Genomic DNA, 72,089 nt, shown 5'->3' with positions numbered 1-72,089 from the left:
CGGTGTATAAAGCCATAACGATTCAATGGATTGATAAGTTTTACAGTTCTGAGGAAAAGTATACTGTCACTTAACATGGAGAAAGTGTATATTCACCTGTGAGAAAGTGTATCTTTAACTGGGAAATCTGGGAAAAATCCAGGAATTTTTTTTCCTTGACCGTGTATACACCCTGTATCAATAAGGGGGTGATTCTGTTAGTACATCAATCTAAGAAATATCATCACTTGCCATCATTTTACCATATATTGCTAGAACAAATATAATGCAGAATAAACAGGTCCAGGGTTTGTGATCTGACAGAAATCTCTATATCTTCCAATTTATTGTTTCCTAAATCCACAGTTTTTCACTGTCATAAATTACATTTTCCTGATAAATTGCAATCCAATCTTCAGCATTACAGCACAGTACGAAATACAATAATCATCTGAGCCATAACTGTACTGAGCAATTCCCTTGCAAACACATCTGCAGCTACAGGATATTATATATCTTGACAGTGCATAGTAGCTACAATATTGTCATGATTAATATTTTGTATTATTTAGAATGGAGACAAACATGTACAGAATTACAATATTTGTGTGTGACAGTATGCTGAGCAAAGAACATAAACACATTTTACATAATAAATAGGTTTTATAAAATTCAGAGGTTTTCAAAGTCAAATTTCGTAAAACATTCGTTGATATAAATTTACTGAATGTGGTGTATAATTCAGTCTTAAAAATTTTTCACAGTATGGATGTCTATTTCTGTTGATATTTTTTTTTACACATTTTTAAATTGTGTTTGAAAAACAAAGTAATCATAATTATGACCATATAAGCATAAAATAACAAAAGTGGGTCCTAAATTTTCTTCAGGTAATTCAGGAACAACATGAGGTAATAAACTATTTATTTGTTTATTTTTTCATGTAAATATACTGTAGGCTTAGTTCTATCATATATTTAATCTGATTTGATATATAATTATCCTTAATTTTATTTAGATGTTTCAAACAATGTATTTGAACTTAATAGAGTTGTTTTACACTAATTTTTATTGTATATTCTCCATGTTTCCTAACTGGTTGTAAAACTCCTTCATAAATCCAATCTTGAAAATTTTATGCAGAACACATTTAGGATTTCATAATTAAAGAATATAAACATGGTTCGTTTACAAAATCTGTATATGAATGTAAGTGTAACTGCAGGTTACCCTTTAATTCTTTATATTTTTTCATATATTTACTTTTCACCTTATCTTCTAAAGTATTTCTAAAATTCAAATATTCCGAAGTATTGCTAATATCTTTTGCTTTAAACAGCAGATTATTATTTTCATCAATAATTATAAACTTTTTGATCGCTATAAATGTTATTTTTTATCCAAAGTCGACTCCATTTATATATAATAAAATTTATTAGATTTTAATTTTTTGAATTCTAATAAATTTTTTCCTTATAAATAGAAAGTAAAATAAAATTATTTATCCATTATGCAAACAAGGAAAAGAATGCACAAAGAACTAAATTACAAATAAGAATATGCCTTCAAAAACCGGTTGTATTGGTTGTAAACACATCAAAAAACGTTTTGCATCACCTTGATTCCGAGAGTTTGGGAACCTGTACAGAAAATTGGAATAGAGATCAACATAAAAACCACTTCTGTGCTTTTTATTGCTCACGAGAACCACACATTGCATGTTGTACCACCATAAAGCAAGACCTTCAGAGGTGGTGGTCCAGACTGCTGTACTCACTGGTAGCTCTAATACCCAGTAGCACGTCCTTTTGCATTGATAAAAAACTAAGAAATGTATTATCAGAGAGTTGAATTTGTTTGTGCAAAATTTGTACGTAAAATATATATGGAAACACTAAATATTTATGGTATCCTAAAAAAATTAAAAAATGATTAATTTGATATTGTTATTTGTTTTAGTTAATCTTCTATTCAACTGTTGAATTCACATCATAATTTATGTTTTATTTCGTTTTTTGGCTAATCATTGATACAGTTGTTTAATTCATGTAGAAAATCAATGTTATCATACATTATTTTATTTGAGTTTAATTTATAATGACCAAATATTAATGTATTAACTCCATCTTGTAATACATTTATCATCTTCAGAAAAAAATGGTTCAAATGGCTCTGAGCACTATGGGACTCAACATCTGTGGTCATAAGTCCCCTAGAACTTAGAACTCATTAAACCTAACTAACCTAAGGACATCACACACATCCATGCCCGAGGCAGGATTCGAACCTGCGACCGTAGCGGTTGGCATCTTCAGAACTTAAAACAATTTGGTTATATTCAACTGCATACAATTAATGTTTAAAGAATCTAATTATATTCAGTTTTCTGTGTTACTTTATTTTGTCATCTAAGTACTTTTTACAACCATCAAAACTAATTTCTTTTTTTACAACAGGATTTTTAACTCCTTTAGTTTTTTTATATTCCCTATCTTCATTAAAACTAAAGAAACTGCAAAAAGGTGGGAATTTGAGAAGATGGGACCTGGGTAAACTGACAGAACCAGAGGTTGTAGAGATTTTCAGGGAGAGAATTAGGGAATGATTGACAAGAAAGGGGGAAAGAAATACAGTAGAAGAAGAATGGGTAGCTTTGAGAGATGAAATAGTGAAGGCAGCAGAGGATCAAGTAGGTAAAAAGACGAGGGGTAATAGAAATCCTTGGGTAACAGAAGATATACTGAATTTAATTGAGGAGAGGAGAAAATACAAAAATGCAGTAAATGAAGCAGGCAAAAAGGAATACAAACGTCTCAAAAATGAGATCGACAGGAAGTGCAAAATAGCTAAGCAGGGGTGGCTAGAGGACAAATGTAAGGATGTGGAGGCGTATATCACTAGGGGTAAGATAGATACTGCCTACAGGAAAATTAAAGAGACCTTTGGAGAAAAGAGAACCACTTGCATGAATATCAAGAGCTGAGATGGAAAGTCAGTTCTAAGCACAGAAGGAAAAGCAGAAAGGTGGATGGAGTATATAGAGAGCCTATACAAGGGCGATGTTATTGAGGACAATATTATGGAAATGGAAGAGGATGTAGATGAGGATGAAATGGGAGATATGATACGATACTATGTGAAGAGTTTGACAGAGCACTGAAAGAGTTAAGTCAAAACAAGGCCCCAGGAGTAGACAGCATTCCAGTAGGACTACTGATAGTCTTGGGAGAGCCGGCCCTGATACCATCTGGTAAGCAAGATGTATGAGACAGGCGAAATGGCCTCAAACTTAAAGAAGAATATAATAATCCCAATCCCAAAGAAAGCAGGTGTTGACTGATGTGATAATTACCGAACTATAAGTTTAATAAGTCATGGCTGCAAAATACTAACTCGAATTCTTTATAGACGAATGGAAAAACTGGTAGAAGCCGACATCGGGGGAAGATCAGTTTGGATTCCATAGAAATGTTGGAACATGTGAGACAATACGACCCTGCGACTTACCTTAGAAAATAGATTAAAGAAAGGCAAACCTACCTTTCTAGCATTTGTAGACTTGGAGAAAGCTTTTGTCAATGTCGACTGGAATACACTCTTTCTTATTCTGAAGGTGGTAGATGTAAAATACAGGCAGTGACAGTCTATTTACAAATTGTACAGAAACCACATGGCAGTTATAAGAGTCGTGGGGCATGAAAAGGAAGCAGTGGTTGGGAAGGGAGTGAGACAGGGTTGTAGCCTCTCCCCAATGTTATTCGATCTGTACATTGAGAAAGCAGTAAAGGAAACAAAAGAAAAATTTGGAGCAGGAATTAAGATCTACAGAGAAGAAATAAAAACTTTGAGGTTTGCTGATGACATTGTAATTCTGTTAGAGACAGCAAAGGACCTGGAACAGCAGCTGAATGGAATGGACAGTGTCTTGAAAGGAGGATATAAGATGAACCTCAACAAAAGCAAAACGAGGATAATGGAATGGAGTCAAATTAAATCCGATGATGCTGAGGGAATTAGATTAGGAAATGAGACACTTAAAGTAGTAAAGGAGTTTTGCTATTTGGCGAGCAAAATAACTGATGATGATCGAAGTAGAGAGGATTTAAAATGTAGACTGGCAATGACAAGGAAAGCGTTTCTGAAGAAGAGAAATTTGTAACATTGAGTATAGATTTAAGTGTCAGTAAGTCGTTTCTGAAAGTATTTCTATTTAGTGTACCCATGTATGGAAGTGAAATGTGGACGATAAATAGTTTAGACAAAAATAGAATAGAAGCTTTCGAAATGTGGTGCTACAGAAGAATTAGATGGGTAGACCACATAACTAATGAGGAGGTACTGAATAGAATTGGAGAGAAGAGAAATTTGTGGCCCACCTTGACTAAAAGAAGGGATTGGTTGGTAGGACATATTCTGAGGCATCAAGGGATCACCAATTTAGTATTGGAGGGCAGTGTGGATGGTAAAAATTGTAGAGGGAGACCAAGAGATGAATACACTAAACAGATTCAGAAGGTTCTAGGTTGCAGTAGGTACTGGGAGATGAAGAAGCTTGCACAGGATAGAGTAGCATGTAGAGCTCCATCAAACCAGTCTCAGGACTGAAGACCACAACAACAACAACATCTACTTTATAGGCATACATTTTCGCTTCGAAATAAATGTGTTCAAACAAAGCTTTTTCACAATTTTCTTCTGTACCATATAGCATGAATCAATATTTTCACCATGTATTCGTTTCATTGTATTCTAATGAAAATCATACATTTTTATAGTTCAAATATTTAGACTACCTGTACTCATTCCAATGTAAATTGGTTCATTGAATTGTACTATTTTTTTCATATGAAGGTGGAACTAGATTTTCTGAAAATACAATAATATGATCTTAATTTGACTTGGAAATATATTTTGTATGTTCTTTGGGATATATTATTATTTTAATATTTTGTTTATTTCTAATATGTTCCATCGTTTTTGCAAATAATGAATTATTCATTAAATCTTTTTCATATTCCTTTCCTATTTTTTCATTCCTATTTAAAGTAAATGTATTTTTTCAACCAATCCGATTGTTCAAATGACAACATTACATGATCTTTTGTTAATTTTAACCCGCATTGTAAGTGTTGTTTATGATTTCTATAGTGTGAAACATTTTTATTTATTATTTAATGTTGTTAATAATTTATTTCCTCCTTCTGGTGCTAATGGTATATCTCTATATAAATTGTGTAATTTTTTGGTTATTTTAAATCGACTTATAAAATATAAACATATTTATTATTATTTAGTATTTTATGCATTTTTTGATAATTAAAACTTTTTTGTTCTAAACTGAAATCGTAAAAATTGCGACACTGCTCAACTGTATAAATTATTTACATCTAAATATGGAATATGTTTGTTTGTTTTCCTGGCTCAAAATGTTTCATATACTTAGTGTTTGATTTAGTATACTTTGAGAAATACCATCTCGAGTTCCTTTTTCATGAAAGAAACTCATATAATCTTTTAATAAATCTAATTCAACTTTTTTCATCGAGTCGCAAAATAAACAGGGAAATGTAAAATAGCAATATGGATCCAGGGTATAAGATATAATGCATGTATCTCTAAAAATTCCAAAAATATCTGCTAAAATTAAGATGTCTGATTTATCATATAATCTTGTAAATTCAACTAAATTTTGATCTCATATCTCGAATTTTTTCCAAGTTGATTTGCACAATTATAATCATTATCAGAAATATTATGTTTATTAAGTCTCAAATAAAAACATTCTTTTTTATGTAATCTTGTCTCTTGTAATTTTTCTTCAGAATCCATATATTTGTAAGGATAAACTCTCTTCTTAATTATTAAATCTGATTTTTCACCTTTAAAAATTTTTTCTGTTTCAGTAAATTGTTGTCTTGTAGAACTAGAATGTAATTGACCAATACCTGAAGCCATCAATTTAACTGTATCCAAAAATCTTAATGTTAATCCATCTACTATCTTTTTACTGAATGAAATATATTTTTTATCGTTATTTGGAATATGGTTAATATCTTCTTGATCTATTGCTAATTCTGTAATAAACAAATGAACATCATAATTTGTTAAATTGTGAATATAAATTGGAAAATAATTAGGATGTTGATAATAATGATAACAAACTTTGTGAGCACTTCCTCGATATTTTCCTGTTTAATGGCAATGATCTCTTGTTTTTTTCCCAACAGTAAATCCTTTTTGACGAGTAGAATACAAATTTGACTTTTTAAAATTTATTTGATACTATCGTTGGTACATTTCGATCATATACTTCAGTGATTACTCTAGATTCTTGTTTAATATTTCATCAGTTTTTTTTTGCTGAATCTTTGGCAATATCTGCAATAGGTTATTTATTATCACCTTAGAGTTTTTAACAAAATAACTAAATGAGCTTTTTCAGGATTTGGTTGAGAAGTTTTAACATCTTTTAAAAGACGTTTGACGTCTACATTAATTACAAAAGGGACTGGTAATGAATTATTATAAGTATTAATTCAATTTTTTCATCTCATACAGACATATATATTTTTACTTCTTTATGTTATTTGTGATCGTTTTCGTGACTGTTTAATTTTTCTTGTCAATGAAAATATCTTAAAATTCTATCACAAGGATATATTTTTCTATTGTGTTAACTTGTTTGTGAACTAATTAATCTAGATAGACTTTTTATCCAACATAATGGAAATTTTTTCTTCTCTAATTTCTTTCCTTGTTTATAGCTTGGTAAAGAGGATATACATTAAGTTTAGCATCATAAGTGTAAACATAAATTGAAATGTTTGACTTCTTATCTAATTTTGGATTATCTGTTAACTGAACAAGAAAATTGATATTTTTCTTTTTCAAAAATTATATCTTGTTCTAATTCAGTATTTTTATATTTACTAACAAATTCTCCATCGTGATATACTTGAAATCAAGGTGATTTTATTGAATAAAAAAAAAACCTTTTTTGATCTGTCTTTTGTAGATTAATGACAGCTTTTTTATCTTTAATTTGTTCTTGGTAATCGATAGAAGAAGAACCAGAAACTGGATTGTGTCTGTTAAAACTTTATTCTAAACTAATTATATAAAATAAAGAAAAACCAGATTTTTTCCTTTGAATTTCTTCCATTTCAATTAGTAGTTTATTTAATAATTTTTGATAATAATCTAAATTGTTTGTTCCTAATAAAAAATCGTTACTTGTTTTAAAATTAAGTTCTTATATTTCTACTTGATTTTTAAAATTGCAATAAAATTTCATATCTTTAATTAATCTTCTTTGTATTAAAATATTCTTAAATTTAGTGATTGCTTCTTCTTTAATATGATTGAGAAATTCGTGTATTTCAACTATATTATCATTATTATTATTTTCATAAGTAATTAGTCTTGATCTAAAAGCAGAGACTTTAATTCATTTATGTAATTTAAAAAGTTAGCATCATTGGGAAAATTGAAACTTGAACAATTTTTCAGATAGGTTTTGTTTGTTTAATTTCTTGATATTTATCTACTAGAAGTTTACAATAATATTTCTCACTATCGATATTTTAATGTTATCCTTAGTATATTGATAACATTGACTACTTGTTTTACAGATTTGATGATGTTCTTTTAAAGATTTTTCATTTAATTTATTATTGTTATTAGACTGTTAATATCGTCAACAGGATTTAGAGTAAGATTGATTAATTTTCCTTTATTAAGTTTAGAGTAATTTTTAGCATTTTTGTTTAACAATTTGTTCAATGTTACTTTATATTTTTATAACTTAACTCTCTCTTCCTCATTTATTTCATAATAAAATAATCGATAAATTGTCATAGTTCATGTCCAGTTAAATTTGAGCAACCTTTTTCTTTACAATAATTTTCTAAACCAGGATAACTAAATATATGCTTTTGTTTACAGTAATTTTCTATGTTTTGAAATAGTACAACGTTGTTGTACATTTTGTTTTGCTTCTATTTATATAAAAAGTTAAGGTTTTTAAAAACGAAAAAGTTTGCAGTTGAAATGCTCCTTTGAATTTTTAAATTAAAATTTCAGTCAATGTTATAAATAGATGAGGTTTGAACAGAGCTTATTTATAAAGACAAAAAGGTATTAGATTTTTATTTTTGAATAAAATGAGAGGTTCGTTTGTTAGTTGAGATAAACGCAATTTTTAGAGCTTACTTATAACGAAAAAATGTATTATATTTATTTTCAAATAAAATGGAAATTTGGTTCATTTTTTGAAATAAATACAATCTTGGAGAATTGCTTTATGAAAAGGAATTATTAGATTTTTTTTAATTAAATGAAAATATCATTTGGAGGTATAGACAAACACAATCTCGTAGATCTTATTTACAAAGAAAAATTTTCTTGTTTTTTATTTTTTTAAATAAATGAAAATTTCGTTCACAGATATAGATAAATTTTTATATGAGGGAAACAGCAAAACTAAAATCTTGGTCTCAAGTCTGAGAATTTTTGAAAAATATCCTATTTGCGCCAGAACTCTCATAAATATGCTACTATAAGGAAAAACACATCTACCAAGGATGATGGGCTGGAGGTGTGTGAGGAGCAGTCTAAACTGAAGTGCTACTGATCGGTTTGACCTACCAAGTGTTATTGATTGTTTCAGAATACTTTTGCTCCCACATGTAAGAAAATTAACTGGGCATAAAACTGTAATTTGTGACAAACTATATAGTTCTTTATCTATCTAGTTATTTATCTCTTTGTGAAGGAACTGACATGTATTTTGTCTCACTATCTCCAAGTTGAAAACATCTCTTTCAGCCTTTGGATGTTGCAAATTTCTTACATCTCAAGAGTGCTTGAAGGAAAATGTCGAATCAATGCAAGAACATGAACAGAGGTCTCCTTTGCAAAAGTGCTTTTCCAGCTGTCCTTTGTGAAGACTTTGATAAGGCTGGTCTGAAGTCTGCAACAAATGTGGAGCCATCGTTCATGGCCTACAGGATATACCCATTCAATCCTGATAATGTCTGTGAGAAAATCCCAAACTTAGATGACAGTAGGTCCAGAAAACCATCCTGGACTGTTGTCTTCATTGCTCATCTACAGAGAGTTCTTTGGAGAAACTGTGCAGTTGGCCAGGAGAAAGGGGAAAGGTATTCACGTGGAAGATATTTGCTGTAATGAGAATAAATATGACACAGGGGTAGGAGGGTGTGAAGACATGACTGATTGAATTAGCAACTAGAGTGGGCCCTAAAGGAGAAAATGGCAAAAGAGTGTGTATTTCTCTCAGTTAGGATGAGGAGGTGCAAGCAGAAAGAGGAGATGTCTCTGACAGGCCTAATATTGAGAGTGATTCTGCGGAAGGAAATATTTCACAGTAGGAGATCTTGTTCTTGTTGATTTGAAAGGCAATAGTGTAAACCATAATTTTTTGTGGGGAAAATTACTGATATCAGTGATGAGGTAGAGGACCTCACAATCAGTTTCTTGAGGAAAAGGGTCACCCACAAAGAAACATTTTTCTCTTTCCTCAAACTGTTGAAGCTTCTGTGAAGAAGGTTGATATTGTACCCAATGTGAGAGGTCAAGATATCAGTCGACATCGATATTTATTAATGCCAATATTGAAATTACACATATCAGTTAACATATTGACATTTTTACAGTGATGAAATAGCATTATTTGTTTGTGATAGGCTATGTCTTGTTACGAAACCCTATTTCCATGAATGTTGAGTAAGTCTGAAGTTATTTGAATAACTCCAACAGTTTGTAATTCATAAATAATGTATTAATTAATAGTTATAATACATTAAATTAGATTCTAGGTGATTTTTTTTGTATTTGTTCCATCTTCTTTTTTAAAAAAGTAAAATAGAGATCGACTTTACTGTCACAAACTACTAAAGCCGGTTTCTGTGTTACTTCTATGGCGATCAACTTTAGCGGTCTCCTAGGCTAAAGCAGATCACTGTTGTACCGATTAATATGTATAAATAATTACAGATGTATACTTAATTTTTATTGTGTTACAAAATAAGAAGGATAGAAGATTCTAAATTACATTTTCCATATTTTAATTATCAAAAGAACGATAATTTTCAGAAAAGAGTAAATTTTGATTAGTTTTAGCAGGATTTACAGTAGTCCATCAGCAACTGAGCAGCGCTTTTGCATGGGAATAGCAGTCAGTGTGGAGAGTGCTGTCGCTCCTGGAGTACTGGTAATTCTTTGTGTTTTACTGGCCCAGTTAACACACATCTATAAAACGAATATCGCACTAGACAATTTGTTTCGCCTAAGTTTGAAAGAATATCTGCCTAACGACTGTTAGGAGAGACATCCTAAGGAGTGAGATAGGGTTGTAGACTATCCCCAAAATTATTCAGTCTGTACGTTGAGCAATCAAACCAAAGAAAAATTTGGAGTAGGGATTAAAGTCCAGAGAAAAGAAATAAAAACCTCGAGGTTTGCCGATGACATTGTAATTCTGCCAGAGACAGCAAACAATGGAATGGATAATGTCTTGAATGAAGGATATAAGATGAACATCAACAAAAGCAATACAAGGATAAGAGAATGTAATCGAATTAAATCAGGTGATGCAGAGGGAATTAGATTAGGAAACGAGACACTTGAAGTAGCTATTTGGGCAGTATAATAACGATTGATGGCCAAAGTAGGGAGGATATAAAATGTATATCTGCTGTTGCAAGAAAAGCGTTTCTGAAGAAGAGAAATTTGTTATTATACACTCCTGGAAATGGAAAAAAGAACACATTGACACCGGTGTGTCAGACCCACCATACTTGCTCCGGACACTGCGAGAGGGCTGTACAAGCAATGATCACACGCACGACACAGGAACCGCGGTGTTGGCCGTCGAATGGCGCTAGCTGCGCAGCATTTGTGCACCGCCGCCGTCAGCGTCAGCCAGTTTGCCGTGGCATACGGAGCTCCATCGCAGTCTTTAACACTGGTAGCATGCCGCGACAGCGTGGACGTGAACCGTATGTGCAGTTGACGGACTTTGAGTGAGGGCGTATAGTGGGCATGCGGGAGGCCGGGTGGACGTACCGCCGAATTGCTCAACACGTGGGGCGTGAGGTCTCCACAGTACATCGATGTTGTCGCCAGTGGTCGGCGGAAGGTGCACGTGCCCGTCGACCTGGGACCGGACCGCAGCGACGCACGGATGCACGCCAAGACCGTAGGATCCTACGCAGTGCCGTAGGGGACCGCACCGCCACTTCCCAGCAAATTAGGGACACTGTTGCTCCTGGGGTATCGGCGAGGACCATTCGCAACCGTCTCCATGAAGCTGGGCTACGGTCCCGCACACCGTTAGGCCGTCTTCCGCTCACGCCCCAACATCGTGCAGCCCGCCTCCAGTTGTGTCGCGACAGGCGTGAATGGAGGGACGAATGGAGACGTGTCGTCTTCAGCGATGAGAGTCGCTTCTGCCTTGGTGCCAATGATGGTCGTATGCGTGTTTGGCGCCGTGCAGGTGAGCGCCACAATCAGGACTGCATACGACCGAGGCACACAGGGCCAACACCCGGCATCATGGTGTGGGGAGCGATCTCTTACACTGGCCGTACACCACTGGTGATCGTCGAGGGGTCACTGAATAGTGCACGGTACATCCAAACCGTCATCGAACCCATCGTTCTACCATTCCTAGACCGGCAAGGGAACTTGCTGTTCCAACAGGACATTGCACGTCCGCATGTATCCCGTGCCACCCAACGTGCTCTAGAAGGTGTAAGTCAACTACCCTGGCCAGCAAGATCTCCGGATCTGTCCCCCATTGAGCATGTTTGGGACTGGATGAAGCGTCGTCTCACGCGGTCTGCACGTCCAGCACGAACGCTGGTCCAACTGAGGCGTCAGGTGGAAATGGCATGGCAAGGCGTTCCACAGGACTACATCCAGCATCTCTACGATCGTCTCCATGGGAGAATAGCAGCCTGCATTGCTGCGAAAGGTGGATATACACTGTACTAGTGCTGACATTGTGCATGCTCTGTTGCCTGTGTCTATGTGCCTGTGGTTCTGTCAGTGTGATCATGTGATGTATCTGACCCCAGGAATGTGTCAATAAAGTTTCCCCTTCCTGGGACAATGAATTCACGGTGTTCTTATTTCAATTTCCAGGAGTGTAGAATATAGACTTGAATGTTAGGAAGTCATTCATGAAAGTATTCGTCTGGAGTGTAGCTGTGTGTAGAAGAGAAACATGAACGATAAACGGTTTAGATAAGAAGAGACAGAAGCTTTTCAAATATGATACTACAGAAGAGTGCTGAAGATTGGGTGGTAACTAATGAGGAGGTAGTGAACAGAATTGGGGAGACAAGAAATTTGTAGCACAGCCCGACTAGAAGAAGGGATCGGTTGATGGGACACATTCTGAGACGTGAAGGGATCGCCAGTTAAAGTTGTAGAGAAGTGAGGGAGGAAAAATTATAGATGGAAACCAAGAGATGTATACAGTAAGCAGTTTCAGCAGGATGTAGGTTGCAGTAGTTATTCGGAGATGAGGGTCTTGCAGAAGATAATCATGGAGAGCTGCATCAAACCAGTCTTTGGGTTAAAAACCGCAACAACATCTGTTCTCGTAGCTTAGTACATTTCATACGTACTAAACGAAAATTGGTGATCTTCCTGTCCAGTACCCAGTGCTTTGTTTTGCGGAACTGTTGAAAAAATTAAAGTCGTATCTGCACAACCACCAAGCAATACTAATTAAAATCAGTAGAGTTGTCAATATCCCTTACATGAGAAGTTATATCAGTCTTAGTTAACCTCTTACTGAAGAGCTTTTAACATCAAATGCAACTCATTTTAAGTTCGCAGAGGTGTAGAGGATCTCTTCTTGCGCTTTGCATCATTATGCAATGGACTGTTTGATATAGACATAGCTTTACGAGGCTTAAACAGAACAGAAACGAAGAACCTCTTAAAAGCTCAACGTCAACAAATGTTGTCAAGGAAGTCTAAGAATAATGAATTCTAGTGGAGGAAATTTGAGAGAAGAAGTATTTTATAGGAAAACGTGGGACATATTCTGCACTGTTGTTCAGAGTATAAAAATAATAATAAAAAAACCGTGACGAAATTTTATGATCTATTCGTTAATAATTTTCTCCCGAAGGAGCTGCAGGAGGTGGACAAAAATATGGAAACACCACAAAATCAACACATTAGGTTACCTCATACGGTGTAGGAAAACCGTTGGCATTCAAAACATCTTGCAGTCGCCTCGGAATGGACAAATAAACTGGTTTTCAAGGGGATCCATATCATTCTTCCTGCAAAACAGGGGCAAGTTCAGGTAACAATGAAGGAGGTGGAGAACGATCACGTACCCTTCTGTCCAAAGTAGGTCACAAAGGCTCACTAAGATTAGCCGTGGTGATTGTGGTGGCCAGAGGAGACGCGACAATTCATCCTGGTGCTCACAAAACCAGCCGTGGACGATACAAGCTGTGTGAACAGGGGTCCTGTCGTCTTGAAACGCAGCATCACCATTGCGGAACAAACGTAGTACGATAGGGCGGACCCATCAGCCAAAATGATCATATAATATTTGGTCGTAAAGAAACCTTGCACAGTAACCGTGGGGCCCATGGAATACCTTGGCATGGCTGCCCATATCATCACCGAACCCACACCACGTTTCGCCCTTGGGAAGTAAACTCGGCCAGAAGTTGGAAACGGTAGGAAAGTAGACTCATCCGACCAAATGACATTCTTGCATCGCTTCACAGTCGAGGTTTGATGGCTTTGGCACCACGTTTTCGAGTTACGGACATTTGCATCACAGATACATAGCTTTGGAATTCCAGTTTGATCTGCAGTTTCCAGCTAATGGAGCTCCCTTCGTGTTGTTTTGGTGCTGACGTGGTTCGCGATTGCGACATCCGGTTCTGCAGTGACTTTTGCAGCTGTCGTCCTCTTCAACGACGGTCCATCGCGATCGCTTAGCACTCTTTCGTCCGCGTTGTGACTCAACGGATGATGTGTTCCTGCTTTTCCTGTATGTGGTATTAATTTTAGATACTGTGTCTCTTGAAACACAAAACACTTCTGCTACCTTGGTCACGGAAGCACTCACCATACGAGCACCAAAAATTTGCTGACGTTCGAATTCACTTGGTTCCGGCATAATGCTCTCACCGCTACAGAGACCACCATTCTCACCACGATATTTGCAATGTATTGCGAACATTGTACAGGGGCCGTTCGTGGTCAAATACACTCATGCCCATAATTAAGGATAATTGCAGAATGTGGTGCCACACAACGTGGCACTACACAAAACTGTCGCTAATAGCATAGGCACATAGGGAACACGCAGGAAATAGATCTGTAAGTCCATGGTATTGGTGATAAGTTGAGAAAACCGTCCCGAAACACATGTACTACAAAACACCATTGTTTCCTGTGCATGTACCCCGACATCAATATGGGATATGATCACCATGCACACGTACACAAGCCGCACAATGGGTTGGCATACTCTGGATCAGGTGGTCGAGCAGCTGCTGGAGTATTACCTCCCATTCTTGCACCAGTGCCTGTCGGAGCTCCTGAAGTGTCGTAGGGGTTTGAAGACGTGTAGCGATACATCGACCGAGAGCATCCCAGATGTGCTCGATGGGATTTAGGTCTGGAGAACAGGCAGGCCACTCTGTTCGCCTGATATCTTCTGTTTCAAGGTACTCCTCCACGATGGCAGCTCGGTGGGGCCGTGCGTTATCATCCATCAGGAGGAAGGTGGGACCCACTGCACCCCTGAAAATGTGGGTGCAAAATGACGTCCCGATACACCTGACCTGTTACAATTCCTCTGTCAAAGACATGCAGGGGTGTACGTGCACCAATCATAATCCCACCCCACACAATCAAACCACGACCTCCATACAAGTCCCTTTCAAGGACATTAAGGGGTTGGTATTTGGTTCCTGGTTCACGACAGATGATAACCCAGCGAGAATCACTGTTCAGACTATACTGGGAACATACCGTAAACATAACCTGGGACCACTGTTCCAATGACCATGTACTGTGTTCTTGACACCGGGATTTATGGGCTCTCCTGTGACCAGGGGTCAGTGGAATGCACCTTGCAGGTCTCCGGGCGAATAAACCATGTCAGTTTAGTCATCTGTAGACTGTGAGTCTGGAGACAATTGTTCCAGTGGCTGCGGTAAGGCCCCGAGCAAGGCTACGTGCAGTACTCCGTGGCCGTCTGCGGTCACTGATGGTGAGATATCGGTCTTCTCGTGGTGTTGCACACTGTGGACGTCCCGTACTGTAGCTCCTGGACACATTTCCTGTCTGCTGAAATCGTTGCCATAATCTTGAGATCACACTTTGTGGCACACGTAGGGCCTGTGCTACACCTGCTGTGTTTGACCAGCCTCCAGTCGCCCTGGTATTCTACCCCTCATAACGTCATCAATATGTGTTCTTTGAGCCATTTTTAACACACAGTCACCATTAGCACGTCTGAAAAGTCTGCACACGTACTCGCTGCACTGTACTCTGACATGCACCAACACATGTCTGAGTATGTGGACTGCTGCCAGCGTCACCGTGCGACGACCGCAGGTCAAACGCAGCGCATGGTCATACCCCGAGGTGATTTAAATCCGCAAACCGCCTACCAGAGCATTGTTTCACCATGTATCAACATTATCCTTAATTTACGAGCATGAGTGTACAACAGCACAACCTGCAGGTTTGGCTGGCACCGACATTTCTGTTTAAGCATGCATGTCTCGCGACATTTCCATATTTTTGTCTAATTCCTGTACTTTTGTATGCCGCTTTGTTAATGTGAATGGAGTTGGGTCTATTGTTACACATTAATTCCTAGTTCCCTACGAGCCAAACAGTTGTCGAAACAGTGAACAGAAGCCGACTATTCAGCATCAAAGAAGCCCAGCGTTATCAGTAAAGGTTATTCCAGAATATTCTTGCAATATCTTGAATACACTGGACTCATAATTCGAAATGTGAGACATATTCTACAGGAGAAACGTACTGGGTATTAAGATACGATTTACAGATACCGAGGAACTATTTTAAAACGAGCGGTGTAGTGACGTTGAGGTAAAACTCGGAGAAACGTGCTACTTTTCAAGGAAATCACATTGAATAAGGTTTCTGGAATTACTTTCCGTAGTTTTCGATGTTAGGTCAAGAGCTTTCCGGGTCATGCTTTGTACTACGATCTTCTGCAGGAATATTTTTTTTTATAGCCTCGTATGTTTGACTTCTTGGCGCATCTTTAGGTCGTACTTTATCTATTTGATTTTTACTATTTTTCTTCGGCACTACATTTCATAGGGGACAAATATTTCTTTTTCAGTTTTTCACCTCTTGAAATTCCTTTGATTTCAGTATCCAGTCTCTAGAACTTCATTTCCGTCCAGATGTTTGACGCTAGTAAATATACAGTCCAACCAGAAACAAAAAAAAACGACCGTCCATGAAGGAATCAATATCAAGCCGAATAACTGCTTGCTTATGAGTTAGAGATTATCAACACGTTACTGACTTGCTCAATTTGTGAATCTCTTTCTCTTGACTAAATCATCCAAATTTTCTGAAATAGTAATTATTTGTTCGCCTGTACAAGTGCATCACTTCTACCAATTTCCAGCTCATTCGGATAATTCCTTCATGGTGCGCCGCTCTTTTTTTTGTTTTAGACTGTATTTGTTTAAATCTTACTAGGAAGCTGGCAGTAAGAAAAAAGTTGTTTCGCAAAGCCGCATTACTACTTTATATTTCAAGTATGTCAATTTGGTTACGACGTTTTTTAAACTACAAAAAGTATTTCGAACAAACAGATTTCGGTATATTTCAGAAAAACTTCAGTACTCTTTACAAAAAAAAAAAAAACAAAAATCTAGTTTTGATTCCAGTAGTGTTAAATCAAAAACATTTCTCACGCTTAATTTTATCCAGAGAAAATGTAATTGATACTAGGATCACTGAAAAAATCGAAAATTATTTGACTAAAAGTTACATTTATTGCAGTAGCAAAGTAAGTCGTAACCAAGGCATTATTTGAAAAACAATGTAATGATGCAGCTTCACCAATATTATACTCTTTCTTTTCTGCGAAGTTTCTAGCTGAAGGGTAACATATTATGAATGTTGTGGCCGTGGTCGTTTTGTGTTTGTTCAGTTTTAAGATTACAGTGCAGGTTTTCTTCCCTAGCAAATTTCTAAATATAATTTCCACAAAGTCCATACGAGATGGACGAGTTAGGTAACAGAGTGCATTGCTTCAGGGTGTAGCGCTGTGAGATCACTTTCTCCTGGCAGCTCGGGGATGTCGTTATCTGATGTCAAAAGTCTCTGTGTGTACTCGCCTTCCAGCGGTTTATTTCACAAGCGAAATTCCACGCCAGCAAACAACAGGGCTATCGCGCGCAATAATACTCTGCAATTAACTCGTTTAACTGCTGGTCAAATGAGGTCGTTCAGCTTTATGTGCAATAAAACAGACTCCATTTAGCTTCGCTCAGAGATAAATAGCACAGCAAAGATGGATTTTTGTGTTAATTTTCGGTGGACTGGCGTGAGGGTCGCCGAATATCAGCCACTGCTTAAAAGCTGCCTTTTGTTGGCGTCCAGCTGTAGCACTTCGCATTGTCGCGTTAATTTACTGAGGATTCCTGCTGCCACTGCAGCTGGGAACCCATTAACTCCGATGCTTCTTTTTTTTTTTAAAAAAAAAAAAAGAACAGAGCGTTTAGAGCGACGTACAAGGCATTTATCTGACAGAAGCAATAGTTCTGTGATTATCTCTTCGAGTCACAGATAATGGTGAGCAAATTTAGCCGGTGGTTACTTTTTCACGTTACACAGGGCCGCGTGAAAGTTTTCGTACAAAGTAAAAGAAACCAAGGTGAACAACATGTACCAGCTATGTTTCTCTTTTTGCCATGTCCTGTCTCAGTTTGCATATGAGATTCTCGTTTTACATTTTTCATTAGGTGGTGACCAGCTCCAGTGCGTTTTAAAGTTGCAGTTACTTATGAAGGTGAGCTTTAATCTCAGTCGTGAGCATTACAGACGTAAAGCACTCTACGATCTGAGATGTGCCTTTACAAAGTTCGCGAAACTTCGTGTTGCTGAGGTTTATAGAGAATACAGTGACTTCTAGAAATATCACGTGATTAATTTTTTCGTGCACATGTTTTTACTACGGATTCCTAAGAAAACATAGCATTCTTCGCACTGTATACTTTCACAAGTGTCATTATGGCAACAATATCGCGCCCAAGTCTAATGGAAAGTATCGACATTGGTGGAGGTTCTGATATATGGGTTGAAAGCATACAGTACACCGGAATAAAATGTTCAGAGAATTCAGCTAGAGTGTGGCACACTATCTATTCCTGACCGCTCATGAATTCGAAAAGCAACTATAACGTAGATAACAGATTGTTTCTAAAAGTACCATTTCTTAGCAGTTCGATTGACACTCTTCGCTAACAAATATAGTCTCTATTTCTTCTGATGTATCGGTCTGGATGTGCACAACCATTTCTTCGAAGTGATAACGACATAAGTTGTAAGTGAATGGAGACAGTGATATTTCATATAGGAGATGAGTTAATACGTTTCAGTGAACTTGTTAACCCTCCATTCGTTACAGGAAAGAAGGATGCATATGGAAGTTAGATTGTTTTCCATAAGTTGTCAAACGTAGGTCATAAAGAACGAGAAATTAATGATTACGTGCTAGAATCAGGGTCAGTTTAAGGTCGCATAGAGCCCTTAGCACTGGTGACCTGCGAGGCCCCTATTCGGCGTTACGTACTCATTGGTGATGTACATCAGCAGCCAGCCACAAATTGGTTGTAGGTTACTTTATTCAAAAACTACCGTTTAACTTTTCGGACTGATACAATTCATCATCAGAAGGCTTTCACGCCTTTGTCAAAACACATGTTTATTGACGAAAGCATGAAAGTTGTCTGATGATGAACAGAATCAATTCGAAACCAATAATGAAAATTTTTGTACAAAAAACAATTTGTGGCTGGTTTCTGCCATACAGCATCAACAGTCTGTAACACATAACAGCCACAGTCTTCAAACGTGTATTCGTTTGACAAAACTGTATTACGTACTCATTTTTAAATTTATTTTTTAAATTCCATATAACAGGTGAAATTAAAGTCCAATAAAATTTATTTCAATAATTTAAATCAGTAGTAGAGACTACACACTTTGATTTTTGAATCATTAACTGACAAATATCTTGTTGTTGTGTTCTTTACTCAGAAGATTGCTTTAACGGAGCTCTCATCGCCAATCTGTCCTGTGTAAATCTCTTCGTTTCTGCATAACTACTGCAACACACATTCCCGCTTACTGTAGTCAAACCTCTGGCTACAGTTTTTGCCGTCTCACTTCCTTCCATTGCCGAATTAACTAGTCCTAATCTGAGATCATGCTCAATGTTCCAGCAAATGTACAAACGTAATTATGTGATTTAGAGGAGGCACTGATTATAAAAGCTTTGGTGTTCCTTTGTGGGAAGACCTGACTTGGAACTGAAGTTTTATATTAAGTATACACCGTTGCAGAATATCATTTTTTCAACTGTCAGCTAGCTTGTATGTAACTGTATTTAACATACATAATTGTGTGGAACGGCTGGCAAGTGGTGTCAGTCACAAAAGCTGGAAAACATACTGACACCAATTGCACTACTAGACAGGTAGATCTTTATATCCAACAAATGGCGTGGGTCCCAGTTCAACAGTTTGCTCACAGAGAATGTGTTATACTGCACGAATCTTCCGAGCGAGTTGGCAGTCAAGTGATGAACGTCCAAGAGCTCATGGCAGTCAGGTGTGCATCCACCTCTTGATAACGAATAAGTCTGTAATTTTTGAAAATGCAACTTTCAGATCTTTGACAATTGAAGATCTTCCAGACTATGTCACGAAAAGGAAAGAAAAATTGTTGCTGTAAATGAAAGCAGCTAGCTGAAAATAAGTTATATCAAGTTCGATAAATTACAAGGAACATCTGTTTTCTTAAATTCTGACAGACAAGGTTGAATTCGACGAGTTTCACCGAGTGAGATTGCGCAGTTGTTAGCACACTCGATCGCATTTGGGAGGGCGACGGTTAGAACCCGCGTCCAGCCATCCTGATTTAGGTTTGCCGTGATTTTCCTAAATCGCTTTAGGCAAATGCCGGAATTGTTCCTTTGAAAGTGCACTGCTGACTTCCCTTTCCCATCCTCCCCTAATCCGACGGGACCAATGACCTCGCTGTTTGGTCCCCTTCCCTGAATCAACCAAGCAATCAACCGGCGAGGTTGGGGAAAGAAAAGGTCGTACTTCCGGAACTAGGGCTGAGCGTCCGTCATTGAACTTTGCTGTGCATCAGGTCCACCTTACACTGATGGGAGATTCGTCACAGAAGAAAAGAAAAAAAAATATATGGCGGACCTGTTGAACTTTATACGCCCTAGCCAACATCATTTCCTCCTGGATTTACAATGTGGTTTTGGCAACTTTGAAAACAGTGGAAAACAATTTAATGAAACCAAGGCAATATCAAATTAATGACATTGCCCGAGAGCGGTTCGAGGCGCCTCAGTCCGGAACAGCGCTGCTGCTACGGTCGCAGGTTCGAATCCTGCCTCGGGCCTGGATGTGTATGGTGTCCTTAGGTTAGTTAGGTTTAAGTAGTTCTATGTTTACGTGACTGATGACCTCAGATGTTAAGTCCCATAGTGCTTAAAGCCATTTGAACCATTTGAACATTTCCCGAATTTTTGCATTTTTCAATTTTCATCTTTCTTTATATCATATGCCGTGTCGAACGGCACGGATGTTTCCCGTCGCCAGTAATTTTGTTGTTGGGGCTGTGCCGCTGCCAGAGGGTGGTTGCTGCGGGACATGTGAGCCCTGTGAGCGCCGCCACGGCAGAGTTTGATAGCCAGTGCTGAGGAGCTGCTGGAGAGACACCAGAGAAAGCACTTCTGCGGGAAGCGAATTTCAAAACCCTCACCAAGTTGGTGTGCACGTCGACACAGGAAGGCCGTGGTCAGCAGAGACGGCGCTGGCGTGTGGACAACAGCCTACTGGAGCAGGTTCTGTTTCCTCTGGTGCACAAATGGCATCGCAGGGAGGCGACGAATGGCTTCGCCAAATTGCAAGGAGCACAAATGTAACGACTTTAAGGTAATTTTTGTATACTGGTGCTCTGGTTTTCAAGTTGAGTCACCATATTATATGCTAAAGTACATTTTATGAAGTCAGTTGTAGCTCATTTCGTCTGGAAGATGTGAGCATTGAGTTACTGCTTGTGGCTATAGCACGCGGGCCCGTCCTAAGTGAATGTTGTGTATCGCACACTGGGTGTGCTGAAGTGGATAGTATATCATAAAGCAAGCCAGTTCGTATCAGTATGCATAGTGCCTATCATTGTGTGAAAGTTAAAAATAATTTAAAATTTTGTTATAGCTGTGGATATGTTCTGTACTCTGCAGTTTTTATGTTGATTCACACGGATCAAAATTGGCTCTGAGCACTATGCGACTTAACTTCTGAGGTCATCAGTCGCCTAGAACTTAGAAGTAATTAAACCTAACGACATACACACATCCATGCCCGAGGCAGTATTCGAACCTGCGACCGTAGCTGTCGCTCGGTTCCAGACTGTAGCGCCTAGAACCGCACGGCCACTCCGGCCGGCCACACGGATCTTGTTCATTATATATATCATTACTCAAGTCAACATCCCTGGCACAGGGATGAATGAGATACCACTAGAAAGAATTTTGATCCAGCTTCTCACACTGAATATCGATTTTGCGCTACAACTTACTACTTGTGGGAAACTTTAATATAAAAGAGACTTTTTAACTGTCATAGCCGAAAGACGGATGACCTGTTTCATACCTGTATTTTACGAAGCTAACTTATTAATCACGAATAAAAGATTCCTTTTTCATACTATCTTATTTCGAATACCATTTGATTTGTTTTAAAATGCTTATGAACTAGATAATTTATATGCCGCTAAGGTCGCAGGTTCGAATCCTGCCTCGGGCATGGATGTGCGTGATGTCCTTAGGTTTAAGTAGTTCTGAGTTCTATGGGACTGATGACCGCAGAAGTTAAGTCCCATAGTGCTCAGAGCCATTTGAACCATTTATATGCAGCATGTTGTTGTTGTGGTCTTCAGTTCTGAGACTGGTTTGATGCAGCTTTCCATGCTACTCTATCCCGTGCAAGCTTCTTCATCTCCCAGTACATACTGCAGCCTACATCCTTCTGAATCTGCTTAGTGTATTCATCTCTTGGTCTCCCTCTACGATTTTTACCCTCCACGCTGCCCTCCAGTTCTAAATTGGTGATCCTATGATGCCTCAGAACGTGTCCTACCAACCGATCACTTCTTCTAGTCAAGTTGTGCCACAGACTCCTCTTCTCCCCAATTCTATTCAATACCTCCTCATTAGTTATGTGACCTACCCATCTAATCTTCAGCATTCTTCTGTAGCAACACATTTCGTAAGCTTCTATTCTCTTCTTGTCTAATCCATGGTTCAAAAATGGCTCTGAGCACTATGGGACTTAACATCTGAGGTCATCAGTCCCCTAGAACTTAGAACTACTTAAACCTAACTAACCTAAGGACATCACACACATCCATGCCCGAGGCAGGATTCGAACCTGCGACCGTAGCAGTCGCGCGGTTCCAGACTGGAGCGCCTAGAACCGCTCGGCCACAACGACCGGCTATCGTCCATGTTTCACTTCCATACATGGCTACACTCCATACAAATACTTTCAGAAACGACTTTCTGACACTTAAATCAATACTCGATAATAACAAATTTCTCTTCTTCAGAAACCCTTTCCTCGCCATTGCTCCCCAAATAGCAAAACTCCTTTACTACTTTAAGTGTCTCATTTCCTAATCTAATTCCCTCAGCATCACCCGACTTAATTCGACTACATTCCAGCATTGTGATAGATAATAACCGTAACCACTGTCCATTATCTCTGCCAGTTATACAATTAGACTTTTCTAAATGAATATACTTTACGGAACGACCAAATAATTTGATCTGTCACCCTGAATGCAAAACACATTTTTGGGTACATGAAAACGTATGTACAAGGATATATCACGGATTAGTGATTATTATTTCACGTCGTTCGGTTCATTTTTAAAGATGTTTTCTCTTCATTCTCATAACTACTCTTATCCCAACAACTACACTTATTGCAAATACTGTCGTTATTTTAAAACTATAAAACTTCGAAAGTGTGCACAGGTCCCTTGGTTAATGTTTATTGTGAATTGCTTTCAACACCAAAAAATAATTAATGTGGAGTAATGAAATTTCGGGAATACATTTGCCTAGGCAACATATTTAAGTGCTTAACATTGCAAGATCACAGGGTAATGTAAGAGCGAGATAAATCATTGCAAATATGAAATGCTGGTGCGTTAATAACCGGTGTAGCGCCAGAATGTTGCATGCAGACATCTATGCATTGTGTTGTACATGTGCCTGATGTCAAATCGTGGGATGGAGCTCCATGCCGATTGCACTATGTCGGTCAGTACAGGGACGATTCATGCTATTTGTGGATGACGCTGGAGTTGTCCGATGATGTTCCATATGTGCTGGATTGTAGAAAGATCTGGTGATCGATCAGTCCAAGGCAACACGTCAGCACTGTGTAGAGCATGTTGGGTTACAACAGTGGTATGTGAGCGAGCTTAAAGCTGTTGGAAAACAGCTCCTGGAATGCTACTCATAAATGGCAGCACAGCATGTCGAGTCACCAGATTGTCGTACAAATTTTCAAAGTGCGTGGGATAAAGAGAGTGCTCCTTCTCTCCTACGAAATCGCACCCCAGACCATAACTCCTGCTGCAGGTCCCTGTGACCAGCATGCTTACAGGTTAGCCACAGGCCCTCAGCTGGCCTCGTAACCAACACACGACCACCACCGCCACTGAGGCAGAACCAGCTTTTACCAGAAAACACAACAGATCTCTACCCTGTCCTCCAGTGATCTCTCGCTTGACACCACAGATGTCGCAAATGGCGGTGGTTTGGGATCAGTAGAATGCACGCTACAGGCTGTCTTGTTCGGAGCTGTCCTTGAAGTAATTGATTCGTAATAGTTCGTTGTGTCACTGTAGTGTCAACAGCTGCCCAGATTGTTGCTACAGATGCAGTACGATGGGACAGAGCCATAAGCCGAACACGATGGGATTCCCTCTCGGTAATGCCACATGGTCGTCCGAAGCCCAGTCTTCTTGCTACCATACATTCTCGTGACCACCGCTGCCAGCAATCTTGTACAGTGGCTACATTCCTGCCAAAAGTCTTTTTGCAGCATCGCAGAAGGAGCATCCAGCTTGTCGTAGCCCTATTACAAGACCTCGTTCGAACTCAGTGAGGTGTTGGTAATGGCGTCTTTGTCGTCTTAAAGGGATTCTTAACTAACATCAACTCATCAAGTCCAATCTGAAAGCTACTAAAGCTCACGATCGTCAGAGCCTGTCTTTAAGGCAAACCTGATTTGCATACCCATAGTGCGAAATTTGAATAGACATCACCTTTCAGATGTAGAAACACGCCTGCCAACTTTCGTTTATGTAGCACAACTGCTGCTTGGTGTTGCGGGATTTTTCTTCCGTCAATTTATTATATTGGTATTTGGTACCTTGGTGTTTGGGGGTAGCTAGTAAAAGCCAGCCAAGAAGTAGCATGTAGCGATTTTTCTGTTTTCTGTCGTAGGTAAGTGAACATTTTCTGGTATAAAAAGTTATTGTTGTCATAATTATTGAAGACCGAAGGGATATATTGTACAGTGTTACGTCGTTATTTGGGGCGCTCGTGTGGGGACCAGATTGAACTGTTTTGCATAATTACTGGTATTCTTTGAAGAAGATATTTTGTGTTGTTGCCGGCCGCGGTGGTCTAGCGGTTCTAGGCGCCCAGTCCGGAACCGCGGGACTGCTACGGTCGCAGGTTCGAATCCTGCCTCGGGCATGGATGTATGTGATGTCCTTAGGTTAGTTAGGTTTAAGTAGTTCTAAGTTATAGGGGACTAATGACCACAGATGTTAAGTCCCATAGTGCTCAGAGCCATTTGAGCCATTTTTTTTTTTGTGTTGTTCAGGTCCTGTTCACGTTTATTTGGGTCTCAATGAATCTTCTGTTCACAATACTGTTTTCTGTCTTGTTAAACTGTACTTTGCATGGTAAATAAAGTAGTATTAAAAATACTGTGCCCCACGTCTTCACGACCCCCTGTCCTAACTGCGTTCCGTCTAAGACTCCTGCTACAGTCACTCCTGCTACAGTCATTTGACAGTAAGTAACTGTTTTTTTTTAGTAGTTTGTAAACTTTTATTTAAGCTCTTTCTCATCCCCAAATCTTTTTTCAAATCCTGATTTTGAACGTTTTAATTTTGAGATAGTTAAAACGTGCAGCAATACAGTTATACATTGTGATAGAAATTTACATTTACAATTTATTGGCGTGCCTAATTTACTCGGGAAATATATAATTATGAATTTACAGTGAGTAGTAAACTTTTAGTTTGCTCCCTGATAAAACTAAATTTTCGACATAGAGCACTTGGCAGAGATAAAAGGTTTTTAGAGACTGAAATTTTGTTTATGGTGGAAATCCATCAGTTCTTCCTGTTTCAATAAGTTTAATGGCAGCCTAAGCTGCTAGGACACAATTAGTCACGATCGGTTTCAGTCTGATGAAACACCTGAAGAACTGTGTACAACAAAGAAGTATACTCGTAGACCGTTCCATGGCAGTTACGTTGATACACATATTTATTTAGTATTGGAGCCGTACTGGACTACATTTGAAAGTCTAAGCCACACACGTACTGCGTTACAATTATTATTCTAGCAGTACGTATAGTGTGGCTGTTTGGGTGTATACATTGTGTTAGGAACTTTTTTCCATAAACAGAACTTTTATCTAGGCCCTTTTGAATGAAATAGTTTTGAACGATATATATAAGTAAATTTATTGAAAATTCTTTATCATCACAATTATTGTGTAGTTGTAATATGAAAAGTTATATCATTGCTTAAAATAAATCATTTGCCACTTCTGGTTGCAGTATGTTGTCGGCCGATTCGACTGTCACTTTCAAGCGAACACCTTATGCAGCGTCAGTGACTTGAGTGTGACCAGCCTATACACGAACAGTTCAAAAAAAAAAAATGTACCACCATCTGAATATTTATGGACGTGCGTGGTCTTATTTTAAAGAAAAGAAAGGAATGAAAGTACGAGGGTGAGCCAATAAACAAGTCGCAAACGGGGATGAGTCAATAAATAAGTTGCAAACTGGGGTAGAGATATCAGAGCCGCGTGTACCAGCATGAAATTTATTTTCTTTCGCAACATACTGCTCTTGTACTTATCCCATCGTTCGACAAGGCGTTGAACGTCTGCAGCATAGAATTCTTGTGGCAGCGTTCGCGTATAATGAGTGATCTCTCGGTGTATGACAAGTTTACTTGTTTCCTTAAACTGATGCAACCCACAAGATTGACGTGTCTTGCGGGTAGCAAAATGCCCCTAGACGTGGAACCAGCGAGCCATCACTGGATACCTAGCCACTGCAGCCAGAACGCTCCTTATTTGTGACTTTCTTGTCTGAATTTTCTCATTTTGAGAGTAATGAAAGAGCGATCTATTTTACTTGCTAAAAAACATTCAACAGCATATATCGCATAAAATTATTTCTTTATTTAAGACAAGCGGTTTCGACAGATTTTGCTGTATCTTTAGGTCTTAAAATTTTTATGTTGTGAGATCTGTTCATTTTACGTTGAACATCACGACAAGTTGTCAAGTGAATAAAAACCAATACATTATAAAAGGTTTGCCATAACTAAAATATTTAACAACATAAAGCGCCTTGTGAAGAAGGTACATAGAATATGTCCAGCTTATGTAAACGGATGTGCTACTGTGTACTGTGTTTTTGTGATGTAACAAGCATCTGTAAACAATATATATGGACATGGCCTTTTACACAAGATGCTTTATGTTTTTAACTATTTTAGTTATGACAGACCTTTTATAATGTGCTGATTTTTATCCACTTGACAACTTGGCGTGAGGCTCAACGTAAAATGAACACGTTCACAACAAAAAGATTTTTAAGACCTGAAGACGACAAAAAAGTCTGTCGAAACCGGTTGTCTTCAGTAAGGAAATATTGTATGGGCTCTAGGCTGTTGAATGTTTTTTTTGTTCTTTGGTGAATTCTTGTAGCCAATTGAACACAAATTTCCATAAAATACTCGTACAATTCTAACCAAATATGGAACGAATCTCGCTATGGACGTGCTCTGCAGACAGCCCCTCGGCTCACAAACATCGCGTTATTCTAGTCGGGTACACAGTCATAGTACACCAGCCGTCTTGGTCTGACTGCATTAACCATTGGCCGCGGAACACTTGTATCAGCTACTTTCCAAGCGACATTTGTTGCCACCTTCTAGATGCACATAGGCGCATAATTTAACGGGATATGTAGTATTCTGGCGCTTACGACTAATTTTTATTTCATCCTCGTATAAGGCTCATGAAGCTAAAAAAAACTTATCTGTAAAATAAAGCAAAACAAAATCTAAAATGAAGTGCACATCTGTGAAGCCAAAATCTGCTGCTGGGTGACATTCAGCACTATGTTGTAACGCACTGTGCATTGTGACACGAAGGGATCTCCTAGGCATGTTGCCCACAAGGTGAGTGAGATATTTTGTTCAAATTTGTCTCACTACTTGATGGTAACCCTCCTTGAGTCATCCAGCGTGTGATTACCCGCTGCAAGTTTCAACAGAACCCATGTCATCACATACCGCCGACTCTTACATTTGGGTGATCCCTGTCTTCAGGGGAAAGATATCCATTAGGCGAGTGTGGTGTATTCGTGCATCATCGTCTTGAAAGGTGAGCTCAATGCTGAAATATAGACTGTAGGGCGCGCAACGGTCGCAGGTTCAAATCCTGCCTCGGGCATGGATGTGTGTGATGTCCTTAGGTTAGTTAGGTTTAAGTAGTTCTAAGTTCTAGGGGACTGATGACCTCAGATGTTAAGTCCCATAGTGCTCGGAACCATTAGAACTGTAGAGTGGGACAATAGTTGGCGGAATCCTTTCCCGACTCTGCATAGCTCTCAAAGTACCCTTGATAGAGATGAGAGGTGTCCGTCATTTGTACACGATATCGGCCCAGAATATGTCTAACCCATCTTCCTGAGAAACCCATGCAACTGCTTGTCTGAGACGTGTGTTCTCTTCATCCTTTTAGGAAGATCATAAGACGTCAGACAAACCATGCAATGAATAGAATTCGAAGAAAACAGGTAGGAAGACTCGGGTTTAATGTCCAGTTGATAACAAGCTCATTAAGGAAGGAGCACAAGCTCGGTCTGTGGCAAGGATGGGGAAGGAAATCAGCCGTACCTTTTCAAAGGAACCATTTGCCTGAAACAATTTAGGGAAACCGTGGAAAACTTATGTCTGGATGGTCGGACGCGGATATGAATCATTATCGTTCCGAATGCGAGTCCATTACGCTAAACGAAGATAATTCTGTGATTTTGACCCAGGATCTATTCAAGATGTTCCTTCTGTTGTGACCAAACAAAACTACTTTCGTGTGGCCATAACATTGGATTCTTTGCCTTCTCTAGGCAAAGGCTCATCAGACTACAATACCATACTCACATAATGAATACTTTCCCCCTGAAAACAGAGGTCACCCATATGTTTAGGTCGGCGGTATGTGAATACATGAACGTGATTTAACATATTTGTCCACTTCATAAATAAATAAAAGGAGGTGGTCTTCTGGAGGCCTCGCATTGAGTGCTGTGGAATGCAACGAGCCCTTACTATGTCTCTGGAATCGATTCACGTTGCTGACCAAATTAATCCCAAGGAGACGCCTGTGTTCCATCAGAGTCGACTCTGCTATCCCTCTAGACAGACAGCATTAAGCTCTTTTGCATTCGATTCAGAGTAAACTGCATTACGCCACTACAAGGCAGGTTTTCAATTTTTTGTGTCTCGTGACAGTTACTGAATGTCTGAATGACGCCGCTGTTATACATACCAATTTGGCGGCAACTTCCAGAGCTGACACACCTGGCTTGCTATAAAGTGACAGAGTGCACATGGTCTATAATGGAAATAACCCTTCCAAGAATGCTGAGAGACCGTACCGAATACACAAGCTAAACCTATTTCCGGGCTCTACTGAACTACACTGAGAATACAGGTTTACTTTTAACTCCATTACACAGGTGGCTGTACATACTGATTTCCTGTGGTCAGTAAAATGTTGACAATGAAGTTTCTAACTGAAAAAGAAGCATTTGAAAGGTACAAAACTTGTTATAACATGCAAATGTAGGCTTCCGCGGCCGTTGTCACAGTCAATAAAATTCTTCAGGGTTTGGGACAGCATTGTCAACTATAAAATCCCGACGTTTCGGCGACTATTGCAAGACACCTTCCTCAGGTTGTATTGCTAACAGCAGGAAGGCGTCTTGCAATAGTTGGCGAAACGTCGGGATTTTATGGTTGACAATGGGGTCCCAAATCCAGAAGAATTTTATTGACTTGTTTTAACAGTTTACATCTATGCAGTGAAGGAATGATAAACAGCACAGTTGGCGGTTAGCACCAGCACTGGTGATGTGTTCCCGCCACTGTAGAATGCACTTGAAATTCCAGAATAGCATATCACAGTGCTAAGGTGAGGCGATCAGCCATGAGCGACATGAAGACGAGTTCGGCGAGTGACAAAGAAGCGGCAACAATTTGGAACTAGCACCAGAAGCTATACCAGCATGAGTAACAGCTGTCAACGTGAGTAACTAGAAGTACATATCCTTGGAGAAGTGAGCAACTTAAAACACTTAATAAAAAGCAAGTCTTCCGGTCCAGTCTGCAAATCAGTTTCAGAGTAAGCTGATGAAATAGCTCCATATTAACAGTCATATACTCTCTCTCGAAGAAAGATCCTCACCAAAAGACTGGAATCTTGCAAAGGTCATACGAATATTCAAAAAAGGTAGGCGTAATCCACTAAATTACAGGCCCATATCATTAACGTCGATATGCAGCAGGATTTTGCAACATGTATTGTGTTAGAACATTATGAATTACCCCGAAGAAAACGGTCTATTGACACACAGTCAACATGGATTTAGAAAACATCGTTCTTGTGAAACACAACTAGCGCTTTATTCACACGAAGTGTTGAGTGCTATTGACAACGGATTTCTAATTGATTCCATATTTCTAGATTTACAAAAGGCTTTTGACACTGTACCACACAGGCGACTCGTAGTCAAATTGCGTGCTTATGGAATATTGTCTCAGATATGTGAGTGGATTCGTGACTTTCTGTCAGAGAGGTCACAGTTCGCAGTAACTGACGGAAAATCATCGAGTAAAACAGAAGTGATTTCTGGCGTTCCCCAAAGCAGTGTTAAAGGTCCTCTGCTGTCCCTTTTCTATATAAATGATTTAGGAGACAACCTGAGCAGACGTCTTAGGTTATTTACAAATGATATTGTGTTGATCGTCTAATAAAGTCATCAGAATATCAAAACAAATTACAAAACGATTTAGAAAAGTTATGTGTAGGGTGCGAAAATCGGCAATGGATACTAAATAACGAAACGTGTGAGGTCAACCACATGAGTGCTGAAAGTAATCCGTTGAACTTCAGTTACACCATAAATCAACCAAACCTAGAGGCCATAAATTCAGCTAAATACTTCGGAATTACAATAACGAGCAACTTAAAAACCAGAAAGCATTCATAGAAAATGTTGTGGGAAGAGCTAACCAAAGACTGCGTTTTATTGGCAGAACACTTAGAAAAATGCAACAGATCTACTAAAAAGGCTGCCTACACTACGCTTGTCTGTCCTCTTTGTGAGTACTGCTGCGCGGTCTGGGATCATTACCAGATAGGATTAAAGGAGTACATTGAGAAAGTTCAAAGAAGGGCAGCACGTTTTGTATTATCGCGAAATAGGGGAGAGAGTGTCACTGACATGATACAGGATTTGGAGTGGACAGCATCAAAACAAAGGCATTTTTCGTTGAGGCGGAATCTTCTCACGAAATTTCAATCACCAACTTTCTCCTCTGAATGCGGAAAATATTTTGTTGACGTCTATCTACATATGGCGAAGCGATTTTCACAATACAATAAGGGAAATCAGAGCTCACACGGAAAGAAACAGGCATTTATTTTACCGCGCTCTGTTCGGGATTGGAATAATAGAAAATGTAAGTAGGCTGTTTGTGTTTTTATGTTGGTACCGCCACGTAGCGCTCTGTATGAGAATCACTGACTGTGCTCTGTGCAGTCTGTGGCTGGTTGGACTCATTGTTGGAATATTCGCTTGTGTAGTGTTCGGCAGTTGGATGTGAACAGTGCATAGCGTTGGGGAGTTGGAGGTGAGCCGCCAGCAGTGGTGGATGTGGAGAGAGAGATGCCAGAGTTTTGAGGGTTACTATAAGCGGACGATCTGGGCGTGTGTCCGCCAGAAAAAGGAAATTTGTAAACATGGATGTCATGAATTGATAGATATGTATATATGATGACGTTTGAACATTATTAAGGTAAATACATTGTTTGTTCTCTATCAAAATTTTTCATTTGCTAACTATGCCTATCAGTAGTTAGTGCCTTCAGTGGTTAGAATCTTTCATTGAGCTGGCAGTACTGGCGGTCGCTGTATTGCAGTAGTTCGAGTAACGAAGATTTTTGTGAGGTAAGTGATTCATGAAAGGTATAGGTTATTGTTAGTCAGGGCCATTCTTTTGTAGGGATTATTGAAAGTCAGACTGCGTTGCGCAAAAAAAAAAAAAAAAAAAAAAAAAAAAAAAAAAATATTGTGTGTCAGTTTAGTGATGATCAGAATAAGTAAAGAGAGAACTGTCTGAGTACGTTCAGTTTTACTGAGCTGTCTCTGTATCAAATAACGTAGAAGTTTACCAGCACAGTAATTATTAATTTTCCAAAGGGGACGTTTCAAAAATTATAGTGAAGGTGGTTCGATGAACCCTCTACCAGGCACTTAAATGTCATTTGCTGAGTATTCATGAATATTTAGATGTAGATGGGCAGCAGCTAAAGGACAAGACCTGGTGTATGACGCCTGGTCATGGATGGCATGCTGTGGTCTTGTTTACGTCCTGGAGTGGCTTGTTAAGAAAGTTGACCAGCGAGTAGTGCCTGGGAGGTCAGGTGGCAGCTGGCTGCTGCTGATAATGACCCCGCGTGTATGGAGGATGGGGCTGCTGCTGTCATCATGGGGACCAGAAGCTAAAGGATATGTGGACAGTCTGCAGAGAACCAACGCGGAAGCACAATGTTGTGTACATACAGGGTGTTTCAAAAATGACCGGTATAATTGAAACGGCAATAAAAACTAAACGAGCAGCGATAGAAATACACCGTTTGTTGCAATATGCTTGGGACAACAGTACATTTTCAGGCAGACAAACTTTCGAAATTACAGTAGTTACAATTTTCAACAACAGATGGCGCTGCGGTCTGGGAAACTCTATAGTACGATATTTTCCACATATCCACCATGCGTAGCAATAATATGGCGTAGTCTCTGAATGAAATTAGCCGAAACCTTTGACAACGTATCTGGCGGAATGGCTTCACATGCAGATGAGATGTACTGCTTCAGCTGTTCAATTGTTTCTGGATTCTGGCGGTACACCTGGTCTTTCAAGTGTCCCCACAGAAAGAAGTCACAGGGGTTCATGTCTGGCGAATAGGGAGGCCAATCCACGCCGCCTCCTGTATGTTTCGGATAGCCCAAAGCAATCACACGATCATCGAAATATTCATTCAGGAAATTAAAGACGTCGGCCGTGCGATGTGGCCGGGCACCATCTTGCATAAACCACGAGGTGTTCGCAGTGTCGTCTAAGGCAGTTTGTACCGCCACAAATTCACGAAGAATGTCCAGATTTCGGATCTGAAAAATGGGCCAATGATTCCTTTGGAAGAAATGGCGGCCCAGACCAGTACTTTTTGAGGATGCAGGGACGATGGGACTGCAACATGGGGCTTTTCGGTTCCCCATATGCGCCAGTTCTGTTTATTGACGAAGCCGTCCAGGTAAAAATAAGCTTCGTCAGTAAACCAAATGCTGCCCACATGCATATCGCCGTCATCAATCCTGTGCACTATATCGTTAGCGAATGTCTCTCGTGCAGCAATGGTAGCGGCGCTGAGGGGTTGCCGCGTTTGAATTTTGTATGGATAGAGGTGTAAACTCTGGCGCATGAGACGATACGTAGACGTTGGCGTCATTTGGACCGCAGCTGCAACACGGCGAACGGAAACCCGAGGCCGCTGTTGGATCACCTGCTGCACTAGCTGCGCATTGCGCTGTGGTTGCTGTACGCGGTCGCCCTACCTTTCCAGCACGTTCATCCGTCATATTCCCAGTCCGTTGAAATTTTTCAAACAGATCCTTTATTGTATCGCTTTTCGGTCCTTTGGTTACATTAAACCTCCGTTGAAAACTTCGTCTTGTTGCAACAACACTGTGTTCTAGGCGGTGGAATTCCAACACCAGAAAAATCCTCTGTTCTAAGGAATAAACCATGTTGTCTACAGCACACTTGCACGTTGATGATGATGATGTTTGGTTTGCGGGGCGCTCAACTGCGTGGTTATCAGCGCCCGTACAATTACCCAATCTTTGCTCAGTCCAATTTCGCCACTTTCCTGGATGATGATGAAATGATGAGGACAACACAAACACCCAGTCATCTCGAGGCAGGTGAAAATCCCTGACCCCGCCGGGAATCGAACCCGGGACGCCGTGCTCGGGAAGCGAGAACGCTACCGCGAGACCACGAGCGGCGGACACACTTGCACGTTGTGAACAGCACACGCTTACAGCAGAAAGACGACGTACAGAATGGCGCACCCACAGACTGCGTTGTCTTCTATATCTTTCACATCACTTGCAGCGCCATCTGTTGTTGAAAATTGTAACTACTGTAATTTCGAAAGTTTGTCCGCCTGAAAATGTACTGTTGTCCCAAGCATATTGCAACAAACGTTGTATTTCTATCGCTGCTCGTTTAGTTTTTATTGCCGTTTCAAATATACCGGTCATTTTTGAAACACCCTGTAGTTCCGCGTAGTCACCGCGTACACAACTTTCTCACTAGAGCGCGCCCCGCTAGGCACAACAGCGCAGGCGCAGCGCTCGTCCGTCTCCGCTCTACGAGATGGCGCTGGCATGAAGACGGACCAAATTCTGCTTCCGCCGATCCGCGTGTTAATATGTAACGCAGCCAATGAGATTGCTGCTAACGTAGAACCTTTTCTCCTCGCGGATCACACTCGCGCAGTGATACCTGAACGCACGAGGTATTATAACAAGTGTACAGACCTCCGATTAGTCAGTCTGCATTTGTCTGCACCAGTCTGTACCAGTCTGCATCAGTCTGTAGTCAAGTTTAAGTCTGCGCCTAATAAGATTATCATATTCCTGTACATAGCCATGAAGATAAATGAATAGACATTTTGTCAAGTATCAGAGATATGTGAGAATAAGATTAACGTACCAAGACCAAAGGAATTTCAGATTGTCAATTGTAAATAGCTTCCAGAACCAAGTTAAGTTATTTTTAGGCTTGTTATTATTTTTATAAATGTGTGTGAAAATTAATCAAGTTCTGTTTAAAGTTGGTCACCGTCAATCTGCTACTCTAAGTGTGCAAGTGGCATTAATATCGTCTGACCTAACGGCAGAAGATAAACACGCCACGATAAGACCACGAGACATATTGCTGACACTCGCCTACTCTGTTAGAGCGACAAGTCAAATAATCTGATGGTGTGTGTACCGAAGGTCTTACAGTATGCACACCACACACAACAAGTGAACAACTGAGAAAAGAGTCAGCTGTACAGACAGAGTGGCGAGTTTGTGTAGCCAACAGTGGGGACAGCCTGTTGGAGTTTGGGCTTGACTTGTTATCAACTGACGAGCGGACAGTACCTGACGTCTTGGCTCCAGCGACAGTCGTGCTGATAAGACATGAGCAGGAGTTAACTATGGTGTGTGCTCTTAAAGGACAGTTGTGATCGGTGGATACACTGGTATACAGACACCTGTGTATGGCTGGATTTCGCTTTAAGCTGTGCTTTTTGTTTTATTGACATAATGGCAGGGCCACTGCAAAGCCTATTGTTGTTATCTGAAATGTGTGTAGGAAGAGATTCTATATGAATTATACTTAGTGGGTCTACGTCATTTTATTGTCATTTGTGCTTAACTAACTTGTATTTTTGACTTCAAAATTGTTAGCCTTGTTTTGAATTACGGTCTGACTGTTTTTGTTCTTCTGCCAATATTGTGCAGTCTGGTTATGCGTGGTTTAATTGTCTATTTATCATGATGTCTTGTTGACTTATGAATTAATATTAGTTTTGGGGTGTTTTCTGTTGGTTCTATTTGGGCTACTTGCTATTGTGTCCTGAGATAAAGCCCAGCTATTTTATTTTTCTTGTCATTCCTCCCAGCTTGTGTAGTTTAGGGTCATGACTGGCTATGGTTTAGTGCCTTCTCGTTATTGTAAAGCCACATTTAGTGTAAGAGACAGGAATCTTACCATATTGGCATGTTATGTTAGGTCAGCCATATTCAACGTGTGCTCCCGTTGTGCCATGGGACTTTGCAAGGCATCTGTGAAGGTTCGCCGAAAAAATATCACTGTAAAGAACGAAGAACATCAGGTCTTTTCACACAATGAGAAAAGAACTTTTGACCTATCAATGTTGGTTTTATAAAACTGTTTATTCTTTCAGTGCACAATCGCCAAAAATGAAGAGACAAGCAGCATAATTAATGTACAATAATCCTACGATCAGAAACTACAAATAAAATTTCCCCCCCCCTCTCTTCCCCTCACCTAAACACACAGTGAACATTCCAGTATGCTCTCTTCATTTCTCTCTCACCCACAAACACCTCTAACCGCCTCGAAGGATTTCATCCGCTATCTACTATACACCACGCAGGGCAAGCATCTTTTGAGAGATACTTTGGTTCAAATGGCTCTGAGCACTATGGGACTTAACATCTATGGTCATCAGTCCCCTAGAACTTAGAACTACTTAAACCTAACTAACCTAAGGACAGCACACAACACCCAGCCATCACGAGGCAGAGAAAATCCCTGACCCCGCAGGGAATCGAACCCGGGAACCCGGGCGTGGGAAGCAAGAACGCTACTGCACGACCACGAGATGCGGGCTGAGAGATACTTTCTTGAAGAGCAGAATACAGAACTGAAAACGAATTCATGAGTTCGTAATCCTTTTGTACAGAATTTTTGGAAGCCCTAAAATGTCAATCAAAACCTGTGAATCCATTTTAGAAATGACATCAGATTCAGTTATGAAATCATTATTGAAAACAATATTACTGGAAGATTTTAGGTGCTCAGTTCGTGATGAATATCTACAACTTGCCATATGGGCTATGTTCTTCTCCTGGTTCTAACAATATACTTGTGTAAAAAGCGATTCTCAGTATGTGCAGCTACATAGACAAAATATCGCAATAGACTGGATGTTGAATCTGACATGCGTATTCAACTTTCTTCTATCAAGCCTGGAATCAATACAGTATTATATTGTGTACTTTAGTATTGTGTCTTGTTCTGTATATTGTTGTAAAGGACAGTAGTGTACAATGTATCTATTTTTGTATGAATTTCATTAAATGAGTGTAATTAAAGAATGAACGTAAAATCAAGTTTTGCTTATTATAGGGCTTTGTAAAATATTTAGTATATCAAAAGGGTTCTGTCGGTAAAAAAGTTAGAGAACGGTTGGGTTAGATACACTATGTGATCAAAAGTATCCGCACACCTGGCTCAAAATGACTTACAAGTTCGTGGCGCCTTCCATTGGTAATGCTGGAATTCAGTATGGTGTTGGCACACGCTTAGCCTTGATGACACCTTCCACTATCGCAGGCATACGTTCAGTCAGGTGTTGAAAGGTTTCTTGGGGAATGGCAGCCCATTCTTCACGGAGTGCTGCGCTGAGGAGAGGTACCGATGTCGGTTGGCCTGGCACGAAGTCGGCGTTCCAAAATATCATTCAGGTCAGGACGCTGTGGGGGCCAGTCCATTACAGGGCCGTTATTGTCGGGTAACCACTCCTCCACAGGTCGTGCATTATCAACAGGTGCTCGATCGTGTTGAAAGAGACAATTGCTATCCCCAAATTTCTCTTCAACAGTGGAAAGGAAGAAGATCCCTAAAAATCAGTGTAGGCCTGTGCTGTGATAGTGAAACGCAAAACAACAAGGGTTGCAAGTCCTTTCCATGAAAAACACGACCACACTTTAACACCACCGCATCCGAATTTTGCTCTTGGCACTGGCACTGGCAGATGACGTTCACCGGGCATTCGCCATACCCACATCCTACCATCGGATCGCCACATTGTGTACCGTGACTCGTCACTCCACAAAACGTTTTTCCACTGTTTAACTGTCCAAAGTTTACACTCCTTACACGAAGCGGGGGGTCGTTTGGCATTTACCGGCGTGATGTGTGGCTTACGAGCAGCCGCTCGACCATGAAATCCAAGTTTTCTCACCTCCCGCCTAACTGTCATAATACTTGCAGTGGATCCTGATGCAGTTTGGAATTCCTGTGTGATGGTCTGGATAGATGTCTGCTTGTTATACATCTTCAACTGTCGGTAGTCTCTGTCAGTCAACAGAAGAGGTTGGCCTGTACGCTTTTGTGCTGTCCGTGTCCCTTCACGTTTGCACTTCACTGCCATGTCGGGAACAGGACCTAGGGATGTTTAAGAGTGTGGAAATCTCGCTTACAGACGTATGACACAAGTGACACCCAATCACCTGACCACGTTCGAAGTCCGTGAGTTCCGCGGAGTCCCCCATTCTGCTCTCTCACGATGTCTAATTACTGAGGTCGTTGATATGGAGTACCTGGCAGTAGGTGGCAGGCCAATGCACCTAATATGACAAACCTATGTTTCTGGGAGTGTCCGGATACTTTTGATCGTATAGTGTACTAAGTTAATGGGTATTTGTTGGACTGAGCGCTTGTAAGTTTCCTTTTGTTTTAGTTTTGCTCGTGATCTCTGACTTACTTGGTTATATTATTAATAAATGTGTTAAAACTTTTTAAATATTTATGCCTACACAATTCCCAGCCACTTTCCAATCCCACCCGTTTGCTGCACCGCGTAATTATCAAACAGGATGAAGTATAAACGGTACTAATACAGTAATTGGAACTTATCATCCAATATCACAGACGGCATAATACCATCTGTGGCATACTCAGTGTTATCACTTATTAAAAGGTATTGGTCAGCTTTCAGTATACTTAGCGGAAATGCAGCGAGAAAGAACTATAGTCTGATTAAACTTACTTGACAGTTGACACTTGTCACTTGGTGCTACAATGATACCACATCAGCTGCCACTTGGTTAAAGGCGACAGGTATTCACGGCGGATCACTCCGCAAACGCCAAATAGCTGTTCATCTAATGCGGAGTAATTCTGGAAGCGGCTGCCGTCAGGGACAGCGGGAACGCGAGATGCTACTTCCACGACTCATTTTAAGTGATCAATGATTGAACTGCGGCAGACGATACGTTTTGCAACCCTGAATTTACACTCGTGTCCCAACTGAACCATAACCTAGTGACGTACAATGTATCTGAGAAAGTGGAAGTCAACAATCTGCGCAAAACTATTAATCACGCTCGCTTTATTCATATCGATGAAAGCTGAACTCTGCGAGCAAACTCAAGACAGCAAAATTTCAGTTTCAGCACTAAAATCGAACTGTAACTTTTCACTTTCATCGATTACCTGAAACTATCATTGCACTGACTACAAGAGCTGACACGATTCCAACTAATGAGCAGTCCTAGTTGGCACTCAGTTACGGGTCACAGGCGACACAGGCAGAATTCAAGCGAAAATTGCGTCATAGGAAGAAAAAAATAGGAGCAAATAAAAAATTAAATTCGGTGATGAAAATGACGTGACAAATGATTAAAAATAAAAAGACATTACATTTAAATCAACTACTTGAAGATAATAATAATCAGAGTAATGTTGATGAAGATTTACAAATAAAAAAAAAAGTTCTTTCACCTCACGAGATTAGAAACTACAGCCTTCTGCATGTAATGAAGTGACCTTAATCATTGGACTGAAGCATCGCTGCCTGTTATGCCATTCTTCTATACAAATAATTACAACGATGACTTGCTACCTTCAAAAACTCCAGATTCATGCAATGTCGTATGAAGCTTATCTGCTGAAGGGCGATCTCTGTGGTGGTAGTAATTGAATATCTGAAGCCGAATCGCGTCTTGGGCTAGAGGATCCAGTAACGTTTAGCTAGCGCTGTGTACGAAATATTCATATTTCGTTACCATCGGTTAGCGTGTGTTGTTTTTGGACTGGGTATCATGTTAGAATCTGTGGTAAAAGGAGGATGTACGCGAAGGATAAATGTTAAAATTATAGATAACCGACACTATATGACCATGCGCCAACGGCCTTGCCGCAGTGGTAACACCGGTACCCGTCAGATCACCGAAGGTAAGCGCTGTCGGGCTGGGCTAGCACTTGGATGGGTGACCATCCGATCTGACGAGCACTGTTGGCACGCGGGGTGCACTCAGGCCTTGTGAGGCAAACTGAGGAGCTACTTGACTGAGGAGTAGCGGCTCCGGTCTCATAAACTAAAATACGGCCGGGAGAGCGGTGTGCTGACCACATGCCACTCCACATTCGCATCCAGTGACGCCTGTGGGCTGAGGATGACACGGCGGCCAGTCGGTACCGATGGGCCTTCCTAGGCCTGTTCGGACGGAGTTCTTATATGACCATGTACATAACGTTGTGTAATCAGATATTGTATCACGTACGCAGTACGAAAGGCCTTTGCAAAACAAGTGACATCTATGTCAAGGCAGTCCTGCTAACACATAAAGATACAGTTTGTGCTTTCGAAGAAAGCAAGACCTTTTGCAGAATACTAAAACGCAACTAAAGGCTTATGACTGATCAAGCTGGAGAAGCAACTCATTATAAGACGGCAGCAATAACGCTCATTGGCCGTAGTTTGTCTCAGCCAGTCAGTAAGGTGATAATTCTGATATGGTAGACGATGGCGCGGCACAATTTTCGAGGAGTTGAGTTTTCGTAGAGGGAGGAGGGGGGGCGGTGGATGTATCTCCTCTCACTCTGACAATTTTCATGAATTCTATTACGAATTTAGGTGAGATATAACGTGCAAGAGAACAGTATAAAGCGAGCATGATTTGTTACTGATAGTTTTTTGTTAATAAAATCCGAAATTACCTTTCTTACAACAAGTCATAATGCCACTTGGCGTTTTATGCATCTTTCGCTTAGAGGTAGTATTCTAGCGATAGATATGATCGTTGAATACCGTTACTGAACAGAAAACAGAAGTAAGTAAGTTAGTGAGTGATGTAAATACGATTATTTTAAATACAAATGTGATACTCGTCATACTGACGTGACTCGACAAAACGTACATCGAGGTGATGTCTACGTAAGAAATCGACTAAGTATTACACAACACTGAATAACTGGCTCACTTCCAATGTTCTTGCAGGTGGGGTAAACGTGGCCAAGGAGATCTAATTACTAGGTGGGTTTGGAGCGTTAAACAAAAGAAAGAAAAATGTTGCAGAAGATCTGGTACATAGGACATCTGCACCTGATTAACGATGATTAATTTAGAGAGATCTGCTTCAATTGTCTAATATTCTATAGATACAAAATTGTAACCCCCTTCCCACTGTATTTGTTTGTAACAGATCACTTCGCATCTCCATAACACACAGCATCATAAATAGTTACTTAACAGAAAACAGACGGAAGTAAGTTCATGAGTGATGGAAATGTGATTTTTTTGGTACAAATATGATACTAGTCATACAAATATGGCTCGACAAAACGTACATCGAGGTTGATGCCCACGTAAGAAATTGATTAAGTTTCGGCACAACACTGAAAAGCAGGTTCATTCCCAATGTTATTGGAACTGGGGTAAACATGGCCAAGGAGATCTAATTACTAGGTGCGTTTGGAGTGTTTAATACAATAAAAAAAAATATATTGCACAAGAATTGGTACGCAGGACATCCGCAACTGAGAGGCATGATAATTAATGTAGACCTGCTTCAGTTATACTAATATTTATTTAAACCACGACCGGATTCGGGATTTTAAAATCCCATCTTCAGCCGTATGAAATTATTGTATTTGGTAACACATAACATGCGGTGGGGAGAGTCAGTGCAAAATCTCCTATCACTGCGTGTTGACGGAAACTGTCCGCGGCCGGGCAGCCGCTTTGTAGAAACGCCGACTGAATATGAAAGTCAAGACAGACGACTGGGAGTGTGAGAGCAGTAAGTGCTGATTAACGTTAGGACACTCACTTAAGCCAAATCAAAAATGATATATTTGTTTATGCTGACGTATAATGACATAAGTGATAGCAAAACAGTTACCTTTAGAGGCTCGTGGATGACTACTGTGGAACTATACGCCACCAGTAGTAGCCGAAAACGTAGGCTTCTCTGCTACCAATGATATTGATAAGTATTTCTTTACAGGCGTAGAGTAGAAGTATTGTTAAAGAAACCTGTGGTGTCACCGCCAGACACCACACTCGCTAGGTAGTAGCCTTTAAATCGGCCGCGGTCCGTTAGTATACGTCGGACCCGCGTGTCGCCACTATCAGTGATTGCAGACCGAGCGCCGCCTCACGGCAGGTCTACAGAGACTTCATAGCACTCGCCCCAGTTGCACAGCCGACTTTGCTAGCGATGGTTCACTGACAAAATACGCTCTCATTTGGCGAGACGATAGTTAGCATAGTCCTCAGCTACGTCATTTGCTACGACCTAGCAAGGCGCCATTACCAGTTACTATTGATGCTGTAAAACATGTACCGTCAAGAGCGATGTTCACCATTTATGGATTAAAGTTAAGTATTCCAGCAGCTACGTCCTTTTTTGCTAGTCTAATTTCCTTGACTTGTTCCAGACCTCACGACAGCTTGCGTGAGCTAATACGCGTGCCTTTCAGCTTCCTCTCAAAAACGGGTTGGCTCTCTTGCCAATCCACAACAAAACCTATTCAAGAAGGCTGAAAATAGAGAATCAAAGAAACGTATATAAACACTTGTGGCATTATTCGAAGCAATCTACGGTTCCAATGAAACCAAACTGCAGAAAAATATACAAAGTCTCCTCCTCCCTCCATCTTACACACACAGAAACTCTCTCTCTCTCTCTCTCTCTCTCTCTCTCTCTCTCTCTCTCTCTCTCTCACACACACACACACACACACACACACACACGCGCGCGCGCGCGCGCACACACAGAAATTTTGGTGTATATAAACAGTAAGTGGACCTTAGTGCTTCTGAAGTGACCATAAAAAACAGCAGTAAACTGTTTAAAGGAGGATAAACCGTGTTGTTGTAAAATGTAGTGGCAACTGCAGTGAAACCAGATAGCAAGCTACAAAATAACACCGACAAAAACTGCAGAGGGCTCTGAGAAGAGCAGAAGGAAATTGTGACATTGTTAATTCACTGGTTCATTCCACAGGCAAATGTAGAGTCCGACGAACTGTTTTCGGTTTAGATACATGCCGTCATGGAAAGTAAATACTCATGTTTTGATAAGTCGGCTGCGTGCAAAGCAGTTTTATTACTGGCCACATAAATATTTTTTTTATTTTATTTATGAGAGCTAAGACCCACCACGTACAATGTAACCTGTTATTCACGTACAACGAGATGGATTAAAAAAAAAAAATATGACGCATGTGCAAAGTATAGATGCTCTCAAGGCGCTAGCAAAATATAACAGACGATGTTGAAGAAATTTGTAAGTAGCCATAGGAAATATGGCACATTGTAATTAAGTGACAGTCGAGCAAATTTTGGAATCCGAAACAAAAAACAACGAGTAGAAGAAAGTGACTTTCACGGCCGGAAATGTCACAATTAATAAAATGTTCCGGGCAATTATGCCGTGGTCGAATGGATTTCACTTTAAAACACGACGTTTCGTTCCCATCTGCGGAGGACATTTTTAAGGGGGATCGTAGCTTTTTTGAATGTCCGATTCACACCCTGGCTCGGCAATAATTAAAATGAAATCCATTCGACGACAGCATAATAGGTCGGTACATTTTATTAATTGTGAGATGTAATTTTACTCCCTGAAGTAAACGCTTTGAAACAGCGATCCAAAACTCTAAGGTATATAGATATAGATCATCAATGCCTGCTAAGAAGAACCAGACAGGAAAGTGTAACAGACAAATCTAGAATCAATTTCAAGCAGTGGGAAATTTTACATCAATACCAGATATTACAAAAAAACTAAAGGTGTCATCAACCGCCGGCCGGTGTGGCCGTGCGGTTCTAGGCGCTTCAGTCTGGATCCGCGTGACCGCTTCGTTCGCAGGTTCGAATCCTGCCTCGGGCATGGATGTGTGTGATGTCCTTAGGTTAATTAGGTTTAAGTAGTTCTAAGTTCTAGGGGACTGATGACCTCAGATGCTAAGTCCCATAGTGCTCAGAGCCATTTGAATCATTTTTGTCATCAACCAAATGGTTGATTCAAATACCACAGTGCATTATTAGACTTGGCCAGTTGCGATGGTGTGCCCTAAACTCCCTCAAAAATTTCAGGCGACTTAACCGGCCAGTTATAGGGGACCTGTGATTAACGTGAAATTCAAACAGTGATGTGACTTGGCATTTTTCACAGCGACAGATCTTTGCCAGGGGTGAAAGAAGCGGTTCTGGCGCAGGAAACGTTTAGGAGTGGTAAATGGGTGGGTGGTTGTGGAGACGCAAATACTTGTCAGCATCGATATTATTCATTCATAATACAACCCAGCTAATCAGAGCTCGTTACCTTAAGTAACGAAAAAAGAAATATTACTTGCACTCAACTGAGACAAATAAAAACTTGAACAGTGTATCTTACATTAAACGTCAACTTGACAAAAATCTTGATACTTGAAGCTGATCACACATTTCTTCCTAAATGATATATAAATGAGGAATGTCAAAAGACAGCCAAACGTGAAGGCTAGTTCTGCAAATCAGAGTTGAGTATAGAAAGAAATAGTCGATTTAAGCAAGACGGTAGAAAGGCCTAAACGATACTGGATTATGGGGAGAGATAGACTGGTTCATCAAACCTAAAAACACTAGGTCAACAGACTAAATATAAGAAAGGTTAACCAGTTAAACATACTCTAACAATAATGTAAGAGTATGTGCCCGGTGTCTAATTTGACATAGGGCCTTCTACAACTGAAACGTATTTCAAGCATGCACAACTTAAACTTGTAGTACTACCGCCGTTGGACAATAGTAAAGAAAAAAACACTGAATCCAGCAACTTTCAGCACTGCCTGAAGGTGAACGATAGCCAGGACCACAGGCTACGGTACAGTCAATGTTCTGCTCGACCACCACTGGCCCCAGAGTTAGCTGCGTATTCTCGCTTTACACTCGCCAGCGAGTCTTGTGACGTCATATCAGAAATCACTGTCTAGATGTGACTCGTGAGCTTCTGTCGCCGCCCACTTGTCATTTGAATCTGTTGTTGGGTAGAAATGGATTCGACTCGCTCAGGAAGGAGAGCACCTACACGAGTTCTCAAGTATAACAGCGGAGGCGCGACATTTCCACTAAACACGCAACCGTTTTGAAAGAAACTTCCGCTTTTCATTTGATGATTATATTTCTTCTCGGCGTTGTATGGCGTCATAGTATAAAATAAAACCAACGTTTCTACACTATTGCAATGGCCTTCCTCGTGGCAAGACTGGTTTCGGCGGAGGAAAGGTGGCTCTATTTATTGTAGACGATTACTGTCAATACGTCACATTTTTGAAACTTTATTGGCCCAACAATATAATGGGCTAGTCATGACAGAAGGGTTGGATAGGAAGGAAGCTATTGGTGGGCTAGTCGGCTCGTCAGTGACTGCTGAAAGTCTGCGAACCAGCGCACGGCTTTTCTTCCTGGTGTGCTCGGAAATTCACTGACAGTTCTATAGCTGTTTGTTTAGTCTGTCACGTCCGTGCCCGTTGAGCCTTCTGCCCCACGACCACTCGCGGCCCGTAGGACTGGGATAGGGGGCTGCCAGGACGCAGGAAGTTTGAAGCCGTCCTCTCTTTGACATTGCTTAATAATTTCAATCGCCTCTTGAATTTTTCGTTGGCGTGTCCATGACTCTTTTGCCAGCTCACGAACTTCCTGGAAAAAGACAGGCTTTCCTCAGTCACGGTAGTGTTCCGGTCGCCTCTCCGGGCACGGACGCAACAGCCTAAACAAACAGCTACAGGGTGTCAGTGCATTTCCGCGCACACCAGGAAGGAAACGCGCCCACCAGAAGCCAAGCTCTGATTTGAAGGCTTTCGTCAGTCACTGTTATGCCGGCTAGCCCACCAATAACTTCTTTCCCTTCCTGTCCCTTGTCATGAGTAACCCATTCTATTGTAGGACCAAGAAAGTTTAAAAGTATGACGTATTGACACGGATCGTCTGCAATAAATAGACACCCTGAGGAAGGTAGTTGTAATACTGTCGAAACGTTGGTTTTAAGTTTATAATCAAAGTATTTTATAGTATGACATGGTACAACACCCAGAAGAATTTTAATCGTCATGATACTGGACGTAGAAGCCTACGTAGTCATACCTTTCATTTATTTCGCACAGTCATGATTTGTGCTTTATAGCCATTCTCAACTGCAAGTTGAAATGTCAAAAAATGTCCGACCTGCCTAAATGACAGAAACAGTTTATATAGCAATAGAACAACTTATCAGTTAGCATTGAATATTGTTCTGTGTAAAACTTTTTCGAAGACTGTCATAAATTTTTTTAACATTTAATATCTACTCAGACAATGTCTAACAATGACAGGTACACAGTTCCGAGGCATTACCGAGCCTGCAACGACAGTACGAGAAAGCATAATGTGAGGATGAAGTGGAATCTTTAAACGGTGATTAATTATTAAAATAAATTACAGAAATGAATGATAAGCTACTCAACTCCCTGTTAGCCTATAAACGTAAGGTGCCATGACCGAATGAACAGAGAAATAGTGAGCTCTTTCGTCGCAAGGATATAACAGTGACTGTGTTCTGTGTCCAGTGACTTTGCTCTGTGTCCGGTTTCCTTTTGCCATATCACATATGTTTTCTCATGCTGGAGGTGAACTAACGAGAATACAACGATTTTGTTTGCACTGGACAAAATTTGTATGTTTTTCATTCGAAGTGTGGACTACAGCATGAAATATATTCCAGACGTCACTTCTTCTTTAATGGAACACATTTGTAATTGTGTAATGTGCATGAATTAATTTTCGTCTTAGACATTCCACAGCCTCCCAAAGCACAGCTTCGTTAAAGGCCATCTGATCCCGACAATCAGTCGTTTCTCCTTGTCAGATTTAGTTTACAGCAGCAAGACCGCGTACTCATCCTCCGTACTAACTGTGGTGTCGTAGAGAGATCGCATTGCCATTCCAAAGTTGGCAAAGCGAATCGACACCAAAGATATTAGCGAGAGCTCGCTACATTCCACAACGGCCTATGGGATGCATTCCAGAAGACCACACATCCCCTTTCAGCATAGCAGCACCCTCACGCTGAAGTTAATATAGTGTCGAGCTGGCAAGAGCTCTGGCCCAGTTCGAGACCACAGCTACAGCAGTCAACATCTTCACCTAGAACCAAAGGGTAGTGAAAGTTTCTGATGAAATGTACTGTGGCAAAGGTTGCATTTTGTTCTGCAGGAGTAGTGAGGCTTTATTAGTCCATGTCAGTTGCAAATTCTAAGGTATTCCTGTGACAAAGAAGTGTGTCAAAGTTAGGTAAATCTTTAATTCATCTATGTGATAAACGGAACTACTATTTCATGTTTTCTAGTTTGATGAGCCTTCTCCCAGGGCAATCAAAGAACCCACAGTTGTGGCCGGACGAAAGTAGTTTCACTGGTCTTAACAGTAACAATAAGCCTTACACTCCTGCATCCTGCAGTAAGAGATAACGAGTCGACGAATGTGAAACGACTGCAGCGCCACAGTTCTCGGACTCGATATACTCACGGAACCATGGCGGGAACGAAGGAAGCCCTTTAGCAATGATGTAACAGCGGCGCCTTGATTTATAAAGTATGCAACCAGAACATTATACTCGTACGCGCTGTGTTTCTGATCTCGACTGCCTGAAACTCTTCTTGTGCCCTGCTATTCAAGCGCACACATTACCGGTAGTATTCACTTGTGTACAGCCAGCACACTCTTCTGTGGAACCAAGACACCACGCATGGTCCCCTCACACGGACCGGGAACCGACGCCTGCCTGTTGATAAAAAGTTGCGCTAGCTCCTACGTGCCGTTGGACTTCACACCAGCTTGGTTGCTGGCCAAGTGGACCAGCAACTCTTTCAGTACAGCTCATGCCGCCGGCTTTGTTGCTCCCTTATTGAGTTCTTTCTCGTTGGTTCTAAGACCCTGCATAGCGGGGCAGCGCTGTCGGCAGGCAGCCGCCCTTGACGCCCCTGGGTAACCAGGCGACGTCAAGCGCTAGACACGTCCCTTGTAGCGAGCGGGACTTCAACGTGGCGTAATTCACAGCACACAGTAAGTAACGGAAAGAAATCTTTGGAGCAGCTATGGCTCTAAACCTGGACTTTTGGACTCGTAATCTGACACAGACTGAGCCACCGAACCGCACAATAGGTACGTTCACCAATGAAAGTTGTTCCTACACCCACCAGAAACAAAAATTGAAATTTTTTGTGAGTCCACCTCGTATACGAGCGTTTAATGTGGGGTTGGCTCTTACGCTAGCTAGGTAGCAGCTTTCTAGCAGTTACACAGACGTGGCTAGCCCTTCCTTCATAGAGTGCTGAGACGAGGGAAAGTATCCATAGCTATCGGGGAGTTAATTTTAAGTTCCATGGCTTATTTGTAAGCACTCCTGGAAGAAGGCAGAAGATCTGCTAGCGGAAGTAAAGCTGTGGGGGGCAAATTGGGAGTCGTGATTGGGTAGTTCAGTCGGTAGAGCATTTGCCTGCAGAAGGTAAAGGTCCGCCATATAGTTTTAATCTTCCAGAAAGTTTCATATTAGCGCACACTCCGCTGCAGAGTGAAAGTCTCATCCTTGAAACATCCTCCAGGCTCTGACTAAGACATGCCTTCACAATATTCTTTCTTCCCAGAAGTGCTGGTCTTGCAAGTTTCGCAGGAGAGCTTCTGCGAAGTTTGGAAGGTATGAAACGAGGTACTGGCGGAAATAAGGCTGTGACGACAGCTCGTGATTCGTGTTTGGGTAGCTCAGCCCGTAGAGCACTTGCTTGTGAAAGGTAGAGGACCTGAGTTCGAATTTCAACCCAGCACACGGAATCAACCCAGAACAAGGAATCTGCCAGGAAGCTTTATAAATTTGCTCTGTCAGACATTTTATATCATTGGGCGAATGATCAAAAATTTCGTCTGACAGGAGGCGTGCTAGGATAGTCTATGCAGCAGCAATGACCACTATGTCCAGATGGCTTAGTGGTCAGAGCACCTGCCTAGTAAGCAGGATATCTGGGTACGAATCCTAATCGAGCACAAATTTTCAACATTGCCCAACGACTCCAATCAATGTCCATCCACAGTCAATGTCTGTAATTCCTTTGTGTTGTAATGAATGCCGGTCTTTCTTCTGTTATCATAATAATGTAGCAGTTGGGCTTGCAGTGATTGTAACACTGGTTCCTGCCAGATCACTAAAATTAAACATTATCGGTCTTGGATGGATAACCTTCTGGGGCCTGCTGAGCACTGATGGCCAGAGGGTAGCACTCGGCCTTTGTAAGGCAAACTGAGGAGCTATTTGGTTGAACAGTAGCGGCTCTGGTCATCAAAGCTGACAACGGGCGAGAGAATGGTGTGCTGACCACATGCCCCTTCTTACCCACATCCAGTGACGCCTATAAGCTGACGATGACACGGTGATCGGGTGGCACTTTTGGGGCTTCCGAGGCCTGTTCAGACAGAGTTTAGTTTAGTATTTATCGTAATAATGTACATCATTTTTTCTTTTGAAGTGTTATTGGTTATTTACGACAAACTTCATGAGGTAATAAGTATACTGTGAATCAGTAGTCAAAATGCCAAACTCCCAAAGAGATGTCTACAGGATGATTGTGGGTGTGCACAGTATATCATTCTTACAGCCCATTTTTGAGTTACCACAGAACATCATTCCATACGACATAATTAGCTCAAAATATACAAAATATGTTAACTTACTGACTTGCCTCACCAAAGGTTTGCAATGGATGAACTGAGTTATTTAGTAGTTTAAAAAGTTCTCATCTATATGGACACCTAAAAATTTCCAAGTTTTTACCCTACTTATTATTTCACCGTCTTATGTTAATTTATCATTAGAGTACTACCTCTTTGTAGGTTAGTGCGAAACCAATATATTAATAAACACTGTAAAAATTAAGTAAACTTGAATTCATAATTCTGAATATCTCAGAACATAGTCTAGAGGTTTTCCTTTATTCGTGAGTAAGGAATACCACAAGAATGTGCCTGCTCATTGTAGAAGTGACCTCCTGAAACATACCTCGAGGAACTGCTGAGGACATACCAGTAACCTGTTATCACACTGAACGGCAACGGACGCTGGTACTCTATGTGAAGCATTCGGGTTCCTGCAAGTTGCAGTGCAGATCCGAAGAAGTGCCGAAAAGAGACATAATTTAATATTTTAAAAACTGGTTTATTGAATTTTTAAACAAAAACCTTCAGAAACCGTCAAAGTACGCTCCACTGGCGCTGTTGCACTTGTCTTACCTTATATTCAATTGTTGAGAATACTTTTTAAATTCGTCTCCTGTGATGCCCAACACTACCGCCGTCGTTTTTTCCTCCACCTTGGCCATGTCGGCAAAACTTTTTCCTTTCATGTCTCATTTCAATCTGGGAAATAAAAGAAAGTCGAAACGGCCAAGGCATGGTGGAAACTAGGGACGTGGCACAGAGGTCACGCCATTTTTAATCATAAAGCGATGCACAGACAGGGCTCTGTGAGCCGAGGTGTTACGTGTGTGGAGAAACTAGTCGCCCGACTTGCGCATATCAAGCCTTCTCTGCTGCAGAATACTGGGAAATCTTTTGAAAATATCCTGGTTTTCCATTTTACACTGAAGAACAAACTCTTTAACGGATGACTCCCCTCATACCGAAAAAAGTAATCAGCATTGTTTTGTTGTTTGCTTTCACTTGATAAGTGAGGCAAACTTAGGAAGCCTTCAACTGGCTTGATTTTGCTTTGTTTCAGGTTCAAATGGTTCAAATGGCTCTGAGCACTATGGGACTCAACATCTTAGGTCATCAGTCCCCTAGAACTTAGAACTACTTAAACCTAACTAACCTAAGGACATCACACACACCCATGCCCGAGACAGGATTCGAACCTGGGACCGTAGCAGTCCTGCGGTTCCGGACTGCAGCGCCAGAACCGCTAGACCACCGCGGCCGGCGCTTCGTTTCAGGGTCGTACCTGTGGTTTCATTATTCGTCACTTGTGATGGCCTTGGAAAAAACTCCTGGTCATTTCCACGGGACATTATTTTTGCTCAGCATTCATCAGTCGAGGCACGAGTTTGGCAGACACCCTTTTCATCCCCAAATGTTCCATTAAAATTCACTGTAGAGAACTCACTCCAGTCCGCAGCTCGTGGTCGTGCGGTAGCGTTCTCGCTTTCCGCGCCCAAGTTCCCGCGTTCGATTCCCGGCGGGGTCAGGGATTTTCTCTGCCTCGTGATGACTAGGTGTTGTGTGATGTCCTTAGGTTAGTTAGGTTTAAGTAGTTCTAAGATCTAGGGGACTGATGACCGTAGATGTTAAGTCCCATAGTGCTCAGAGCCATTTGAACTCACTCCAGTCAGCTCCACAACTTCTTCAACGGTCTGTAGTCGATCGTCCAGGATGATTTCATGAATATTTTCAAGGTTTCCGTCGGTTTGGCCATGGAAGAATGACTAGATCAAGATTTGTCATCAATCGACTTTTCACTCTCTGGAGGGGAGGCAGAACCACTCAAACGCCTGAGGTTTCGCACACTGCAGTATCCTTGTCAGCCATTTTTAATGTTTCAAGAATTTCTGTGCCACTTTTTCCGAGCAAGAAGCAAACTTTACGGCCGCGCATTGTTCACGAGATTTAGTCATTACAAAAACGACGAACACACAAAACAACTGGCAAAAAGAAAAAAAAATCACACGAACTTAACGGAATCTCTTTTAGCGAAGCCGCTAGGCTTACTGATTTGGTGATAGTAGCTACGTATATACAAGTTCACTTTCAGCGGCAGAACGGAATTCAGCAAATCCAAATGTTCCAAGAAAAAAATATCTTTCCTATTTTGAATGGCCATGTGGCGTCGCTCTACATCAGATGTAGTCAACCATTTTATAAACGCTGCTGACTTTTGAATATCTGTTAGTAGTAAAACTTTCTAAGCGACTCCTAGTTCCATAATAATGGTGATTTATACAACAGGGAAGCGACTTAAAAGGTTATAAAGCATAGTTATAGGAAGTTGAAGCACATAATAATAACTTACCAAGTACTTTATGTCAACTGTCGCTAAGTTTGGCAGAATAAATCTTTATAAAACTACTAACTGTAGTTAAGTCTATCTATTTATTTATAACCTACATAAATAAAAGCATGAAGTCTGATGAAATTAAATTTAGGTGCTGTGGCTGATGCTGTGAAATTATGAATGGATTGTTGGCTCAATTTTTGTAAGGAACTAAGGAAGATCTGTTTTTCGAAAATGTTCATGAGGTTGGATCTCTCAAGTTTTCTAGGTGCAACTGATTAATAACGTGTTTTCGTGTGTTTTGATGAGTCATTATTTCCATAACAGGAAAATTCATAGCACCTGAAGAAGATGGATGAGTATGTCGTCAGAAAATTCGGTTCAATATTGTAAGGTGACAGGGTATTTTACTATTTCACATGTGATTCTCCACGACACGCACATTCAATTGGTGTGGCTCATACCATACTTTGGACGTAATTAGCTTGAATCTCATAATGAGGAGTACAATGAACAATGGGTACATACGTGGCTTTCGTGTACATTGTATTAATAGTCCCTTCCTAATTTTGCATGCAGAGAAATGCGAACATTTTCCTAACGCCGTGGAATTGAAGTGAAAGGGGCCAGTCGCACAGGCTTATGACGCAGAAGCGCAACATGGAAATCCACTTTAGGAAACATGAAGAAGGTACCACAAACCGAACCTCACCGCTGGGATCCAATTTAAGACGACACTGGCCTTGGCCCTCACCTCTGCACGTTTCTAAAGCAGGTGGAAAAAACCCTCTGCATCGCAGTTTTAGTAAACATTCCGAACGCGTGATCCTGTCGTGAATAGCGCATGGGCTTCACATGTGAAGATATCGTGCTGTGACGAAACGTAAATCAGTAACACAAATTCGAATGCCGATTGAACGAAAGAATGATAAGGAGGGAGTAGGTGACGTTACTGCGACGCAGAAGTTTACTAGGAAAACTGTGTTTGGCTTGAACAAGCAAGTACGGAATGCATAGAGTGCTCCCACTGGCTGATACAGTGGGGGGAAGTTCACGACAATATGGTCAACTGCGGATGGATATTTGGGGCTCTCTTCTTTCAAGAGGGGTTGAGTGTTGAATGACGTGTTTAACGTATTGTGGTGATGCAGAGAAAGATTATTCTGTGAACATTTTTGGTTCTCTAGGCTCTGTTTCAGCCACATTTATGCTGAATCCCTCGTAGACCTCCAAAGCAGGGAAAACGAGACAATTCGTCCCAATCAACGTTCTTGTGAGAATTCTGAGGGCGATATTGTGCACGTCGCCCAGCCTTGGCGAGTGTACAGAGCCATTTTGTCTTAGCCTAGGGTCACAAACAGTCTTCCGCTTTGCGGAAACTTAGAGAAGTTTTCAACTGATTAAATTCAGTCAGAGGCCAGCATAGTGTTTGTAGGTTGAAGGTACAAGACATGTCGCACGCAGCAGGCAGCCACCGCTGCCTCTGTCGCTGCATACGTCGGAAGGTAAATAAGGTATTATTGAGACGCTAAACGTTGAAGTCACTAGCGTGCTTTCACTTCAGAACTGCGTAAACTTGGAGTAAGAGCCAGAATTCCCTTGTGATCGTGACAGCCACACCATCCTGAGATTTAGATTCGGATAAGTCACAGGTGATAGGAAACATTGCACAGCTACAGTGGCTTATTTTATGTTGTCAGAGTGAATATTTCTAACGGAAATTTCTGTTGAGATTCCTGCTTGCACTTTTAATTTTATTTTTTCATATTAGGTTTTGTTAAATCAGATGAATGTACTTTTCTTGCCTTATATTTTTGTCACAGGATCTTCCTAGACTGTGCGGGATTTTCCTTAGATTACCATTTTCGCATCATGAACCGGAATGTGTATGGTAATCTGTGTAATAAAAAAATTCTATGTACAGGGAATAGACTTTCTGTTGTTCTGACAACAGCCGTTCTTCTGACGTCTAGCAGTGGGCAGGGTCTGAGTTCACAGGGTTTAATATTTTAATTTTCAGAGCACTCCTTGCGCGCTAAGTGGTGGGGTGGATTACACAAAAACCAGAGCACTCCACACTAGAGATGGGGGATCCGCTCTTGAACTAATTCATAGAGTTCAATCTTTCAAAGGAGTGAACAATCAGTGATTCAGAAAAAAAGAACGGTAGCTCCAAACGTTTCCCATGGCAGAGAGAGAGAGAGAGAGAGAGAGAGAGAGAGAGAGAGAGACGGAGCATATCAGCAGCGCCTCTGCTGGTCAGAGCACAGTGCACGCCACACAACACAGCCAGCGCCGGCCTCTGCCCTGCTTCTACCTTGGCTACCTGCATTGTGCAGTGCCCCATTGGATTTTGTGTTTCACATATGCCGTGCCGTCTCTGTGCGTCGTCTGCCGCTTGCAGTGTCTGGCGCAGCTTAACTTCGCATCGCACTCTGTCGGCGATCATTTCAGTCGCACGTCCTGCCCTCTGGGCAGTTGATGCGAGCAACAGGACAGAGAGCCACCTAGCGGATAACATAGGAACTACTTGCAACAACCTGCTCGCAAGGGAACGGACGATTTGCCTCGGAGCGGGTGAGTTCACCGCTCCCCCCACCCTCGGAACTCGCCCGCTCAATGCTCACCCCACCGTCTCGACTCTAGCCAGAGCGTTGAGCAAAGCGACTCAGGTGTCACTCTGGTCTCTGCGGTCTCAGCTCACGCAGTAATACAGCTCGCGGCTCGACCTGCTCGACTCAGCGCCTCTGCATCGGAGTTCGTCCCTACTGGATATTGTTCTTCATAGTAATACCGCTATGTATATTACATTATTATGTTATGTATACATCAGTTGTTTTTATTTTATTTTTATTTGTTTAAACTGATTAGATTAGGTTCCTGATGACTCCTCTTACTATAGGATTTTTATTATGGACACTCGAATTTACGCTTTAATTACGAGCGAACCGATAAACGTATCGCAAAATGTGATACACCAATATTTTCCTTGTTTTATTCTGCGTAAGGCTATATGCAGCACTTTCGTTTTACAGTCAAATTTATATTTTTTTCTTATTCTGGTACGGATTTTGCGATTTTAGGCGTCTTCGGAAGGAAACGTTCACTTTAAAAATATATGGCTTGCGATGTATTTGTATGAAGTTAATGAAATTTTAATACATTATAGCCAAATATATTGTTAATGTAAATCTCAAGTTACAACATTTTCCGATCACCCAGAAAACCATGATAGTGCAACATAAATCAATAATCAAAAACTTTGTCATATCGTGGAATTTCAATAAACAATACAAAATTCTTACTCATTATCTGTGTTACTTCAAAATAGGATCAAATAAGATCAAAATACAGGTATAGCACTGGAATAAACCAAGTTTAAAGGGCAATGTGCCTTCCATTTATTTTCTATTGTAAATGAGTGGTGAGTCATGAAAAAGAGCTAATTCATTTCAAGGAGTGAACAGTTCTGATCCAATCTCTGAAAAGAACAGTTTTGCCCATCTCTACTCCACACATTAGAATATTCAAACAACAATCTGGCAGAACACCCAGATACACGCTATTATTCGAGAGCTTTCTTTTTTTGGTCGTAATATGATTAACAGCACTACAGCCTTTTTCCACAAAATATAAATTGAATACGATTTTCCACACATGTGGATATAAGAAAAAATTTTTTTTCTATTTTTCATTAGGTTTTCGTATCCAGCATTCTCGAACACGTGTTTACTTTCTCCATCATATTTAAGTTATTGACAAGTTATATCAGCCTCTTCAGCATTTGCAGTGAAAGGATTTTTCATCCAGTCATACACCTTCAATTTCAAAATACATGTAAACTGTTTTTGCATGTCCAACAAAGTTCGTTGTGGTGTCTACTAAATTGTCAATATGCTCTGGATTTACATCATCTTTGATAGACGAAAATTTAGAATAGTGACAAAATTATCTCTTCCTTAAATTATAAAGAAGTAATTCACATTCATCAACAATATTTAGCTCCTTGAAGCTATTAATTGACCCCATTACATCTCTTGAAAATATATACTTAATGAAACGTATAATTTTTGCTGCTAAAACCTTCAGGTTTGCACTTCTAACATCCGTTGTTAGACTGGTAACATATCTGCGTAATCTTTAGGGTCTATTCTTCTAAAAGTGATTGCTGTGTAATCTGCAATCTGTGTAGCTTCTATATTGTGACTAGACGATAATGTGACTGTGCAACTTTCTCACCGTGGAATGTACCTGCGCAACACTGTGAATGTAGAATGATACTAAATTTTCTAAGAACAATGTTCCAAAATATGATAGGAAGTGTGAACTAGCATCCTTGACTGATAGTTTTTCAACAATCAAGACCTGATATTGACTAGAGCACAGAACAACCTTGGGCAGTTACTGATACCAATCCGAACCTATATAGAGATGTGTAATTATTCGCTGTTCCCTGAAAATTCGGAACAATGTTTTGTCAAGGCCTTAATGTTCATCCTTATCAGCACAATGATGATGTCGTCTGACTAGGGCCTCCAGTCGGGTAGACCTATCGCCTGATGCAAGTCTTTCGATTTGACGCCCACTTCGGCGACTTGCGCGTCGATGGGGATGAAATGATGGTGATTAGGACAACACAACACCCAGTCCCTGAGCGGAGAAAATTTCCGTCCCCGCCGGGAATTGAACCCGGGCCCGCAGGATTAACAATCTGTCACGCTGACCACTCAGCTACCGGAGGCGAACATCAGCACAATAAAGATAACGAAGCTCAGCTCTGCTTTGCCACCCTACCTGTGACGTTGCGCTAAAATAAATCGCGCGGCTTTTTACTAAGATATTAAATATTAAATGAATCACGCAGGGTGCAGTGCGTGTGAGCACGTTTCAAGTCACGCAGCTGTGCAATGTGTGTGAGCAAGCCAGTACTCTACAAGTCTTCAATCATAAAACAGAAATATGTATGTTCGAGATAAAGTAAATCGAAAGTCTTGTTTCGATTAAGATTCTGTATTTTAGTATTTTAAAATGTGAACATGTGTCTGTAAAGTACTGCTGAACTAACAGTCACTTTGACAGAAGCTTGCAAACATAAAACTGTGTTCGCACATTACACAGTTTTAACTAGCTATTGCTTCCGCATTAAACACACTAAAGCGGGTGTAAAGTGACACAATATCCATGCATAGTAATAGTGAAATAACCACCCAAACAACGTTGTGTTAACTATGAAATGAATTTCGACATAGTGAATTGTGAAATGCAAAAATTTCTATAGCCGTATCACTCACTCACTTGTGACCACCTCAGATGCCAGTGCCTTAGTGGATATTACCTCATTCAGTCCCTCCCCCTATTTTTCCAAGACAGGGAGAAGGCATCCCGACAGTAAAACTCAACACCATCACTGATGACAGCGTAAGCTCAAGTAAAATGTGAGCCCAACCAGAAGCAAGACAATCAGGAACGTGACGTCATCTATCTATAACAGCATTAACTCTGATAGCCCTAAGAGATCTCTTCCACACATGTGCTTAGAAACCAAACTCCCTGTGGCAAAGATTACAAAACTACTGTCACTTTTCCTCGTACAACCATCGTATACTGTTTTTAACTATTAAGACAGATTAATATTGTTATTACTTTCAAAAAATTGTATGACTCTATCATATAACGCTATAAAACGAGCGGAATATGTACTCTTTGACAGCCACAGAACTGCTGTGTGCAAAAATAAGCTGATGAAATCCATATTATTCTTATGGCAAAGTACTCAAAAACATTTTATAATTTTTGAATTGGATTTTATCTTGTTTATGGCTCGAAATATTATAGTCAATGATAAATTGAGATCTATACTTTCTTTTCTTCCAAGATGTTTTCTGTGCACCACACAAAAAATACAGAAACGTTAGGCACTTTTCCTTCAAGTAAAAAATAAATCCACGATGCCGACGTGCCGCTGGTGGTGCTTCTTCAGTATCATTTGCAACAAAGTTATTAAAGGGAATATTATTTTTTGTAAATTTTGAGTTTACAACCATCAACAAAGCATCATTACCAGGAATGCTAGACTCATCCAACTGCATGGAAAATGAAGAGTTTCGAAGAATAAGTACAAGTTTTTTTGCACATTAATAACAATTTTTTCGACTGCTTAGGGGGAAAGTTGATAAAATTGCAGTCATGTCCACTACATAAATAAAAAGGGCCATCTTTTTATGAGCACATATGAGATTAAGAAAGCATCGCTAAGACAGCTGTAGGTAACCCCAGAAATTGAGTTCTAGAATTTTTTCCGGGCTGGAAAAAGCTCTGATTTAAGTGGAAACTATTTTGAATGGAATACATTGGTGCAGGCGAATAAATAAAATTATGCTAAAAAAACCCTGTTACTTTTTGAACACACCTATAGAAACAACAGATTGGTTTCGTTTCATTGAGCTAAAAGATATTACCGTTTGTGTGCCTGTCTAAATATATCATAATTTCAGATAAAGTATGTGAAAGCGAATGATACAGCCTGGTGTAGCACACATACATGTTTTGTAGGTAGTTCTTTATGGCTCATGGAGTAAATTTAATCAATTTATTTTGATATTAATATTAAAAGGTTTACTGAGGTGTTTGCTGCCGATTGAAACACAATGAAAATGTGCGGAACATCATGTTCTTGCGTTTGTAATAATTACTTGGCTCAAATGGCTCTGAGCACTATGGGACTTAACATCTGAGGTCATCAGTCCCCTAGAACTTAGAACTACTTAAACCTAACTAACCTAAGGACATCACACACAACCATGCTCGAGGCAGGATTCGAACCTGCGACCGTAGCGGTTCCGGACAAAAGCACCTAGAACCGCTCGGCCACCGCGGCCGGCAATAATTACTTGCTGAACCGTTGTACAACATAAATTGTGGTGAGTGTTATAGTGTGTGATGGTTAGAAACTCTGAAGGAGTTTCCTCTGCAGGGTATAAAAGGGCAGACAAGAAACCTAAGAAAAGTGGATTTTGGGCTACGTTCTGCTCATTTCGGTGCAATGCATACGGACTGTTGTAGCCACGTGTTGTTCACAAGCGATCGATTGCATTCCTCAGAAGGTCTTATAAAGTTTCACAAGTGGTATTGTTAGTATTGCTGTAGTGAAGGTTTTGTCACCACGAAAATGTCAAGCTGCGACCATGAAACTTGATGATGATATTATCCATCCCTGTGTATTCACTATCCAGTGCTACGCTTTTCCCAATGATGATGGCTTGGTGGGGACTTCGGTTGTAGAGGACAGCGTTTTCAACGCTCAGGAATGTTACATCCCGAAAACCAGCTCGTATCATTCTGGATATATCTGTCTAGCAGACGCTTAATTCATTCGAATGTAGTTTATCATACATTGTGATTGTATTGTACATTTTGTGACAGTCTAAGACAGACAGTCGCGAAGGTCTGTAGGGCAAAACGTGCAACCTTCTGACAGCTGATGCTAGTGCTCCCAGCCGCTAGTCTGTAGTAACAGAAGAATGGTATGGTACAAACTGAGAAATTGCTATTTTTAATGCCATTGCTTCAATATTTCCTAGTCACTTAGTGATGGTGAATTTTCCAATATGAATATTAAAGTAATATCCTCCTCCCTCCCATTAATGTCAATCTACAGGGTGTTCCGAAACTGTTCGCTCAGTTTATTACAGGAAGTAGAGAAAATGAAAATAAATATATTTATACGCAAATTGAAGATGGAGGAAGGGAGAAAGGAAGGGGATTACTAATGTCAGCTGCATCAGGACATTACACAAAATCGGCACGACGAGTGAAAATGTGTACCGGACCGGGATCTCCTGCTTACTAGACAGGTGCGTTTACCACTGCGCCATCCGAAACACAGTGTTATCACAACTACTTGGACTATCTCAGGATGCCTCAAGGCCGATCCCCACTGGCGACGGGAGTTAAAAAAAAGCTACATTTTAGTTTTATACCTTCCACATATTTCTGTAAAGTTCTAACTAGTGGAAGATGAAAATACTCTAATACATATTTATATGCATGTGTACTTCAATTAACATATACAGAGGAAAAACCTTTATTTTATTATCAAATCGAAGCCCACATTTCCCCTTGATCGGCACTATAAACTGGCTCAAAACAGGGTACAAGGCTTTCTTTGTAAGATGCTGACACCCTATCATCTCTTCCTGTCTTTAGTCGTATTTTCTGTACTCAACTTTTTTCTCGTAGTTCTAGGGTGGTACATGTACGTTTTAAGCTTTATGTTTCAAATGCATCTTCAGGTGATCAATTGTAGTGGAGTCTGTAATTACGGCACCACTGAAGCCCTCGGTTCACCTCCAACAATGTCATCCACAAAGCACGATGCTTTCTACTTTTTCTCTACTGGCGCAGTGCATCTGTTCGGCAATTTGTGTTGGAGTGAAACAGATGATGTCTGGTTTGGAACATCATAGAATACTGGCACTGCATTCCACACTATTTTCTTCTTATTTGTCACGAACTGGTGTGCCTCAAAATGGAGAGCACAAATCCTAATATTCTTGTAAGATACTGCGTATCCTTGTTCAAAAGGTCGGCCGTTCTCATATTTGTAAGCCACTGCTTGCTCCTGGGGACTGAAAATAAAATATAACTCTACTAAAAAAGGAATACTACATATTGGATCACAAAACACTTTTACTTTAGCCGTAAAAAATTATAGTTATCTCTTCGTTTATAGCCACATAATGTTGCCTAATGCAATCTAGAACGTTTCCTTGCTTTCTTAAACTTCTTATGACATGTTAATTTTAATAATTTCTTGGCTATTACTGTTACTATGGATAACCGCAAAAATATACCGGTAATAGGCCCATACTTTTTGTGAAACTAAGTACGCAATATTTAAAAAGTCGTCGATTGCTTATCTGCAGTCCGAAGACGTGCGGACATTTTTTATACACTAAGAACATCATGAAATGGTGGTCAATATTTTGCAGTTCTCATTATTAGCAGAAGTTGTGGAGACACTACGAGTGAATGGAAATTTTAAATATTTTCTTGCATGCCCGAATGTATAACTACCCATCGTAAAGTGAGTGTATGTTATTCGTAACATTATTAACTTACCTCTCAGTATACTTTGGTAAACGAAAGAGAGAGATTTTGAGATAATATTTTTGATTGGTGCTACAATTTATGGTGCTTCAACAACAGCCGAAATACGTCCACACCGTGAATCTGCTCCTCTCCTCCATATACACGTTGTCAATCATTACTAGAGAGCGGTCAGCTTGAGTTACCAAACCGGGTTAACTCAGGCTGAGGGGTCAACCCGAGTTAGACTGTTACCAACTCGAGTACATGCGGGGCGCAGCGAGGGCGGCCGTTGTCCTCGACATTTTCGCGTGATTTACCGCCTTCGCGCTGAGCGAAGGGAAACGATGAGGAAGCGGTAACATTACATCGTTCATGCTCGAGCCGTGGTATTTGGCTACCATAAGGTAGTTCGATTGTCGCCAAAATCCTTACAGCATATTCCAGATGTCTCATGAGTGTATTTTAGAATTGCTGCCTGTACCACAGCAACCATTAATGAATATCACGTGGCATTTGGCTACTTTAGGATCGTCCGATCACTTTCCAAACCTTACAGCAAATTCAAAGCATCTCAAGAGCGTATTTTCAAATTTCACCCCGTGCTGTGGCATCCTTTAACGCTCGCGGCGAGGCATTTGGTTACTAGATCGCCAAGACCTCCCTTCAAGCAAAAAAATTGACTTATATGTGAGTTGGTTTATAAAATATTGAGTATATAGCTAGTAAGGTTTATGTCGTATTGAGTGTGTATTTTGTGAGAGAAAAACTGCAATAGGTGGAACATTCTGATTTGACATCAAATATTTGGACGTTAGACAATTTATACTGCGAATTTCGTATGTTTCACAACCTATTTTCAAACCAAAGATCCAATACTGCGGCCTGTAGTGGGGCATGCAGTCATAATCCTGAACAACCATTTGGCTGCCTTAAGCTCTCCCGATAGTCGTCAAAATCTATACAGCATAGTTCACGTTTTTTTGTTGTCCGCCCCTGGTAGCTGAGTGGTGCCGGTACAGTAGCTCAGCATGTCCAGTCAGAGGGCTGCTCGCAGTCTGTAATAAAAAAAAACTGAGTAGAGGCATCAACGATCAACTTGAACGGATGTGTTGTGACGTCCGCCCAAACCAAAAGCAACGAACAATACCGAACAGAATGAAAAAAAAAAGTGGTCAGCGCGACGGAATGTCATACCTAACGCCCCGGATTCGATTTCCGGCTGGGCTGGAGATTTTCTCCGCTCAGGGACTGGGTGTTGTGTTGTCCTTATCACCATCATTTTATCCCCATTGACACGCAAGTCGCCGAAATGGCGTCAACTCGAAAGACTTGCACCAGGCGAACGGTCTACCCTATCGGAGGTCCTAGCCACACGGCATTTCCATTTTTTACGTTTTTTGTTGAAGTGTGTCTTCAAAATTTCAAAGCGAAAGATCACAAATTGCGTTCTATGTAGGATTCATTACACTCGTGACTATATAGAGTGTTTCAAAAAGGAATTAACAACTTTAAAAATTCATACAAATTTATTGAAAGATAAAGATATAGAGTTGGGTTTAGTGTTACTTTCAGGGAAACACATCAGGTTTTCTTACCTTAAACTAAAGATATTGTATGTGGCTTCCGTTGGTTATCCTGCACACATCCCATCGGAAGTCAATTTCTTCCCAAACTAGCTGTAGCATTGCATGTCTAACTAGCTCAGTGGCGGAGTAAATTCTTGCTCTAAGTTCGGGTCTGAAGCCGGCACAGGAAGTAAAAACACGATATCCTTGATGAATACCTCCTCCTTCCAAAAAAAAAAAAGGCGAGTATTGTCAGGTCTGGGAAACGTGGGGGCCATGGCCATGCAATTGGCGCATCACGGCCAATCCATTGACCTGGAAAGCGCTCACTGAGAAAATCCTGGACATCAGCCAGGTAGTGGGGAGGTACACCATCTTGCATGAAGTAAACATTTCGTTCTTCGTCGTCCTCATCGATCTGTGGTATCAAAAACTGTTGAAACATTCCAGGTGCACTATCCCATTGATGGTTATCTCACGGAAAAAAGGGGCCGTACACTTTGTTATTGCTCAATGCACAAAAAACGTTCACTTTAGGGGTATTACGAACATGTTACAATGTTTAATGTGCATTTTCACTGATCCAGTTACGTGTGTTAACCTAGCTACTTAAGTGAAAAGTCGACTCGTCAGAAAAGATGATTTTGTCCAAGAAATGTTCAATCTCATGTAATCGATTCAACTTATCCACACAGAACTTCTTGTGAGCAATTTTATCAGTGTCTTTTATTGCTTGTACAGTAGAGATGGGTCGAACTCGTTCATTCCCGTGAACTACTTCATTCATTTCACTCTTTGCCGTGAAGCGTTCAAATGAAGTAGTTCATTCATGAAGTACGGAAGCCTGGCGAAGTTGCCCAGTTCACCGCTCAGCAGCGGCTACGCTCGCTTCGCCTCGCTCGTACAATAAAGCTTCGTAATACTTCATAATTTTACCAACAGATGGCCGAACTATGCATAACGTGCGCGCAACGTTTTACGCTCTTAGAACGTCTGAGCTAACTTAAATAAGAGTATGGTCGAAGGGGACAAAGGAAAGATAAACAGAGAAGCCTGTCACATATAAAGAAGGTATTACATTTAATCTTGCTCGACATTTTCTCATGAAGCGCCCAAAAAAGTCTTTATCTGCCAAGTGAAACATTATTTGTTGTATTCATGGACTGAAAACTAGGGCTACCAACGAAATGCAGTCCATTTTTATGTTCCTTTTAAAATTTAATCCAAAATAGAATGTGTATGTTTACCACTGTCACAAAGTCTATATATCTACTTTAAGTAATAATTCAGAAGTTTTCCTGTAGATTTATTTTTGTTGAGAATAATAACCCTCCAGATTCAAAACGCAAACTGTCACCTGTAGTAATTGGTACGATTTCAGTGTTATTAACAAACCTTTTATTTTCATGTTGGCTGTGCGTGCTCACACAGCCAGCCTCATCATTTGTATCTGTAATATTCATTTGTCAGCAAGCGCTGCCAACGGTAGGCTACCGGTAGACGCGAAGTATAACTGAACTGCACAAATAGTTCAAAAATGGTTCAAATGGCTCTGAGCACTATGGGACTTAACATCTGTGGTCATCAGTCCCCTAGAACTACTTAAACCTAACTAACCTAAGGACATCACACACATCCATGCCCGAGGCAGGATTCGTACCTGCGACCGTAGCAGTCGCGCGGCTCCGGACTGAGCGCCTAGAACCGCTAGACCACCGCACAAATAGTCACGGGTAATGATGTCAGCACTGCAGGAAGCAGCTGACGCTGCCTTCCCCTCGCCCCTCACTTCCAAAACCCCACGCAAACCTATAGTTTCCCACAAACGCCGCGCGATTCGTCGACAGGCAGTAGAGAGGGAACTGAACTGAAGGGAGAATAAGTGACGTAGCGCCGATGTAATGGGATGAGGGAGAGGGGAAGAGAGTGAGTGGACTAGAAAAAAGTGTGGAGTGTGCTATCTGTGAAGAGTTTGAAGTACCAGTTCATTGAAATTGAGTGGTTAGTTCACACCTCACTGGAGTGAAGCGTCCATTTAAACGACTCATTCACGAGCTCCCCATCACTATTGTACAGTCGTCAATCTGTACGGTTTCAAATGCAAAACTTTGTCTCACTCGCTCAACGGCGTCGTCAGATGAACTTGGACGACCTGATGATTTCCCGTGTCTTGCCGAGCTCCCTGTTTCTACATAATATTTATGCCACTCATAAATTGTAGGCCTACTAGGAGGATCTTTAGCGTACTTCGTTCGGAAATTATGCTGAACTGTTGTCGCCGACTTCTATTCTTCAAACCAAAACACGCTCGGGTCGAGTAAAGGCAGCTATCTTAAACGCAACTGCCGCTAGCGCTCCTTACGGTGCGATTCGGCATTAGAGAACTACGTGAGACAAAGTTTGATGTATTTCCCTACAAATTAACGCTACTACCACCTCTGTAGGTACTATGAATGGAGAATAATTAATGTTTCGTGACTTACTACGCACTACAATTAATGCAACGTGTGTAAGGAGTCACTACTGTTCCGACATGCCAGTCACCTGGCACTGCAGGTCTATAGAGAATCGTTACTGTTTCCTTACATGTGACATAATGCAATTAAAACATGGAGAATGTTACTGAATATGTAAACGAACATCATACATGTAACTGTGAGAGAGCTAGCGCTCCTTAGCTTGCAGCGTTACTCCGTGAACAGAACATTACTACCTGTTGTTGCGCTCTTCAGTCCGAAGACAGGTTTGATGCAGCCCTCCGCGCTACTCTATCCCGTGAAGCCTCTTCATCTCCGAATAACTACAGCAATCGTATCCTTCTGAATTTGCTTTCTGTACTCATCTCTTGGTCTCTCTCTCTACGAATTTTATCACACCGCCCCCCCCCCCCCCCATTTGCACTTAGCGCCAATACTAAATTGGCGATCCCTTGATATTTCAGAATATGTCCTACCAACCCATTGCTTCTTCTAGGGGACCGATGATTACGCAGTTAGGTGCCTTTACCCCCTTTTAAACCAGCCAACCTACGTCTAGTCAGATTGCACCACAAATATCTTTGCTCCCCAATCCTTTTTAGTGCCGCCTTATTAGCTACCCAATCTACCCACTCAATCTTTAGTATTCTTCTATAGCACCACATTTCAATGCCTATGTTAATGCAATGTGAGCTCATATTGGCCTGAGAGTCTGACGAGTAGGTTCATGTACCGCCACTAGTCTCTCTTCATGATTTTGCCATACCACACAGCTTCATTTATTTGCCTCTGTCACCTCAGTTGTTAGTGCAAATAGCCTATTACCCTGGATGAAAAGAAGAAAAGGAGAAAGACTGAGCAGCTGAGTGTGTTTTTGGTGGCCACGGTGCACTATCCATATTTCATTTTAACATTTCATTAGGGTATTGGTACTTGTCGGAGCCCTACACACATGTTTGATACATTTAAGTGCCATATTTCAAAGTATCTATTTTTCTTCTTCTTGTCCGATCAGCTGACTGTATGAATGAGAGTGTGCAAGGATTTCAGTGTGTAGATCCGTGGGAGTGTAATAGTCTGCCACTGTGTCAGAACAGCCAACTGCAGGAAACACGTGTCAGGTACCAAAGAGGTTTCTGTTTGCATTCGACGAACCTTTTGTATAGGTTGGCACCACAATAGGGGTTCCTCTGGCCACTTCCGTATGTACGGGTAGAGGTTTTGGTTGGAGAGCGGATGCTCGCGGAGTTTTCTGTGGGACGCGAGACGTGTGGGACCTACTGGCGGTAAGTGTGCCTTTCCGATGAGAAGTTATTGTTGTGTTTTACGTAAGTTTTCAAAGCTAGTCAAAGTAAATGACTCCTTTCATCGTTCATAGTTTATTATCGTGTGTCAAATTTTACTTGCTAATTCGCGAATATTAAACGCGTTAAAATTCAGGGACGGTGTAGGCTATTGTTCAGTTGATCTGTTAATCAAACCTGTGGAGCCGTGCTGAGTTTATGTGATTCAGTTCATTTTGTTTAGTATCCCTTTCGCCCGAGCATGTATATTGCGTATGATTCTATGAATTTTGTGCAATTCGTCTCAATTGATATCTTTCTCTGTGCACACTTTTGTTTTGAGGACCGTGTGGTCGTGAACTAATGAGAAAGTTTACAGTGCCAAGGCCACAGTAATCTTCCGCTGTAGAATATCTGAATTAATCGTGATTCTTATTTATGCTTCATTTTTACACTTTAATAGAAATTTTATTTATTTATCAAGGGAACAGCCCTCTCGCTACCCACGTGTTCTGGGGTGAAGGTTTTTAGTTCTTCCTGTTAGTCTCTCAAGTGCATGTGAATAGATCACAGACCTCACAGGAGACTTCGAAGTAAAGTTCTAGGTTTAATTAATATACGACGTAATAGATTGCAGCGAACAGCAACCATCATATTACTCTTATACATATTCATGTGTGCCATTAAATTTACCGATCTAATAAATGTTCTTTTGCCAGAATTTTTGTTTACGCTCTCACTGCTAAAATTCCACTCCATGCTTCACCCAGCCCTCTTGCTACCCACGTGTGCTGTGGTGAAGGTTTTAAGGTCTTTTCCTTCTTGTTAGCCGGCCGGTGTGGCCGTGCGGTTAAAGGCGCTTCAGTCTGGAACCGCGTGACCGCTACGGTCGCAGGTTCGAATCCTGCCTCGGGCATGGATGTGTGTGATGTTCTTAGGTTAGTTAGATTTAATTAGTTCTAAGTTCTAGGCGACTGATGACCTCAGAAGTTAAGTCGCATAGTACTCAGAGCCATTTGAACCTTCTTGTTAGTCTCTCAATTGCATGTGAATAGATCATTGACCTCGAAGGAGACTCCGAAGTTCTATGTTTAATTAATATGCGACGTAATAGATTGCAGCGAACAGCAACCATCATATTACTCACTCTACATATTCATGTGTGCAATTAACTTTACCGATCTAATACCTGTTCTTTTGCCAGAATTTTTGTTTACGCTGTCACTGGTAAAATTCCACTCCATGCTTCACCCAGCTCGAATGTACGGCACATCCTACTGCATTCCGTTTGCGCGACAGTTTGTACTGAGGCCATACTTTACCCCCGCGTATTCAGATTATTTGTAAAGATACCCCTTAATTATAAATATACCTTTCATATGGCGACCATGATCTCTGAGTACGCTCATCCTAGGAATTTTCTGTGAAAACGCCAGGTTCCGTAGGATGTATCAATCTACTAACTAATCAAACATTTTTCCTTTTAGCAATTGAATAATTTCTGCGTTGTTTCAAGTATCAGCGTTGTGATCTATACGGCGTTATTTCTTTCGTCTTATTTCTGATTTTATGTGTGTATTTTTGGTTTGTTAATTCATAGACCGATAGTTTGATGGTGTGGCAATATCAATTTCCGGGGACATATTTTACGTATATGTAGGTAATTTCTCATTGTTTTGCCTGTCAAAGATATTATTTGTGTTAGATTGTCGCAGTCTCGTTCTCGTCTACGCGTAACGCACGGTAATTTTGGTGCTAGGAGCGTATGAGAATATTCGCATACCAAGCAGTATTCTTGTAGTGTGTGACTGGCGCGCGAAATTAGTCAGTTATAAATGATGGACCCCCCCCCCCCTCCCCCATGAACCATGGACCTTGCCGTTGGTGGGGAGGCTTGCGTGCTTCAGCGATACAGATAGCCGTACCGTAGGTGCAACCACAACGGAGGGGTATCTGTTGAGAGGCCAGACAAACGTGTGGTTCCTGAAGAGGGGCAGCAGCCTTTTCAGTAATTGCAGGGGCAACAGTCTGGATGATTGACTGATCTGGCCTTGTAACACTAACCAAAACAGCCTTGCTGTGCTGGTACTGCTAACGGCTGAAAGCAAGGGGAAACTATGACCGTAATTTTTCCCGAGGGCATGCAGCTTTACTGTATGGTTAAATGATGATGGCGTCCTCTTGGGTAAAATATTCCGGAGGTAAAATAGTCCCCCATTCGGATTTCCGGGCGGGGACTACTCAGGAGGACGTTGTTATCAGCAGAAAGAAAACTGGCGTTCTACGGATCGGAGCGTGGAATGTCAGATCCCTTAATCGGGCAGGTAGGTCAGAAAATTTAAAAAGGGAAGTGGTTAGGTTAAAGTTAGATATAGTGGGAATTAGTGAAGTTCGGTGGCAGGAGGAATAAGACTTTTGGTCAGGTGAATACAGGGTTATAAACACAAAATCAAATAGGGGTAATGCAGGAGTAGGTTTAATAATGAATAGGAAAATAGGACTGCGGGTAAGCTACTACAAACAGCATAGTGAACGCATTATAGTGGCCAAGAAAGGCACGAAGCCCACGCCTACTACAGTAGTACAAGTTTATATGCCAACTAGCTCTGCAGATGACGAAGAAATTGAAGAAATGTATGATGAGATAAAAGAAATTATTCAGGTAGTGAAGGGAGATGAAAATTTAATAGTCATGGGTGACTGGTATTCGGTAGTAGGAAAAGGGAGAGAAGGAAACGTAGTGGGTGAACACGGATTGGGGCTAAGAAATGAAAGAGGAAGTCGCCTGATAGAATTTTGCACAGAGCACAACTTAATCATAACTAACACTTGGTTCAAGAAACATAAAAGAAGGTTGTATACATGGAAGAAGCCTGGAGATACTGGCAGGTTTCAGATAGACTATATAATGGTAAGACAGAGATTTAGGAACCAGGTTTTAAATTGTAAGACATTTCCAGGGGCAGACGTGGACTTTGACCACAATCTATTGGTTATGAACTGTAGATTAAAACTGAAGAAACTGCAAAAAGGTGGGAATTTAAGGAGATGGGATCTGGATAAACTGACTAAACCAGAGGTTGTACAGAGTTTCAGGGAGAGCATAAGGGAACAATTCGCAAGAATGGGGGAAACAAATACAGTAGAAGAAGACCCCCCCAGGGGGTCCACAACTCTTTTGTGGATACGTGCGTAGCGAGCACGGGACCCCGAGCTAATGTGGTCTTCCTTCCTTTCCGGGCTGCATACCTTCCCTTTCCGCATCCTTCCCCATCCCGCATCTTCGCCCCTCCTCCCCTCACCTCTGGCTCATTACTTCACTTTCTCCCCATCTGGGAGTATGGTTTGTGCCTACGTCCGGAGACGGACGCTCGAAACTGTTCCAACTTCCTTGCTTTCTACACTTGCAAGTCTTCGTCCTTCCTCTGTCCTTTTCTTTTCCTTTCCTCTTCTCTTTGCCATTTTCTCCGCTGCGGCGTTTGAGACCCCTCTTCTTTCCTTTCCCTTTCTCTTTTTCCTCCCTGTGCATGTCTGAAGGCCGACCCACGCACTTCCATGCGTAGCCGGTGACGGGGTAACGCGTAATTCCCCGCCCCGGGTAGACAGGTAGGACACGTACATACCCCCTGGTAACGGCCAGGCCCAGGGAGGGGTGATTACCCGAGCTGATACCTTCCGAAAGTGCCGATTGGTCCCTCCGTCCGTTTGTCGGGAGGTGTGACCTGAGGTGTGAACAAGTCTTGTTCCAGATTACGGAATGGCACCCTGTTGTTAGAAACAAACAGTGCCCTCCAGGCACAAAAATTGCTGCGTACTTCTCTGCTCCACACCTTCCCTGTCCGGGTGGAACCGCACCGTACCTTAAATTCCTCGCGTGGAGTCGTTTATACACGCTCCCTCGATGGATTGTCTGACGAAGAAATTCAGCACTACCTGTCTGACCAGGGCGTAACGGCTGTTCATAGAGTTATGAAAAGGGTTGACACAAACATCATTCCAACCCGCACTGTCTTCTTGACGTTTGACAAAGTTCAACTCCCATCGAAAATCAAAGCGGGCTATGAGATAATTTCCGTTCGCCCTTACGTCCCAAACCCTACGCGTTGCTATCGATGTCAGCGATTCAATCACACCAGCCAGTCCTGTTCCAATCCGGCCAAATGTGTTACGTGTGGCAAGGATGCCCATGAGGGTGCTTGTCCACCTCCATCCCCTCGCTGCATCAACTGTATGGGTGACCACGCTGCTTCCTCTCGAGATTGCCCCGTTTTTAAGGACGAAAAGCTCATCCAGGAAATAAGAGTGAAGGAAAAGGTGTCGACCTTTGCTGCTCGAAAATTATTCGCCAGTCGACAGCCCACCGTGCCTCAGACAGGAAAATACAGCACTGTCCTTGCTTCTCCTCGGCCAACAAAGGAGGCGGCCACGCAGACTTGCGACCTCACCTTTAGTGCCACGGTCGTCAGATCGGCCAGCGCAAAGATCGCCCGTTCAACCTCACCACTTTCCCCTGCGCACTCTATGGTTCACCCTTCGTCGGGTTCTGCTAAATCTCGAGCCCAAAAGTCAGATACCAAGTCTTCGAAAAAAGAGCATACTCATGAAGAGTTTTTACGTACCGCAACTTCACAACCATCGGTTCCTCCTTCATCTAAACATCATACTACTAAGAAGGCTACAAAGAAACCCAGTTCCTCTCCTTCTCCGCCAAGGCGTGTCCCATCTACAGCAGCACCTGGCGGAAATCGCCCTCGGCCGTCTTCTGTGTGGCGCACTGCTGGTGGCCGGTCAACCGGCCGATCGCTGGTGGCTGGAGCTGCTCCTGACCAACCTATGGATCAGGATCTTGAACAGCTGAGCGTGTTGATGGCCGCGGTCAGCCGTCTTCAGGCTGCTGCCTCGGAGTGTAGCGGCAGTGGGGAGTCTGGTGCGTCGCAAGGTACACCCCAGGTGTTACATGCTTCACCCACTGTCCCTGCTGTCGAGACATCTTCGCGGGTACCGGGCGCGGTTGGGCCACCCTCTCCCCAAGGGGAGTGGCGGGTTCAGCGGCGTTCGCGGCGCACGAGGCGGAAGGTCAATGTGGAGGCTGGCCGTGTGGCATCGCCCGCTCTGCCTGTGAGGGGACATGTGGCTGCTCCTTCAGCAAGGTCCGAGCAGGCACACGGGGGGAGGGGTTTATTAGTTATTGGGAGCTCCAACGTTAGGCGGGTGATGGAGCCCCTTAGGGAAATAGCGAGAAGGTCGGGGAAGAAGGCCAGTGTTCACTCTGTCTGCTTGCCGGGGGGTCTCATCCGAGATGTGGAGGAGGCCCTACCGGCGGCGATAGAGAGCACTGGGTGCACCCGACTGCAAATTGTTGCTCATGTCGGCACCAATGACTCCTGCCGTCTGGGTTCAGAGGTCATCCTCAGTTCGTACAGGCGGTTGGCGGAATTGGTGAAGGCGGAAAGCCTCGCTCGCGGGGTGGAATCAGAGCTAACTATTTGTAGTATCGTTCCCAGAACCGATCGCGGTCCTCTGGTTTGGAGCCGAGTGGAAGGCTTAAACCAGAGGCTCAGACGATTCTGCGGAGATCTGGGGTGCAAATTTCTCGACCTCCGCTATCGGGTGGAGAAATGTAGGGTCCCCCTGAATAGGTCAGGCGTGCACTACACGCCGGAAGCGGCTACAAGGGTAGCGGAGTACGTGTGGAGTGCACATGGGGGTTTTTTAGGTTAGAGAATCCCCTCCCTAGGCCCGACAAGACGCCTCCTGAGACGCGGCAAGATAGGAGTAGGCAAAATGCAACAGGGAATAACAATATTAATGTGCTAATAGTAAAC

General features: G+C 41.3%; 1 pseudogene; it reads left to right on the top strand.

Moving 5' to 3' along the window:
* Positions 1-39,694: 39,694 nt before the first annotated feature.
* On the top strand, positions 39,695-39,812 carry LOC126189420 (5S ribosomal RNA; annotated as a pseudogene).
* The last annotated feature ends 32,277 nt before the right edge of the window (positions 39,813-72,089 follow it).

The sequence above is a fragment of the Schistocerca cancellata genome, chromosome 5 (assembly GCF_023864275.1).
Source record: "Schistocerca cancellata isolate TAMUIC-IGC-003103 chromosome 5, iqSchCanc2.1, whole genome shotgun sequence".
Taxonomy (NCBI): Eukaryota; Metazoa; Arthropoda; class Insecta; order Orthoptera; family Acrididae; genus Schistocerca; species Schistocerca cancellata.
The sequence above is the reverse complement of the archived record's forward strand: the minus strand, read 5'-3'. Positions and strand labels throughout refer to the sequence as shown.